The 72,089-nt window shown below is 42.5% G+C and overlaps 1 protein-coding gene across 1 annotated transcript; it reads right to left on the reverse strand.

The window, feature by feature from the left end:
- Window positions 1–917: 917 nt before the first annotated feature.
- FAH (fumarylacetoacetate hydrolase) lies at window positions 918–57,667 on the reverse strand. Its single transcript, XM_063445605.1, has 14 exons — window positions 57,519–57,667; window positions 30,081–30,191; window positions 28,621–28,742; window positions 24,279–24,328; window positions 22,086–22,176; window positions 20,964–21,061; window positions 20,786–20,838; window positions 18,535–18,634; window positions 15,912–16,042; window positions 9,505–9,580; window positions 8,971–9,017; window positions 2,862–2,963; window positions 1,378–1,495; window positions 918–1,208 (listed from the first exon to the last, which is right to left on the reverse strand). The coding sequence occupies exons 1-14, from the start codon at window positions 57,597–57,599 to the stop codon at window positions 1,138–1,140; spliced, it is 1,251 nt and encodes a 416-aa protein (XP_063301675.1). The 5' UTR covers window positions 57,600–57,667; the 3' UTR covers window positions 918–1,137.
- Window positions 57,668–72,089: the final 14,422 nt, after the last annotated feature.

The following is a 72,089-nucleotide window of genomic DNA, read 5'->3' on the forward strand; positions in this document are numbered from 1 at the left end:
AGTATCAGTTTGCACTCTTATCTGCACACCACATAGCTACACATAGTATTCTGTGGTTCACCCTTTTATAATTATCCTCATGCTTTGTCACTTTATTATCCTCTTGATCGTATAAATATACTTCACTGTATGCGCGTTCCTTTTTATCTCTATAGCATCGTTATGGTTACGAACGGATCGTCATCACGTTATGACATCACTAAGGGGGTGGAGCTTGGTCGCACATGCGCAGAGAGCACGGCTGAACGCCGGTTTCACCTGGGGGTAAGCTAATTTAGTTAATAATGTTATGTATAAATGCAATGTATGTTCACTATATATGTTTTTATCTGATCCTGATGAAAGTCCTCTATGGAGGACTGAAACGTTGATAGTCTTCTTTTAAACATTTATCAATAAATTTTGGACTTTTAAAAATCCGTGAGTGCAGCTACCTATTTGGAAGATTAGAGATATATATACACATACATACACACTTTTTTTTTTAGATTGCCCCTTTGTAAACTACATAAAAAGAATCATCCTTTTAGATCTCTACACGCCTACTCTAACCTAAATTCTGCTATTTGGCTTTTGTTTACCTACAATTCAGGTGTTTGTGAATAAATCCCAGACACATGAACCAAAAATACACTGCTGCTCAAATGTATGAATTAAATACTCAGCAAAAACTGAATGAAATGTGGAAAGACAGTACCCTTCTATTTGTATGACATTGTGACTGAAAAATGGACTTGTGGCATGACCCACTTCACATCCATATTTGTGGAATTGCCTTTCCTGTCATAAGCAAACAAATGTTTGACCATAGTACTGGGGGGAATAATCATACAGGATACTAAATAAGTTATCAATTTAAAACATATTCCACTTTAAACTATAAACAAAAGAGAAAACAGGCTAGATTTTTGGGGGGTATTTATTTTCATCAGGACCCATAGGTATGACAATTAAACGGTTTCCCCTCGTCATTGGTCATGGTATGCCAATATCACGTGTCCATACAAAAAGGCACTTAATGAGGAGAGCTGAGGACTTACTACGTTGAAAACCACAGCAATATCTTAACAGTTTATGCTAGTTACTCAGTACTCCAAAAATGCTTTGAGCGGCTCATCTCTGCTCAAACTTTGTCTTCTACAGAGCAGGCTGAATAGTTCCTGAACACTGTCCAAATCCAATACGATAATCTTTTCCTTGGCAGTAACCTGTTGAGATGGCACAAGTATGTTAGATGGACCATGAGGCCCAGATTGTTGTTTTTTTAAGACTATGAGACATACGCAATAAAAAGTGTCATACTCAAGACATTTTGCTGTTACACTATCTTATGCATGCTCGAATAGGTTATCTAACAGTCACCAAACACAGCTGTACCTGTTATAACCACTGAGTCTCCATCTTTCAGGAAAGTCCTTGTATGACCATTTCCAAGGTCAATTGGTTTGGATCCTCTCCAAGACAGCTCCAGCATGGAGCCAAAACTCCCCGGATCCTGCCAGAAATACATAGGGTGAGATCTAGGAAGTGCTACTGAGAATCTGTTCAATGCTTGTGATCACCTTTATTAGGGGTTTGCAGCACATTACATTCGCCTGTGCACCAAGAGAAAACCGTTCTATCGATATCTGCATTTTAGGCAGGCTTTCAAAGGAAATGAGGATGTTAGTTTGCTGAGAACCCTATAGTGCGCGTCGCTTTAATAGTTGGCAACCCAGTTTCTGGATATGTGTTTTTTCCCCCAAATGACAATCCAGTATTTATGCCTTGATGCTAGCCTCCCACCACGAGGCGGTGATTTCACAGTTTCTAATTAGTGTGAATTTGTATGTTAATTTTCTATAGTTCCATTTCATCTGCAGCAGGTGGCTATGGCAAGTCAAATTAAACTTTATAATGCTGTCTGCATGTTACAGATTACCTATTTACTATGTATTATATTTCCCCTTAATTTAGAAGAGCACTATAGTGTTAGGAATACAAAGTGTCCTTCTGCCTCAGAGGAACCTACCGAGCATGCGGGGCGAATCCTGCGATAATTAGGCCTTCCCCTTAGGAAAGCATTAAGGCAGTGCTTTTCGAAGGGGATTTAGAAGACATGGATATACACGTGTAAAGCATCAAATTCCGTGAAATAGCTGGAAGCATTCTGGTAGAGAGCCACCAGAGGCAGTCTTAACCCTTCAATGAAAACATTGCAGTTTCTTTAAAACTGCAATGTTTTAAGATGCATGGTTGAGGGGACTGGGACACTGCACCCAGACCACTTCAATGACCTGAACAGGTCTGGGTATCTACAGTGTCCATTTAACCCTTTCCAAAACCATACCAACATTTCAAATGAACAAAGACGAACACTTTCATTTTAGGAGAGGGAATGGAGGTGTGGCCTGGGCTGTTCTGAGAAATGCTGGGCTACGTGCCAATCAAGATTGACGTCACTTGAAATAAGTCTGTGTACATATCATACATTAGCCTGTAAATTAGAACAAGATTAAATACATTACTAAAGACACCTTACTGGGAGTATTATTGCTGTGGAGCTTCTTTCTAGAATAGTTAATAAAAGAATGTCTGCCAAATGCCTAACTTAATGATGACAACATAGAAGAATTCTTCTTTATAGTATGGTTTTTGGCTGTCAGTGCACAGACACAAGTTCTTCCAAAATCTGTACTAAATAATCAGTAGACAGACTAGATAGATTAAGACACGGAGACAGAAAGACTGCTACACAGGGTTTGGATTCTAGACATCCAATATTTTAGTATATAAACATATAATAGTGTGAGGCTATGTTGGATCATCTTAATCATTTCTAAATGGGTGATGGAAGTTCATGAACAGTTACTCATGCTTACAGGTCCACTTATGGTTCCAGATGCCAAGAGATCTCCAGGCCGGACATTGCAGCCAGTAACGGTATGATGAGTTAGTTGCTGTTTCATGGTCCAGTACATGTACTGCAAGAGAACAAACATGACCACAGTTACACACTATGTAGTGAAAATAGAATAGAGAAACTGGGGTTCAGGGGGGTTATATACACATTATACAAGTAAGGCAACTAGGAAAACGAATTATACAAAGTCTGTAACCGTAGCATGATCTTCTTGATCAAACAAACATTATGTTGGGAAGTACTATTCTCTATATACGAGTGTTAACACGTATAGAAATCTATTGGTACACAATCACATACTAGGATGAGTGCCCTGCAATATAAAATATAACTTTTAATAGTAAATAGTAAAAAATAAGGTGAAAAACCACCAATAAGTGAAGGACAAATAAAATCTGTACAATTCCGATAGAATACAGTATCCCACACACCAGATAGGTGCTAAGTATATGGGTCTATACGGATAATATGCCAGATGTTCCAACATGTGAGGGATAGGAACCCAATATTGTAGACCCCCACCCTGTTGGAAATAAAACACTGCTGCAAATAACAAAGGAGAAAAAGGGAGGACAAACACTAATAGCAGATATAATATTAGCAAAAATTGGCAAATAGTGCCATGGGAACAAAAACCTCAATCAAAGGATCCCTAAAGCCATAAATAAGGTGACAGATTGGTAATTAGCAATCATGGGTTAATACCCGAATACATAATAGCCCTAGAGAGAGGTCCTGTTCAGAAGTTTTCAGTGTCCTCTCTTAGATACCTATGTGCAAAAGAGCAGTAATTTTGCACGTAATAAGTGAATAAGAACAGCTGAGACCTCTAGAGTATGAGGTATCAGACAGGTCACATGAACATACCGTGTTCAGGATAAGGGTTGTAAGCGGTATGCCTAGATAATAAGAGCAGCCCTAATAGAAAATAAAAAATATAATAAACACCCCTCAATTATAAGGGAACCCTAAATGCCTGACACATATATGAACGGGTAGCACACTCAATAATGTGCCCTGAGTGACAAACTCCTGATAAGTTACAGAGAGACTTCAGCAAATACCCGGGAGACACTGGGTGCAGCCAAATCAACACAAACGTTAGTAATAACGAGGTAAATGGGCTGCTGCAGTATCCCAGTAAACCTTAAGTAGCTCTCCGGGTTTCGCCTGATGGGAGTTGAAGTCCACTCCACACTGTTGCAAATAACAAAAAGGAGAAAAAGGGAGGACAAACACGAATAGCAGATATAATATTAGCAAAAATTGGCAAATAATGCCATGGGAACAAAAACCTCAATCAAAGGATCCCTAAAGCCATAAATAAGGTGACAGATTGTTAATTAGCAATCATGGGTTAATACCCCGATACATAATAGCCCTAGAGAGAGGTCCTGTTCAGAAGTTTTCAGTGTCCTCTCTTAGATACCTATGTGCAAAAGAGCAGTAATTTTGCACGTAATAAGTGAATAAGAACAGCTGAGACCTCTAGTGTATGAGGTATCAGACAGGTCACATGAACATACCGTGTTCAGGATAAGGGTTATAAGCGGTATGCCTAGATAATAAGAGCAGCCCTAATAGCAAATAAAAAATATAATAAACACCCCTCAATTATAAGGGAACCCTAAATGCCTGACACATATATGAACGGGTAGCACACTCAATAATGTGCCCTAAGTGACACACTCCTGATAAGTTACAGAGAGACTTCAGCATATACCCGGGAGACACTGGGTGCAGCCAAATCAACACAAACGTTAGTAATAACGAGGTAAATGGGCTGCTGCAGTATCCCAGTAAACCTTAAGCAGCTCTCCGGGTTTCGCCTGATGGGAGTTGAAGTCCACTCTGGATCCATTGTATCCCTGTTGCCATGATGTGCTAAGAGAGTAGGAGATACAGCTGGATCAACGGCCCCTGACGTGCACGTTTCGCCCGCAGCTCATCAGAGGGGAGCTGATTTGCGGGAACTGAGCCGGTATTTAAAGGTAAGTGGAACAATTTCATTGGAGGAAAGTAGAAGCCTGTCAGCCTATGGTAGCCAATCCACATCAGGTAAGGGGTTGGAATCGTCACGTGATGATTACATCATCTAAATTAACCCCATAGGGGGTCCGACAGGAAAAAAGACACGGGAGAAAGGGGGGGAGAGAGAAAAAGAACCAAACAAAGGGCTAGAGTCCCTGCGTCCATACTATCAGGTGAGTATGTGGAACGACCCTACCTAAGAAATAAAACTAGTCCAAACAGCACTTATCATAACTGTCATAAAGGCTGCCGAGTGCCTATTCATTAACCAGACATGGCAGATAGAAAATCAAGGTCCTTGCAACTGGATAACTCACACATGTGATCCATGAGACACATTTGGAATTTTTGGACCTTAGGATCATACTTAATATGGATGGTACAGTGGATACTGAACTATTTTCGTAAAAGTACTGCTTCTAATAGCCTATTACATTGGCAGAGTTTCCATCCCCAGCAGCTGAAGGCAGGAATTCCCTACGGGCAGTATCTTCGGGCTAGAAGGAACTGCTCCAGTGAGGAGTCCTTCAAAGCTGAGGCAAATAGACTACGTATCCGTTTTAAAGATAAGGGATACCCCAACCGGACGCTGAAGAAGGCGTACCAGAGAGCTCTATCACAAGAGAGAAGCATTAGTTTACATTCAACAAGACCCACTCCCACTACCCCAATGATCAGATGCATTGGAACCTTTGATGACCACTGGCAACCCATCAAAGATGTATTTTCCCGACATTGGCCGATCCTTCAATATGACAAAGACCTTGACACCAGTCTAATACCACATCCAAATATCACCGCACGCAGATCGAAAAATCTTAGAGATCTATTAGTTCACAGCCATCTAGAAAGAAAAACCCACTCAAAGAACTGGTTATTGGCCCCAGTAGGAACCCACAAATGCGGCCACTGTAAGGCGTGCCAATATGTTAAAACCTCAAAGACGGTGAAGTGCAGCCAAACTCTTAAAGAATTTAAGGTGTACCACTTTATCAACTGTAGCACTACACGTATCATCTATGTAATAACTTGTTCTTGTGGTATTCAGTATATAGGGAAAACCTATCAGGAGTTTAGGAGACGTATTCTCCAACATATAAACTCCGTTACCAATATGAATTTGAGTACCCCTGTAGCGAATCATGTCTGCCATTTTCATGATGGCAATCCGAATCATTTATCCTTTCAAGCATTAGAAAAGGTGACCCTAAACTCTAGGAAGGGTAACTTTAACTTAACTCTTCTTCGAAAAGAGTCCAGGTGGATTTATGAGTTTAAGACCCTGACCCCAGGGGGGATGAATGAAGAATTCAATTTTACCCCCTTTATCCATTAATCCACCTGTTCTCATCTGAACACCGTTTGATGACGAGTTCTGTTTCCCCACTATAGGTCTAGTGATTGAGGGGAGTTATCACGCTGTTGGTGCCTGTCAGTGTGGACTTTTGTATATCACCTGATCATCCTTTCTCGGTACTATTGGTTTAAACACAGGGAGTCCCCACATAAGGGACCCTGAGGCCTGGGGTCACAGTTCTCTTGACTTATTGTATCTAAGCCTTTGATGTGGGAAATGTCCTTTAACCAGTCAGGACCTGCAGCTCCAGGGGGCTCCACATTGGTCAACCATTCTTCTCCATAGTTATTGTTGATATATTTACCAATTTAATTACATCGGTCTGTTAATGGTTATCATTATGGTTATCTGCCTATTCATTTATAGTCATATTCACCATCTCGTTAATATGACCAATCAGCTTTTGTTCCTTCCACTATGAATAGGGGAATCAATTTTACTAACATTTATTATTATACCCCAGTATACACCCATCACTTCGGTTTAAAATGACACATTACCCTGAAATATGAAGACATAGGGACTGTGCACAGTGCACCCTGAGCCTCTATCTCTATGTCATATACAACGCTCAGGTTGTGTTAACATTTATTGCTACATTCCCGAAACGTCAGATTTTGGTAACATTTTCAGGCTACAAGAATATACTTTGTTATACTAACAGGTTGCAATCCTCCGGCTGGAGGATACAAATGTCCTGGGTTTATATTGGTGCCCCCTGAAGGGGTTAATTTACCCCCTACACGGCACTGACAGGAGTTATCCAGTTGCAAGGACCTTTATTTTCTATCTGCCATGTCTGGTTAATGAATAGGCACTCGGCAGCCTTTATGACAGTTATGATAAGTGCTGTTTGGACTAGTTTTATTTCTTAGGTAGGGTCGTTCCACATACTCACCTGATAGTATGGACGCAGGGACTCTAGCCCTTTGTTTGGTTCTTTTTCTCTCTCCCCCCCTTTCTCCCGTGTCTTTTTTCCTGTCGGACCCCCTATGGGGTTAATTTAGATGATGTAATCATCACGTGACGATTCCAACCCCTTACCTGATGTGGATTGGCTACCATAGGCTGACAGGCTTCTACTTTCCTCCAATGAAATTGTTCCACTTACCTTTAAATACCGGCTCAGTTCCCGCAAATCAGCTCCCCTCTGATGAGCTGCGGGCGAAACGTGCACATCAGGGGCCGTTGATCCAGCTGTATCTCCTACTCTCTTAGCACATCATGGCAACAGGGATACAATGGATCCAGAGTGGACTTCAACTCCCATCAGGCGAAACCCGGAGAGCTGCTTAAGGTTTACTGGGATACTGCAGCAGCCCATTTACCTCGTTATTACTAACGTTTGTGTTGATTTGGCTGCACCCAGTGTCTCCCGGGTATATGCTGAAGTCTCTCTGTAACTTATCAGGAGTGTGTCACTTAGGGCACATTATTGAGTGTGCTACCCGTTCATATATGTGTCAGGCATTTAGGGTTCCCTTATAATTGAGGGGTGTTTATTATATTTTTTATTTGCTATTAGGGCTGCTCTTATTATCTAGGCATACCGCTTATAACCCTTATCCTGAACACGGTATGTTCATGTGACCTGTCTGATACCTCATACACTAGAGGTCTCAGCTGTTCTTATTCACTTATTACGTGCAAAATTACTGCTCTTTTGCACATAGGTATCTAAGAGAGGACACTGAAAACTTCTGAACAGGACCTCTCTCTAGGGCTATTATGTATCAGGGTATTAACCCATGATTGCTAATTAACAATCTGTCACCTTATTTATGGCTTTAGGGATCCTTTGATTGAGGTTTTTGTTCCCATGGCATTATTTGCCAATTTTTGCTAATATTATATCTGCTATTAGTGTTTGTCCTCCCTTTTTCTCCTTTGTTATTTGCAGCAGTGTTTTATTTCTAACAGGGTGGGGGTCTACAATATTGGGTTCCTATCCCTCACATGTTGGAACATCTGGCATATTATCCGTATAGACCCATATACTTAGCACCTATCTGGTGTGTGGGATACTGTATTCTATCGGAATTGTACAGATTTTATTTGTCCTTCACTTATTGGTGGTTTTTCACCTTATTTTTTACTATTAAAAGTTATATTTTATATTGCAGGGCACTCATCCTATGTATGTTTTTTCTATAACTACCTTGGTAGTTTTTTGAGGGTTACCCCCTACTGTCAGAGTGCCCGTCCAAGTCTTCCCTGTCCTCCCCCTTTTTTTGTCTACAATCACATACTAATACAAGTTAATAAGTGTTTAGTGGATGGGAACACAACACACATCTTGCCCAAATAAAAAAAATAAAAAATAAAAACACAAAACAGTTATAACACACAAAAGCAAACTTCAAGAGCAATGTCTCAAAACTAGCAACCATGAACAGGAATAGGACCAGTACAGATGGAATAAGGTAATGGTAGCATGGTAACTTAATTTGTAATCTTAACTACAAATATGTGCCCCATTAAGTTACAAATTAATACAGAAGACAGTGATGAAATTGATTATTCTAAATAAAATATTCATCACTAGTATAAAATATTATTAGTAATGAAAATTGTTTATGGAGAACATTTGCAAATCTGAAAATGTATTTAAGTGTATTAGGATGTTGTTCAAAAAAAAAAAAAAAAAAAAAAAAAAAAAGTGTACACATGTTAAACATACCTTGAAATTTGATTTGCATATGGAAACCGACTCTTTCATTGCATCTCCTGCTCAGAAATAGAAAATAAAGACAACAGTAGATGCATCATGTAGAACAAAAAAAACAAACTAGGAAACACATGAAAACATGCATTTGAAGGCATCAAATCACATGCAGACACATCTGACACACTGTACATGCCAAGCTTTATTGGGAAATATGACTGAGTGCATGTCAATTGATGGTTGGAGTGTGGATGTTCAGTTGTATTGTGATGCATTTAAATGCTATCTTGCTTACTCACAAAATCTTTTTTTTTTTTTTTTAAATAATTTCTCTATTATTGTATTGAAGTGATCTCTCTCCCTCTCTCTCTCTCTCTCTCTCTCTCGAAGAGGGCTAATGTGTTTGGACTTTCAGCACCTGGGATACTTCTAGCAGTGGTAAACACTTTGGTACTGTGCATTGAGCCCTTTGAGGTGGGAGAGCCAACATGCCGTTTCCATAATACAAAATTGCTGGTTACTAGCAGACCATTCAGGCTTTGAATTTACCTTGGATGCTTACGTCAAGGTTTATATTGAAGGTGTAATCACTTTCATCCCGGAGGTAAGGCAATGGTACAGGGTCCTACAAACCAAAATTAAAAAACTATACGTCAGTAAATTAGACAAATACGGTCTTGTTAAAGAGCACCTCAAATTTGGAATATACCATATACTTTTTATATTATGTAGTAGTTATTTTTTACCAAATGTAACCTGTGTCTTAACATATCGGAGGGAAATAAGAACCCACTTACCTCTACCACTAACTAGATTGCAGATGCCACTATAAAATTCCTTTTAAAAAGTTACAAAAAGGCTTTTGATACAAGTGAGCTTGGCCCTCATTTGTTGGGAATTGATTGCAACTGGAGCATGATCCCTTAAAGAGAGACTAAATAAGCACCAAGACCACGTCATCTTATGAAAAGATGTTTGGATACACTGTCCCTGTCCCCTTAACCATGCAGCAGGAAACATTGCAGTTTTAGAGAAACTGCAATGTTTACATTGCAGTGTTAAGACTGCCCCTAGTGGCTCTCTACCAGAGAGCTTCCTGGCTTTCACAAAGTTGAAGTCCCTTAACCCCTTAAGGACCAAACTTCTGGAATAAAAGGGAATCATGACGTGTCACACACGTCATGTGTCCTTACGGGGTTAAACAACACAAGATGTGGAGGGGAAAGAGGGGAAGCAAGAAGGTTTAGAGTTCCATACCATTTGTGATTTTAACCCTATGTTTGTATGTTTCGGTCTGAATAAGTCTGAAAAAGTTATCCATAATCAAGAAGGATTTGATTTATTTTTTTATCCTGCTTTTGTGAGTGAGCTATCCACAGTAAGTCCTTAAAGGGACACTTCAGGTCTGGTCTGGGTGCCATCTCCTACTACTCTTAACCCTGCAAGTGTAATTATTGCAGTTTTTTTTTTTATAAACTGCAATAATTACCTTGCAGGGTTAACTCCACCTCTAGACCGCCACTAGAGGGCACTTCCTCCTTCATAGCACAGAAAACCTGTACTAGAGCGTCGCTGGACATCCTCACGCTGTGTAAGGACCTCCAGCGTCTCTCATTTCCCCATAGGAAAGCATTGAAAAAGCATTTTCAATGCTTTCCTATGGGGAGCTCTAATGCGCATATAAATACTTTTATATTTTTGATGGCTGTAGTGCTCGGGGGAACAGAGGTAGGTATAGTTGAGCTTGTATCAGACGTATCATTGAATTGCTTTGTTAAAGTTGTGTGTGCCCTCCTATCTAATACACAATACATCTTTGCCCTATTGGCATAGGTAACGTATATACTCGAGCATAAGTCGAGTTTTTAGGCACATTTTTTGTGCTGAAAAACCCCAACTCGACTTATACTCGAGTCAATGTCTGTATTATGGCAACTTTGCCATAATACAGACAAGGGGCTGTGTAGGAGGGGGGCTGTCAGAGAGCGTTTACTTACCTCTCCTGCAAGCTCCCTTCTCCTGCGCCGGTCCAGTCAGCTCCCCTGTCAGCTCCCAGTGAAAGTCTCGCGAGAGCCGCGGGGTCATAGCAGAGGGAGCTGACCGGACCGGCACGGAGGAGAAGGGAGCGGACAGGAGCTGCAGGAGAGGTAAGCGCTCTCTGCCAGCCCCCTCCACTGAACTGCCAATGCCACTGGACCACCAGGGAGGGAAAGCCCCCCTCTCTGCCATGTATCAAGCAGGGAGGGGGTACAAAAAAAAAAAAAATAAAATAAAATAAAATATTAATATTATAACAAAAAAAAATTAAATAATTAAAAAAAATAATAATAATAAAAATGCCCACCCCCCACCAAGGCTCTGCAACACATACACAAACACACACACACTCACACTGCATTCATACACACACTGCATTCATATACACACACACACACACACACACACACACACACACTGCATTCATTATATACACACACTGTAAATAAATATTCAATTAATATAATTTTATTTAGAAATTTAACAGTAGCTGCTGCATTACCCACCCTAGTCAATACGTTTTCCCAGTTTTTTGGGGTAAAATTAGGGGCCTCAGCTTATATTCGGGTCGGCTTATACTCGACTATATATGGTAACTCTTTTAGGTAGTCTTTATGCACAGAGGTCTCTACGCAGCAGTGTTAATTTTGGCAGCAAATTTCAGATTTCATTGTCTTTTGACTAAAAAGCTATTTTAAGTTTAGTTGTTTTTTAGTCTACTAAATCTCCAGTAGATTTTAGTTAACATGACAAAAATCTAATGGGTTTAGTTAAAGTCTTTTTAGTTAAATTATTTTTTGCCCCTGCCACAGCCCCTCTGTGCAGTGTTAATGTTTGCAGCAAATTTCAATTTAGTTTTACGCATAGTCTTTTGTTTCAGTTTTAGTCGTATTTTAGTCATCTGAATTGTTTCTCCAAAAAAATTTGGTCGGCTAAAATTGTTAGGTCAACAAAAATAACACTGCTAGGCAGGTTACCTTGTCATAAGGATGGTTAGTAGGGCCAAGCACGTTCAGCATTCCACATCCACTGTCTAACCCCTGGGCCCTAGGGTCGTATTATGGTTCAGGCTGGTGATACATGGCTTTGCATTTTTGCTATGACAAGACTGAAAATAGGATAGCCATAAATTTTACACACATTGCCCACTAGGGGGAGAAAGGGATGGATAACTCAAAGTACATGCCGTTTTCTTAGAATTACAAGGGATTCCTAAAACAAAGTTTAAAAAAACCAAAACACAAACACTTGCTTCTCTGAAAGACAGCAAGACATTTATCACAACAGATTGTTTTCTTAATCATGAAACTGCCTCCAGCAGTTTCAATGAAACTGGATATCAATAGTGGATTACTTATTAGGGAGGGGAAAAAAAGGTTTTAAAAAAAAAAAACCAGCCACTTGCCTTACATTTTGTAACTCATTGACCCACAAAGTCAATTTACACTCACATGAGTAACATTCACATTCATCATTAGCAACAGATTAACAGAAAAGTGATCAGGATCTGCAATCAAACACTGACATATGCTGTATAAATTGCTATCTAGCTGGTGGAGCAGATATTTAATTAAGGGTAGAGTGCAATATCAATCAAAATTAACTAGAGGGATTAGAATTGAGCAGCAAACTAAGATAGAAGCATAAATTGAACCTTTTGAGGTTTATTCGCCAAGCAATGAATTGAAAGAAACTAAATACCAAATTGTAAAAAACAATAAAAAAAATAAATAAGTCAAACTCCACTATATAGTTACAACTGCGCTGTTTAAACCTGGATTGCAATTTAGTTTTCAGTACATTACAAGTTGGGTTTTCGTGAAAAACTATTTTGTAAATAGTGCCAAAGCAAAGTATATCCTCACACACGGCAATACCTTTCTTATAACACTTTGTTGAGTGCAAATGGGAGCTCTAACTACTGTCCCGAGAATGGTTAGGAATTCAAAGTAAATGTAAAATTTACAGCAAATTAAAGATTAAAATCCAGTTTGGTTTGAAATTTTTAGAATAAAATTTGAAATTAACTTTGAATTCCTGACAATTCTCACTTTAGTGAATTATTTCATAAGTGCCTTCCATGTGTTGTCAGGTCTCCACTTCAGCCATCTTCTGGTATTTTATCCCTACAGCCCCCAGTAAGTTAAATTTTACTCCCGATGTTCCTCTTTCTATCACTCTAAATTAGCCAGCTTAAAAATAATCTATGATGCTATTAAGCCTATAATTGCCTCTTTATACTAGTTTACTGGTTTAATAGATCTTGATAGACATTCCTTCAGTCTCAGCATTTTTAGAAGTGAGACATACAAAAAGATGTTCCATTGTTATTGTTATTGACTTAAATGTTGGAAAAACTTATCATTTCTAATGATTTAGCATAAACACCGATTAGGTAGTATTTTATCAAAATTTTATCAGTTTGTAAATGGAATGATAAAAATGGAACTCTACATTTTAAAAGGCTCACTCCTCACAGATAAAGCACTTCAGCTTGGCATTTTTTTTTTTAAATTTTTTTATTTTTTATAACCGTATAGCCATTTATATAGCGCCTACAGATTCCGTAGCGCTTTACAATATTATGAGAGGGGGATTTAACTATAAATAGGACAATTACAAATAAACTTATGGGAACCATTGGCGGATCCAGGGGAGGGGCTGTTTGCTGTACATCATTTAGTGCACCTCTTAATAAGGTGTCCGGATAGGCATATAGATTTGTTTACTTTTAAAGAGCTTTAAATTAAAATCTATACATTTGCTAGCACAATGTAAAGTTGGAATGTTATGATCTTTAATAATACAATACACATTTAAAAATACATGCAAGTGTATATATTGCTTGTATACACACACACACACACACACACACACACAAACTACAAATCAGATTAATTGAATTAAGCTTTTATATTGTATGTAAATATTTAAATCCTTTTTACGTACACACTCACACACACTTTTACTAACACATACAAACACTCACATTCTCACTGACAGACTTTCACACACAAAAAAAAATATATATATATTTTTTTTTGTTAGTCTACCCAGCATCCCTACCATTGGGAGAGCAGGTGTAGATTCTCTCTCTGGGGACTAGTGGGGCTACTGTAAACTTTGTGATCTTCCAGCACTGCTCCCTTGAGTGCCCTGTAGTAATGCAGGTGCCGGAGTGACGTCATATTCCAACTCCCAGCATCATTGAAGGGAACAGTGTAGGAAGAGCAGGAAAATCAGAGCTCCCTCGCTGCCCATCTCCAATTCCCACTCCAGGACTCAGTATTTTTCAACAGAGTTGGCGCCTGATGTCTGGGTAAGCAGGTGCCTACTCTGCCTTGCTCCATTGTAGGGCCACCTTAGGGCACCATAAAAGTGGCCAGCTAGCCAGTACATGGGCCCTTTGTGACAGGCTGAACACAAAGGGCCAGGTCACACTCGCAACCTCTGTTCCGCCACTGCAAATATGCCGTAATACACAACACTTTGCATATCTCTGAGTGTTCCTTGTATTGGCATCACGATTGCTGCACACAGACTTTTTGCAAAAGTAAAATCTGATAGCAGCTGCAGTGTGGCTGCTATCAGTTTATTGAGCTGCTGGGGATACTTATTCCATAAATCTCTATGTAACCGAAGTGGGTAATAAACCACAATTATTTTATTATTTATATAGCGCCAGCAAATTCCGTAGCGCTGTACAATAAGACCCATAGACCATAATAAGAGGTTTCTGATTGGTGGGCTTCTTCCTGACCAGGGAGACATGTGTCTGTAGCTATGAATAGCTTCTCTTGATCTATAGATATCCCATATGTATAGTTGGACTTTTACACATTATCAAAATATACTTGTAGCGGAGAGCTGATTTCTCGCAGCTATTCTCCACTTTAGATCCAAGGAAGGCTCAGGAACAAGTCATTAGTAAATCCACAGCAGAGTTTCCAGCAGGTAAAAAGGTACAGCAAAATCCCCACAGCACTCCCAGTAACTGGACGACACACAGTTTCAGGAGTAGAACTGACAATCGTTTATTCCAAGGTTTCTTATAAAGCCTGCTCCCATGCAAGGGAGGGAACTACAGTAATTAGGACAGTAACCAATGCAGTGCTTGTTACCTCCCACACCTCTCCTCCCCTCAGAGTGAGTCATAATCCCCTTAACTTGTACAGTACTTTACCCCAAACCTGGATGTACCCCTAAACCATCACATATCCTTAATATTAGGGTACCGCTAGGTAGCCCTGATCTGGGTGAATATAATATCCAAAATTCACCCAGATCGGACCAGTGGTTCGGTAGTTACAGGAAGGTGAAGTTTGACCGACCGCACACGAGTTGGTATCCGAAAAGGGTTCCATGAGAATGGGCCCTGCGGTCGGTCTCCGTTCGGCAGTTAAAACAGACATTTATAATGGCCATCTATACTTAAATTCACCTAGATAGTGATTCCCTCATTCGGTACTTTGTTACTACCGAATGGGGATTCGTTAGGTCTCTCCGTTCGGCAGTTACGGAGCTCTGGAGGTCTCAGCGGTGTTTGGTTGTTTGAGTGTCCGATTTGAGTTCCAGACACTCGACGACCAAACACCGCTGAGATTTTCATGCGTAAGATGGCCGCCGCCACGTGTACGCATGCCGAATGGCGGCCACCCAGATACAATGTTAATGAGCCGGTTAACTTGCGGTTTGGAAAGAATGTGAACCTTAATTGCTGGCACACTTCTCTCCGGGGTGGTCTCTCCGTTCGGTAGTTTCCATAAGTATATAGTACGGATGGAAACTACCGAATAACATAAATTCACATATTAAATAGACGAATAGCAATTTCAACATAGGTAAAAATATAACGAATACAGTCACACAGGCATTTTGCAGGACAGGCTTACTGCATTCTGCTACAATACTGTTCTCACCTGAACTGGATTTGGCAGGACAAAGGGCATCAAAGCTTCCATTGGCACAATCCAGGGAGATATGGTGGTTCCAAAGTTTTTACTCAGAAACGGCCCAAGTGGAACATATTCCCATTTCTGAATATCTCTGGCTAAAAAGAACATAGAAAGGTTACGAACATAAATATCTGAACCTTGACAGACTTCCCATGGTAATGGCTAGTAACATTAAGCCTGTGGCAACGATCCTTCTCATGTGGCTTAGAACTCTTAACATCCTTAGCAATGTGGGAATGTCAGCCCACAGCCATTGGCGTACACACAATCCATGGGGCCCCAGTGAGAAACTGATCCGTGGGCCCTCCCTTCTTTCCCCCTCCCCCGATCCATGCTCCCCTCTCTCCCCCGATCCGTGCTCCCCCATCCCCCCTGACATATACATACAAACACACAAACATACACACACATCCCTCGACAGACACATACAGACATACAGAGACACAGGCACACACACACACACACATATATATACGGGGCCCCATGGATTGTGTGTACGCCACTGCATACATAGACACACACACACACACACACACACACACACACACACACACACACGTACATACGAGACACACACACATACAGAGACCTGCACACACACATACCCAAAAGGTTTCCTACCTGGTTACTTTCCCTGGGGGTTTAAGCCTGATGGGAGGAGTGACCGTGGAGTCACTTCCTCCCAGTGATGATGTAATCACAGGAGGCCCGGTCGCGCTCTTAAAGCGCCCAGCGCAGACCCGGCCCCCTTACAATCCATGTCCATCAGGTGGCCCTGACAGCATGGGCCACCCGATGGACCCCTCCATATGCGACCCCGACGGTTTGCCGCGCGGGCCTGGGCCGTAAAATGTGGCAGCAGGTCTGGTACCCAGTTGCAGGGGTCCCCAGGGCCCCCTGGAGTGCCGGGCACGGTCGCAGCTGCGACCGCGGTATGCACGCCGCTGCCCACAGCCATATAATACACAATGTTGTCTTTTCATTTGGATTTGCTAGAAAATGCAGACCTTCCAACGCAACACCAGTGGGTGGTTGTAAAGAGGGCGTGTCTGATGTGAATGCATCACTGGTCCTGCCTAAAGAGTAAGACCCACCAAGAAAAGGGGGATATCTGCTAGAATTACGATGCACTCACTCTATGCTTGTTGGGGACTCCAGGGAACCTCGGACAGGACCTGAAAATCAGGACACTTAGGAGGAAAAGGACAATTGAAAGATATCCAACATTGCTATATTCAGCTAAGTTGTGCCATACACCACACAACATGGTTTAATACTTATATTGGGGATTTAAAAGGGTATTCCAGAGATGGACACCTGGCTTACTGTGCTTGGAGGGAGATCGGCTACACCTTGCTGACAAGGCCCAAAGTAGACCAAGATGATCTTCGAGGTTGCTATATCACTCATATAAAGGGAACTGGTTGTCATTTTGGATCTGGATTACCCTTATGGGTGAATCAGTCTGATATGTAAATGGTATATGTTCTCTCTGTAATGGCACAAGTGTGAGCAAAAACTTTGAGAACTGAGCTGGAATATAACAAAGGACAAGCTATAGAATATTCTGAGCTTTTGCCAGTTCTGTGAATTCTTATATGCTCTATTTTTACACAGAATGGGGGGAGGGGGGAGGGGGGTGGAGGCACACTCCTGGCACCATAACCAGTCATCTGTAGTAGAGAAAAAACAAGTAGCAAGAGAGGTGAGAACGGACAACAGCTCAATTAGCCTGCCCTTCGGTGGGTCCCCGCTCAGATCTCTAGCTGGTTTTAGCTCATCTTGTGCCATTACAGAGAGAAAATATCTGAAGCATATCAGACTGGTCCCACCCATACGGGCAGTCCAGATCCAAAATGCCAGCAAGTTCCCTCTGCACAAGAGACACAGCAACCCCAGACGATCATTTCAGCCTTGTTAGGCCTCATCTGTGAGGCATAGCTGATATCTCTCTAGGCACCGTGAGCAAGGGGTCCACGTCTGGATTGCCCTTTAAAAACGGACAACATTTCAATTAGCCTGCCCTTCGTCATCTGTAGTAGTTATGGTGTTTGCAGTGTTCCTTTAACTCCCATTATTATTTGAGGATTTATATAGCGCCAGAAAATTCCGTAGCGCTGTACAATGGGCGGACTAACTTTAGTAAATGGTCCTTTGATCAGGTAATGCAAGGCCAAAGTTGTTCGGCTACTTAAAACATAAAATTTTCACTTTAGTTAATGAGTAATAGGTTCGCTGTACATCATTTAGTGCACCTCAGCTTATTAATGTGTCCGGATTTGCATATGTTTTTGTTTACTTTAAAACATGAAGCTATCTGACGTGCTACAGAACCCAAACAATGTTTTTAGGGTTATTCACTAAAGAGAGAATTGTGAGGTATTCAAAGTGAATTTCCAGCCAAAGTAGAAGAACCAGAAGCATAGCTCACTTGGAGAATTTTTGTTACAGCTCGGCTATTCTGCCTAAAATGTGACATTTATTTTGAATTGCAGATAATTCTCACTTTACTGAATAACCCTATCTGCATTAAATCCCTGCTAACCAGTATATTCATGTGATATTAAACAAAATGAACGTTCCTTACCACTCCAATCATTCATCAACACCATCCCAAAGATGTGCTCGTGGGCTTTGTGAATAGGAATGGGATTTCCGAGATTGTTGCCAGGACCCACAAAGAAAGCCTTTCAGACAAAGAAAAGCAATATTCAATATAAAAAGGTGGCATATTTACATAGAAAGGCATTAACAAAGCCTTAAAATGAAACACTATATAGTGTCAGGAATACAAACATATATTCCTGACACTATAGTCCTGGTATGGCTGTTTAGGTTCACAGCCCCCCTTGCCTTGCTTTGAAAAGGTGCTCTTACTCACTTTGTCCCACCCCGGCTAGCTCCACCTCGGTGGCGGACATCAATCTTAATGCTATTGAGCAAGTGCCTCAAAACGTCACTCTGCGCCAATCAGCATCACCTCAGAGATGTATTAAATCAATGCAGCTCTATGGGGACAGTTCAGCGTGGAGAAGCTGAACGCCAGGGCTGCAAAGAAGAAAAAGGACAGGATCCTTCCGCCATATACATGCACCTTGGGCCAGACGGTTTGAAAAACTCTATATATAGTCTCTATGGTCTTTACTGCTTTACTCTCTGTACAGTGCATTGACTTCATGAGACTGACGGTCAAATTCAAACACTGCTTGACTCAAGGTGTATGTATATGGCAGGTTTTATTAAATAAACACATACTTTATTTAACAAATAAACCATTTCCTTTCAAACTTTATGAAAGGATTATATTAAAATACATAGTTGAGGTGACAGTTCTCTTCTAAAAAGTTACAAGGGACATTGTAAGCAGAAATTAGCCCCCCCATTTTTGTTCATGTATTAATTTATGCTAAAACAATCCTTTTTTGGGTCAATCTGCCCTTTATTGTGTCAATTGCATTAGGGATGTGCATGAGCAAGAAATAAAATTTGGTTCGGAAATTCAGTTAAGTAAAAAAAAAAAATTTGCCTGCTTCAGCAATTCGGACCCATGGCATTTAGTTCAGCACTTCCGAACTTCTGCAGTTTGGAACTTGGTAAGCATCCAAATGTCAAGAAACTAATTGCACATGTCTAGTAAGTGGTTGTGGTGGCAATCCTGGCACTGGGAGCCCTACAGATGTGTAAGTGGTTGTGGTGGCAATCCTGGCACTGGGAGCCCTACAGATGTGTAAGTGGTTGTGGTGGCAATCCTGGCACTGGGAGCCCTACAGATGTGTAAGTGGTTGTGGTGGCAATCCTGGCACTGGGAGCCCTACAGATGTGTAAGTGGTTGTGGTGGCAATCCTGGCACTGGGAGCCCTACAGATGTGTAAGTGGTTGTGGTGGCAATCCTAGAACTATGGGCAGGGGGCTCCCAGTGACAGGACTGCTACCACAACTACTTACACATCCATAGGGCTCCCAAAGCCAGGAATCCACTTATTGGTCAAGATTCCCATCATCATTCACGTAATATTCCCTCCCTCTCTCGTTTTTCCACTTTTCATAAATCCAAAGCACTTCGGAACTTCGTCAATTCGGACCAATGTCATTTGGTTCGGCACTTCCGAACTTAGGTACTTCGGACATTCGTAAGCATCCGAATTTCACGAAATTCATCCGAATGTACATTCAAAACGAATTGCACATGTCTAAAGGACATGCTCTAGTCTAGACAGGTCTGGCTCGCCCCATCTGCCTTTATACCTGTCAGTGCTTAGAGTTAAAAAACAGTGAATTGAAATTAGGTGAAAAACACAATTCCATAATTTAAACCAAAATTAGTCTGTGATTAATGCAGAAAGTTCTCTTATGGTTTTTTTTCCCCCCTTATTCGGCTATTGTGTCTGAAATGCTGAAAGTTGGCTCGCAATTACAACAGTATTTATCCAACTGAGCCTTAAAGAAACACTAGAAACCATGACCACTTCATCTTATTGAAGTGGTTAGGGTAATTGAGTTCCTGGGCACCTTTCCACTGTTCATTGTCAAACCATTCTTGATCAGTTTTACACTGAATGAGGGCCCTGAGCCGAGCACAGTAATGAGTGGCAGTGATAAGCCAAGAATGTCAGCTGGGCATCCCCAGCATATCAATGCTGCTTATTGCCACATGAATACATATGGTTAACTGCATTTGCAAGACTCTCTTAAATTTAAAATATATCTAAGAAATGGTGAGGTTCACAAATAAAGCTGCCTTGTATTAAAGCAGACACTATATGCTTGCCTTAAGAATGCACCTTCCAGACCTTCCTGTTTTGCAAGACAAGGCTTTAGCAGCAGGCGGTATAACTCACCATTTCTAATTCAATATCCAGGAGTTTGCTCGCCTCGAATATAGGGGGCTGGTCTGAAATACAGATAGGTGAGGGAGGGGGAACAAAACAAAACAATAAATAAATAAAATAAAATAAAATAAAAAGTTAATATAAAATAAAACCAAATCCCATAAAAATAAATAGTGTTTTAACGTACCATCATTTGGTCTAATTTGTCCCCTAGGTCTTCGGATTGGCGTTCCTGACACCACTACAGAGGATGCCCGACCATGATACCCAACAGGAAGGTGTAGCCTATGAAACCCCAAGGAGATATGAGCAAATCGGATTATGTCAAATGTAGCTTAAAGGACCACTCTAGGCACCCAGACCACTTCAGCTTAATGAAGTGGTCTGGGTGCCAGGTCCAGCTAGGGTTAACTAATTGTTTTATAAACATAGCAGTTTCAGAGAAACTGCTATGTTTATCAATTAGTTAAGCCTTCCCCTTTTTCCTCTAGTGGCTGTCTCACTGACAGCCGCTAGAGGCGCTTGCGTGATTCTCACTGTGAAAATCACAGTGAGAGCACGCAAGCGTCCATAGGAAAGCATTATGAATGCTTTCCTATGTGACCGGCTGAATGCGCGCGCAGCTCTTGCTGCGCGTGCGCATTCAGCCGACGGGGAGGAGAAGAGGCGGATCGGAGGAGGAGAGCAGGAGGAGAGCTCTCCGCCCAGCGCTGGAAAAAGGTAAGATTTAACCCCTTTCCCCTTTCCAGAGCCGGGCGGGAGGGGGTCCCTGAGGGTGGGGGCACCCTCAGGGCACTCTAGTGCCAGGAAAACGAGTATGTTTTCCTGGCACTAGAGTGGTCCTTTAACTAGTTATTATAGAAGAAGAAAAAAAAAAATTGTAAATTTAGAGTATTTTACTCTGCTTACCAACAGAATAAAAGCAGATTTAACGTATATAAAGCAGGGTTACCCAATTGAATATACCAAATAGGAGGCCGAAACTTCACCTATGATTTAGTTTTCCATTTCTTAATAAACTCTTCCAGGTACATTCATAGAATACAATTAGAAGTAGCAATAATGCGTAAATATACCTGAGGGGCTCAGAATCCCATGGAGTAGTAGATGGAACGATGATCCAGACCGCAATCCAACCCTGCTCCATCGAACAGGCATATTAAAGCAATGTTTTTAATAAGTTATGGAGGGACCACCAAATGTCCAGCTATGATTGACATCCTCAAGGGTTTAATATTGGTAAATGCTAAATCCTGGAAGAACTACTATAGGGAACACATTTTACAAATATAAAAGGGCTTCGACTCACCAGTTTGGCATCAGAGCATTATCCTTTCCTCTGAACATAATCCCCACGTTTGTTGCATGATCCTTTGAAGAATAAAAATCTGTGTAATCTCCTGGGAGGTGTATAGACATAATAAGAATTAGCTACCTTCTCAAATATTTTTTTTTCTCTCGCTTTTTCTTTCCTTGAGTTGCACTGCAGGTTTTTTTTATTCCTTGTAGTGCAACATTCATAATAACACACAACGTAATATTAAAGTCCTTACTAAGCACCACAGGAATGCAGTCCAAAGCACCTATGAACCTAGAACCATTCGAACGTTCAAAAGAAGAAAATAAATAGTACGGAATGAAGTGCTAGTGTGTGCGCAGTTTCCCTCATTTATTTTGAATTTGAATTTCTAGAACTGTACTCCAAGATCAGGGCATACATCTGTGTCTGTTTGGATAGGACGCCGACTATAACAAAAATTATACAATTGTCACCATATTCTGTATTTACATTTCAAAACAATGCATTCATATGTCATAGCTGTCCCTCTCGCAAATGTAGGCCTCTTTCTATTCCCCCCAAAATAAGGGTGATCAGGTTTTGTTTAAGGATTTCATTTTTATTCATTTTAAATGTAGAAAAATTATACACAATACATAAAATGTGTGATAAATTTGAGAATTAATTCAGCCATATTATCATTACATTTCTGTACAAGTAATTGACATACACAAAAACATTAAAATATATTTTTTCCCATTTATACAATTTGTAACCGGACTTTACACAGGACAAATCTGACTGCCATTCTGGGGTCAAGAAGGATTTTTTTTCCTAGTTTGTTGCAAAATTGGAAGTGCTTCAAACTGTTTTTTGTTAACATTATTATGGTACGGGCTGCTCTATACAGCTATAAAATACCGTGCCTGATGGGGTACTGGAGAAATTGCAAAAAAAGTATAAATAAAATCAGAGGAGAGTCAATAAGCCATTTACCAAAAAAAAGCAGCAGATCAGGCCGTGCAAATATATAGCTGCATATAGGTTTGTTCTTTTTAACTAGCTTATTGACTCTCCCATCACAATTACATGCAATTCTCTCTTTGTTGAGTAGACCTTTATAACACCAAGTTCCCACCAACAGTATCCGGCATAGTTGGTATGCAATAGATACATTCGCAGCACAGCATCTATATCAGGCAAGTTTGGTATCAGTGGCAATACAGTTAGTACAAGTTGAAATATAAAAAGACCTATACAGTCAGAGAGTTGTGTCTATACAATAGAACATACATTAGTTTACAAACCAACAAGCTCAGTGACACACACAAGCCTAATCAGGCAAGCTCACTGACACACACAATCTCACTAAATAGAAGCTCACTGACACACACAAGCAGTACCATCTTACCAGCGTTATGGGCCGCCGAGCAAAGCCGTGCACTGGGGCCATTTGTACACAACAACTCACAGGAATCTTATTTTTTTTTAAATTATCGATAAAATTAAGCTTATATTTATTGGTACCGCCAACAAATTCAATACATACATACAATACAAACACAGGCTGCTGAAAACACACAGACACAGGTTGGTGTGCGCGCGCACTCGGCGCGTACTGTTGCTGGGAGGTCAGGTACCCATCTTGGGCCTCTTCCTCCGACTTAGCAGGGGCAGAGCTTTCGAGCGAGAGATGGAGCCAACATACCACGGCAGAGCTTGCGTCGTGGGGGCGGAGCCCAGGTCCGCAAGGCAGAGGAGTCTTTGTGCCAGGCAAGCTGCTGGGAATTTGGAAGGAAGACTGTCAGTGCTCCCTCCGGCAGCCTCAATGCAGCCCCGAGCATTTCTCCCCAGCAACTCTGTACTAAATTCCCTCGGACTGTAACAGGCTGTTCCAGTCTGAGGGAAATTAATAAAAGCACATGGCCAGCAAGTTGCCGGGACTGTCCCAGGAGAGTGAATTGCTCGGGACAGACTCCAGCTTGCCGGGACTGTACTGGCAAAAACGGGACAGTTGGCAACTAAGTGGGATGAAGTGGTCTAGGTGCCCATATTGTGCCTTTGCCTATAAAAGAGCCCCATCATGCCAGTTGTAGCAAGTTTATTCAGAAAGTGGAAGACCTGGCAAACACAATCATGAAATTAATTTGCATAAAGAAGTGAAGAAACTGCTTAATTATCATGTTGTTAATTAACTTCTGGTGTGTAATCAATAATTCTTACCAATGTCTGCTGGCAGGTGAAGAATTGCTTTGGATTGTAGCACAAAAGCCCTGGAAATAGACAGATACGTTATTAATATGGAATGATTGTAGTTAAACAACCGCAACGGGAAAGATGTGAAATGATTGGCAAAAAAAAAAAAAAAATTAGTTTGTTTTGTTATTTTGAAGTGCACAAAAGTTTTATGTTTTGCAAAAGAAAATGTTGCAGATTATATTTACATATCCATTCACTATGCAGAAAGTCATGGGTTTTTTAATTGTAGGCCATACATATTTGAGGAATAGGGATACATTTGAAGAAAAAATATAAAATAAAAACCATTTCAAATTATCACAATGCGAACAAGCATTCTTGTGATTTGGTTCTGGGGGTGAAAGGGTTAATAAAATTCACCATTTGTCTGCACTAGACTGAAAAGAAGGATTAAAATACCACATATCACCACCTACACTTAACACTAAATGAAGAAAAAAAAACTGCCAACATCAAGATAATTTATAAATAGGATGCCTTGGTTCCCCAAGCTAATTAGATTTAAAAAAAATTAAAGACACACACACACACAGCAACATATCCATGAAATAAAAAAATAAAAAAAATACTATTAATAGAGTCTCTTTAAGCAGTGATTCTTTACCAGACATAGGCAAAGCTTAATAAAGGGATATTTATGAACAGAAATAGCCACAGTGCATACAGGAGAAAAATACTTTACACCAGCAGTTAAAAAAATATAAAAAAAAAAAAAAAAAAAACAGAAATCCAAAATTACTCACTTCGTTGTTACAGTAATGGCATCTTCAACCAAAAATCAGGTTTGACTCCCACGGCAAGCACACTTCCTCATTTGCATTCTATAGCCCAGGGGTCAGCAACCTGTGGCACTCGAAGTGCATTTGCACGGCACTCAAGGCTGTCAGCCAAACAGGCTCTGGCCTATCAGGAGTCCCAGTGGGGCTTCAGAAATCTGCTTGTAAAACACTAGCGGTGATTGCCAATCTTCGATTTACGCATTGCATTACTTAGAGAATATGATCTCAGATCACTTCCTCTCAGCACTTGTGAATGGGAATCCATACTGGAGTAAAGCAGCCCGCATCAGCTATCGCAACTACTGCCCCTGAACTGTACCTGGCCAGTCCGATCCCCACTGTACCCCAGGGAAGCCAACCACACACTGAGCTGCAGAATAATACTCCCCCCTCATACAAATAATACAAACAGTCCATACAAGCACAACACCACCGACAATCCACATACACAACCCCACAAGCAGCCTCTCATGTGCAATACCCCAAGCAGCCTCTCACACACACACACACACCACAATTCCACAAGCAGCCCTATTTATAGGTATCATATATAATATCACAAACTATTAATGAACATATACAGTAGGGATGTGCATTGGCAAAATAAATTTGGTTTGGAAATTCGGGTAAGTAAGAAATTTGGCACTTCGGACATTCGTAAGCATCCCTCTCTTGCCACCACAACCACTTACACATTTGTAGGGCTCCCTAACCCTACCCCTAACCACCACAACCACTTAGGGTTAGGTGTAGAGGTAGGGTTAGTTGCCCGGACTGCCACCACATCTATAGGGCTCCCAGTGCCAGGAATTAGTTTATTGGTCTAGATTTCTGTCATCATTCCATGTCATTTTCCCTCCCTCTCTTGTTTTGCCACTTTTCAGAAATCCGAAGCACTTCGGCAAGTCGGCATATCTGCCATTTGGAAGCATCCGAATTTACATTCGGAACGAAACTAATTGCACATGTCTAATATACATTATAACATCCCACATACGCACAAACACATTACAAAGCAACTGCAGACCCCATAAATAAACACAAGCTCAATTCAGCAACATACACACCTCAATAAAATAAATAAATACATACATTTTTTTAAAAAAAGGGGACAGTCTTCAAGGAACTTCAAGATCTTGTTTTGGCACAGTACTACTTAAAGGTTGCCTACTCCTGCCCTAGGGAAACAGTTTGGTGTCGAGCTTTGAAGGAAGAAGTTAATATGCAAAACCTGCCTTGTGATCCAACACATAGCACATTCCTATACAATCAATTAACCCGGTAATCAGCCAGGTATTCCATGTATACACTACACACATCTCATTTAAATACATTTTGTTCTATAGTGCAACAAATAATGCTTGCTGGCATGACTCAGGTCCATTACATGCAGTCTTTCATGTTTTATAACAAGATGCTTAATGTAGGGCTACATTGGATAAAATAATATATGTCTACTAGCAGTGTGCAAGGATGTCCTTTCAGTTTGTTTCTGAATTAAAAATGAAAAGGTAAGAATTTTCACTAATAAACCAAGGATGTGTTTTACTCTGGAGCATTGAGCAATTTGAAATAGTTAGTAGACTTGTGCACAGTGAAAAGTAAAAAAAACTAAAAATGTGTTCCTGGCAAATTGGGTTTTATCCATGTGGTGTTTTAGTTTAAAAAAAAATAAATAAAAAGTCTATGCAATGGTTTTGGGAAATAACACACAAATACCACTTACTGCAAAATATATATACACATATATTTTAGAATACACTTATAAGGGCATTTCACACCATCTGGCTCTTTTTATTCACAGATCTGGTTCACACCATCTGGCTCACAAACCCAGTGAGAAGTAGCCAACAGAGAGCAAAATAAATCAAAAGGAGACGCAGAAGAAATATATATATATATATATATATATATATATATATATATATATATAATAAAAATGCTCTTGCACTCAAGCTTTAAATCTCCCTTGTGTGCCGGGTTCTAAGCCAAGGCTTTAAATAACCAAGAAATCCAAAGAGGTAGCAGCACTCACGGTCCAGATAAAGCATATTTCAAATGATCGACGATTCAGTCCACTACACGGGACTTTCCTTAAGATCAACTGTTGAGAATATATATATATATATATATATATATATATATATATATCTATCTATATCTTCTAAATGAGGCTGCTCTCCGGATTTAAAACAAAAAGTTTGTTTTAAATCCGGAGAGCAGCCTCATTTAGAAGGCTTGTATGCCTTGGAGCCTTGGTGATGCGCCCGGTGACTTCTATTTTTGAGCGTGAGTGCAGGGGAATATTGTATTATTCTATAGTAATATATCTTTCTCATATATCCTTTGTGTGACGGTCCTTTTTTTTAATGCTTTATTGATCCTCAAACTCAATAAATGTGAGAAAACAGTAATAGAACAAATACTGTTTCATGGGTATCACATCAATATGTAGACTTTGCATTACAAGCGAAATAAGCCAAACTAAACAGCATCAGTGGCATCAATGCGCTAAAAAAAAATTTAAATTACAGTGCTACCTCGGTTTACAAACGCCTCGTTTAACATAATTTTCGGTTTACAAATTAAAATCCATTGAAAATAATGCCTCGGTTTACAAATTATTTTCGCAATAGGAAGCAAGTTTACCTAGGATGCATTGCCCCTGGGAGGTTTAAAGTGCCGCCTCCTGCATGCTGGAGTCTGTGGGTTCGAGTGTGCAGGTGTTTGGAGCGGTTTTTGCATCGCGTTTTGGAGTCATTCTAGACATTTTTTGCAACGGTTTTGGGACTTTTTTGGCACATTTCGTAAGCGGCGGAAAGGTAGTGAGCTGAGCTTTGTTGTTTGCATGCCTTTTACTGCATGTTATGCATTGTGGGTTGGTTTCCATGCTCTCATTTTGACTTTTTCTGACTTCCGGAACAGATTAATTGGTTTTCAATGCATTCCTATGGGAAACCACATTTCGGTTTACAAATTTTTCGCAATACAAAATGTCCCGGAGAACGCATTAAAGTCGTAAACCGAGGTACCACTGTATTTATAGGACTATGGTACGGTCAGCTTGGTTTAGCCTGCTAGGGGCTCCAGGAAGTGGGCTCAACTTGATTTGTGCCTTTTTTGCGGCCATTGTGTGTTTTGGCAAACTAGCAGTGGTGAGATATAAGAGGATAGAATCAAGGCAAGTGAAACTATTCTTAGTGGTCCCATAATTTTTTTGGCACCACAGGCAGAACTCCAAAGCGTGAAAATCGAAAAGGCTCATTTATTCCTTCTTTCCATGATATGGTGATTCGAAGTTATGGAATTCCTACAACTCGCTAATCACTCAGATTTCAATCGCTTTTTATTTGAAATCGTATGCACAAGTCTAGTACTGAGACTTCATTTAAAGTCAGAATAGATACTATAGTGCCTGCACTAAGTACCCCCTTTTTATCCCGGACGCAAAAAAAGAAAAAAAAAACCCACAAGTATATTGTGTTTATATGCAATTTAATATGACATTGTCAAGTATCCCTTCTTACTTTTCCCGGAGTTCTTTGTTGTCCTTCAGTAATGGCTCAGGCGTGCTTAGAAGTTTTTGAAGGAAGTGTCGAACCTCTGTCCAAGCGTTGTGCCCGAGCGCCATAAATTTATTAAGGGTTGGCTAAAGGAACAAAGAAATTTTTTTTTTTTTTTTTTTTTTTTAAAGATAGAGATTATAGATATATCTAATATATATATATATATATATATCAGTTTCTTCGTGCACTAGTAGATTTCATGTTCTCCCTCTTTTGACATACTAAGAAGTTAATTCAACTCCAATGGAAATGGATGGTCTTTGGGAGTGTTGCTCGTAGCATGTACCGTATATACTAGAGTATAAGTTGAGTTTTTCGGCACATTTTTTGTGCTGAAAAAGCCCCACTCAGCTTATACTCGAGTCAGTGTCTGTAATATGGCAACTTACATTGCCATAATCCTGTTGGGGGCCGGCAGGAAGTGTTTACTTACCTTTACAGCAGCTCCTGTCAGCTCCTGTCCACTCCATGCAGCTCCCAGTGTAAGTCTCGCGAGACCCGCGGCCGTCATAGGTTACCGTGGCAACGCTCCGCACGCAGACCGCCGAGACTTACACTGTGAGCTGAACGGGGGAGCTGCACGGAGCTGACAGGAGCTGCTGTAAAGGTAAGTTAACGCTTCCTGCCAGCCCCCCCACTGCACAGCCCATCCACTGGACCACTAGGGATTGCCATAGCCCCCCACCCTGGCCAGGTATTAAGCAGGGGGGGGGGGGGGGGACAAAAAAAAAAAAAACATTTTATAATATTAAAATAAAAATAATAATAATAATAATAATAAAAAAAAAAAAATATTAAAAATAATAAAAATGCCCTACCCCCACCCAGTTTACACACATTACACAAACACACTCTGCATTCACACAAACACACACAAATTCTGCATTCAATATATATATATATATATATATACATACATACACACACACACACACACACACACACACAGTAAATAAATATTCAATTAATGTAATTTTATTGGATCCAATTATATTTAGAAATTTACCAGTAGCTGCTGCATTTCCCACCTTAGGCTTATACTCGAGTCAATACGTTTTCCCATTTTTTTGTGGTAAAATTAGGGGCCTTGGCTTATATTCGGGTCGACTTATACTAGAGTATATACGGTAACTAAAATAATCAAACTGATTATTTGAGGTTTAAACTCTGGTGCTTAAATTCTAATAATGCCATGGGCATGAGCATCAAAGAGGTTTCTAAAGGAGTAGTTTATTTGGGAGGGCCATGAGTTGGGATGAGTGTAGTAGGGGAGACAACTCGGGGTTAGATGAGCAATGTTCTTGGTTGCTGCAAAGTTCTCAACAGAAGAAGAGTGTAAGATAGTCAGCACATTTAATTTGGGATTTAAGACCAGAACATTTAGAATTAACACACACACACACAGAGAAAACGTACTATACCTGATTGAAAACATCTTGGTTACTAGATAGGAAAGGACCAGTGAAGAGATGTCTGATGACACTTAGATCCAAGATTTGGTCTCCAATGGCAACTCCTACCCTGCGTCTTGGCTGCAATTTACAAAAAGTTATTTCTATTAATTCCTTACACATTCACATTACGAGGCACATTGTGTAAATTGGAACAAACAAATGCATTTCATCATCAACCGTCCACTGCTCTGTTCTCACATAAAGGAGGTCTCCTTCTGCATTTCGATGTAAGGTGGCAGCAAGGAAGAAGAGGGGGTTATACCCGAAGCTATCCCTCCTCAGCACCGCCAAGGAGAAGCATCATCATCATCATGTAGTCCCATGTGTGCAAGAGTAGAAAACTGAAGACCCATTAGGAGCCTCCACAGCTTTTATTTTGTATACACAACATCATGCTATTGCAGTTTGACACCTGATGGCAAGACCTAGTGAGTGAAAACTCAATAGAGCTCCTACTTTTACCATATTCCAAAGTGTATGTAAGACAAAGTAGTATTTCATCGTATAGATATATCTTGTCATTATATTAACATTTCTATGAAGTTCAATTGTAAAATTTTGAAGAGATCCTTCAAAAAGTTTGGGTAGCACAGTGGCATCATTTAAGAAAAATGGGGCATGACTGCCAGTCTAGGACAGGAGATTAAGGCAGTTATGGATTGGAGGGAAAATTAAAAAAAAATAAATAAATAAAAAAAAAAGTCTAAATGTTGGCACACAGGGGCACAGCCCCAAATGTGAGGCACTTCAGCCCCAAATCTTTTTTCTGCTGACTCTGTTCTGTGCTCTACCTGCCAGTGCCCAGCTTCCTATTGAGTCTGGGTGAGACTTACTGAGAAACCGGGCATGGGCAGGAGAGAATTTATGGCACGATAATCACTACAGCGGGCGGTTATCATGGTGCTGGGATATTTCCATTAATGAGCTTAAAGAAACACTCTAAGCCAGGGCTTCACAAATTTGTTTAGAACATAGGAGCCAGCTAAAAAAGTTCTAAAATAGTTCTAAAATAGTTATAGTTATAAAATATAGTTATAAAATAGTTATAAAATATAAAATGCCCTGTTCCTGGACATTATTTTTATTAATTTTGCCTAGATCGGTATATGAACTCAACCAAACAGATTTTGCCCCAGCTTGTTCGTATACCAAACGTTCTACCGAACCCTTAGACCACCCAAATCAGTGCCGCCAATTGACACTTGCTATAACCGCAACTCTGAACATTCGAAGTGGTTCACTGGATGGCCGTCAAATGCACTAACACGTGGTGGCGGCCATCTTGTTTTGTCAAATGCGTTCAGTGGGGTTTGGTTGTCGAGTATATGGAACAATTTTCGACACTCGATGGCTCGAACACCGCTGAGACTTCCAGGACCACTTAGTTTCGTTCTGAAAGAGGCGGTGTTCGGTGAAAACCAGCTCCTGAACAAGGGGCACACGGCTAGCTTTCCCACAAATAGTTATTCAAGACGTTTTGCTACATTTTGAAGTTCACAAAAGAAACATAATAAGACTTCCATACGAATCCCGAACCCTTGAACCGATCTGGGTGATTTTTTAATATGTTGCTCACCCAGACCGGGGGTATACTTTTTATGGGGTTCATGTGTGATTTTGAGGTATTTTCAGAATGTCGATAAAATATGTTATTTTTCGCCTAGAGATAATTGAGTATCTCCCAGGCAGAGGGGAGGTATTGTATGCCGTGTGTGAGTGCCTTATATTGTATCAATGTTATTATTGGTATACAAGTTTGTGTCTCAGTCCCAAACAAGGTCCATCTGGGTGTCACCCTTGCATAAAAGGCCAGTGTGGCTACCATTAAACCATTCCTGCTTAACCCTCAACACGTAGCCTTGTCTTGTGATTGTAGGATACCGCTATACCACTAGCTCTTGTAAGAGCTCTACAGTTATATGGGATCGTGATCGGCTGAGAGGTCAACTGGAGAACACTGAAGCGCTGCTCAAGACTAGGGGAAAAGGACATCTCTGGCAGTATTTATCCCTCCTCACACTGGGTAACCGTCACAAGATAGACAAGCAGTAGTCACAGAATCTTCTACTGCACTTGTAGTGGCTGTAAGGTAATTAGGGCATAACCCAGTTATCATACAATTAGAATACAAATGCATAAAAACCCTCAAGGGTAGAGCTCCAAAAGAAATTACTCAAAGGGACAACAACTATTTAAAAAAGAAGTGTAGCCTGGACAAAAAAAAAAAAATTAATTACCATTTAAATATATGACTCACACATTTAGGTTCGGCTCTTGAGAAAGGCATATCTAACAGATGCTGATGTTGAAATACTTTTAGTTACATAGCCGATATGATCTTTAGACCACCTCCTATCATTTTTTATTGAGTGCCCCCACACCCAATATGCTCAACCTAATCCCCTCAACTCAGGAGGAATTTGGATTCTCTTGAGCTCCAGCAGCTCTCATCCATCCCTCTCCTCATTTAACGCTACCCTTACCTCTGACCTAAATGCTGCAGCCCCACTCCAAGCACGCACCTCAAGGAGGGCACACCTCCAACTGTGGCACACTAAGTCAACATGCTACCAGCAGAGATGCTCCTGTTCAGCTGAACGCTGCTGGAGGAAGTCCTGCACCTTGTCAGACTTCCTCCATTATAAATCAATTTGTCTTCATATAGCACAGCCCTCACCCTTGTTAAACAATCCAACTTTTCATCTCGTTAGTTCATGCTCAAGCAATCCCAGGCGTCTCTTAAATAACTTTAACTCTCTCCTTCACCCACCTCAGGTCACCCTTCAAACTGACCTTTCGGCAGCCTTGAATGCTACTTTACCAACAAGATTAAACAGCTAAGAAAAGAATTATCCTCCCTTTCGCAACCACACATCGACCGTACCTTCCCAACTCTACAGGCCTTCTTCTCAGCTACAGAACAGGAGGTGGCTTCGCTTCTCCTCTCGTCCCAACACCTGTCCACCTGATAGAGTACCTTCCCACCTTATTAGCCCTTGTCTTGTACCATCCTTAACACACATCCTAAACTGCTCTTTCACCTGGTGTTGTCCATGCTACCCTTAAGCATGCTACGGTTGTACCCATCCTAAAAAAAAAAGCCATCCCTAGACCAGTCTTCCCCTTCCAACTATCATCCCATATTCCTGCTTTCTTTTTCCTCAAAACTTCTAGAAAGGCTTGTCTTTACTCGTATGACTCACTTCCTCAATTCCAACTCCCTCCTCGATCTTCTTCAATCTGGCTTTCGCCCCCTCCACTCTACTGAGACTGCTCTTAAAGTTACAAATGACCTAATTGCAGCTAAATCGAAGGGCACTACTCCATACTAATTCTTCTTGACCTCTCTGCTGCCTTTGACACGGTTGATCATGGCCTCCTTCTCCTAACTCTTCAATCTCTTGGTCTCTGTGACACAGCCCTCTCATGGTTCTCCTCCCATCTCTCCCAACACTCCTTCAGTGTCTTTTTCAAACGACACATCCTCTCCTCGTCCTGTCTCAGACGGAGTCCCTCAAGGTTAAATTCTTGGTCCCCTTTTGTTCTGTCTCTATACTGCCTCTTGGCAAACTCATTAATTCATATGGATTCCACTACCACCTGTACACCGACGATACCCAGATATACCTCTCCTCCCCTACAACGTGTCACCAATTGCCTCTCTTCCATCTCTGATTGGATGTCCTCCCGCTTTCTGAAACTCTCTCTCTAAAACAGAGTTTCTTATTTTTCTCCCTCTTTCACTCTCCATGCAGGTTGACAGTACCTGCCTCACCCCATCCTTTCAAGCTTGCTGTCTTGGGGTAATTTTTGATCCTGGCCTTACCTTTGCGCCTCATGTCCAGTCTGTTGCTAAAACCGGTCGATTCCAGCTTAAAAACATTGCCCGCATACGTCCCTTTCTTTGCAAGATGCTGTCAAGGAGCTTGTTCATGCTCTAGTAATCTCTTTCATGGATTACTGTAATTCCCTCCTAATTGGTCTCCCCAGAAGCCGTACTGCCCCCCCTACAATCTGATGAATGCTGCTGCCAGGCTGATCTTTCGCTCTCCTGTCGCTCCTCTCACACCTCACCCCTCTGTCAATCCATACACTTGCTTCCTGTCCCTTACAGGTGTCAATTTAAAATACTAACCTTTACCTATAAAGCTCTAGCCAACTCTAGCCCCCCTTACATTTCTTCACTAATTCACAGGTATGCCCCCTCTCGATCTCTCTGCTCTACTGTTGACCTTCTCCTGTCTGCTGCTCGATCCTTACTGCAAATTCACACCTGCAAGACTCCTCACGGACTGCTCCTATCCCGGTCAGACTCTCCCCTAGTCTTCAATCCTTTAAGAAGTCCCTCAAAACCAATGTTTTGAAGATTGCTTACGGCCTCCAAGATTAACGTCTATCTCTCAAACCTTCCTCTCGCTCTCTCCTAAAGGGCCACACTCTACTAACCTCCAGTTCTGCTGCTTTCCCACCATGTCTATTTGCGGTCTCCCTCAATACCCTTCCTATTGTGGATTTATATCCCACCTTCTCTAGATTGTAAGCTTGTTCGAGCAGGTTCCCCAACAACCTATTGTTCCGGTTACATTTTGTTGTTGTCTCATTTGGTAAATTCCCTTCTTATTGTAAAGCGCTGCGGAATAAGCTGGCGCTATATAAATAAATAAATAATAATAATTCTCAGTATAGGCTTTATTAATAATCATCTAATTTCGGTCTTACTTAGTGGAGATCTGGGAAGGGGGCCTGCCTTGAAGCAGTGAAGTTTGGTGGTTGGAAATGGGATACAGGCAGCGGCTGAATATCAGTTTGGTGCACTGACACAGGCTTTTCCTCACCTTACTAATAAGAGACCTCTTTTCAAGTAGACTGCTGGCTGAGATTTGTGGGTCTGTCAGTTCCAACTTAAGGCTACTTTAATAGTGGCAGTTTAAATTTACTGCGGTTAGATATTCCAGTTATTATTATTATTATGATAATTATAGAGCGCCGTCAAATTCCGCAGTGCTTTACAATGGGTGGACGAACAGACATGTAATTGTAACCAGACAAGTTGGACACACAGGAACAGAGGGGTTGGGGGCCCTGCTCAATGAGCTTACATGCTAGAGGGAGTGGGGTAAAATGACACAAAAGGTAAGGATAGTCCTAGACTAATGACAGTTGCAGAAGAGGAATCAGTTGGGAGCTATTAAGTTTAATTGATACGCTTTTATAAAGAAGTGGGTTAACATTTTAGTGCTATCTGCAGCCTACTGCCCCAAGTGCCTATATATTTGTATTTAATTTGTGTACTCTACTGTATTACAGTATTATTGGCAGATGAATGCAAACATTCGACTATAAGTTAATACTCTAGTTCTATTAATTAATTGGAAGCTGTTTTCTCACAGTTTACGGCTCCAGACAATTTTTTCCTTCCACTGTTTACTCTTGGATCCATAAGTCGAATAATTAAGACAGACAAGATATCTAAAAATTTATGTGATTTAAATCCCTTACGAAAGCAATTCAAAGATATATTATAGGACTTTTCAGTCTCTTTTGCCCCTTCCACGGCCTATTTGTGCAGTGTTTTTGACTAAAAAGCCATTTTATTTTAGTCGACAAAATGAACACTGTAAACTAGCCTGTATCCCTTTGTAATAATGTCAAGTCTGCCTTAACCACCAGCACAGGAAAAACTGAAGAGGTTTTAAAGGATGACAGTATTTTTTTAATAAGGCATTTCCTTTAAAATGAGAATGTCCAGCTAGTGTAAACGCCAGGAGTCCACCACACAACACAGCCAAACAGCGCTGCCCATGCATAGAGCGCTTGAATCCTTAGAAATGCAATGGAATCACCCAGGGGATATCAGAGTGAAAAATAAATAAATAAAATTTAAAGAATTAAAAATATTTATAGGAAAATGGATAAAAATGAAACTCTGGGGGGCGGAGCCTGAACGCCAATGGAGCAGGACGTGTGAAGCCTGAGCTCTCCCGTCCTCGAGCCGTAATCCGCCAACATCAGCACCTTTTACCAAGCATCCAGCCACACAAACGGGCTACACGACACCCACAAAGCCCCCTACCCATCATAATAATGGGGGGAAACAAAAAGAAAAAAAGACACCCCACTATCTGTGGCATCCATGTTCTGCGCCACCAGGGAACAGGGGCAGCCATCTTTAAGCCAGGAGGCTCAGGAATCCGGAGCAGACTCCGACGACAGTGAGGCTCCAGACAAAAACAACTAATAACACGAGAACACAAGACCCACTTACTAAAACTGACCTCCGCCAGATGTTACAAGACGCCTCAGCAGACATAAAGGCGCACACGGCCACAGAACTGAAACGGCATATATCAGGCCTCAAAGGGGAAATTGAGACCCTGAACAACTGCACATCCCAGGCGGAAGCTGACATAACGCAAATTAAAGACAAGACATCTTTGACCTAAGTGATAAGGTACAATTTCTACAAGATAGCCTGGAAGACCTGAACAACCGTTCTCGCAGAAATAACATCAGGATAAGGGGCATGCCAGAAACAGTAGACGCGGATGCCATATTGCCCACGCTACAGGAAATATTTTGGTCCATGCTCCCAAACTCCTCAGACCAAGAGAGGGAATTAGATAGGGCCCCTGGCCCTCAACCCATCAGTCCCAAGGGACATCATCGGCCGCCTGTTAAATTTTGCCATGAAAGAAAAGCTTATGGCGGCAGCCAGAACCACGCAACTAAAGCATGGGACCCACACGCTAGCCTTCTTCCAGGACCTGGCTCCAACCACGCTGAGGAAACGAAGGGACTTAAAACCCCTTACCACAGCACTAACCCAAAAAGGACTGAGATACAGGTGGGGCCATCCCTTCAAATTACAAGTCCGCATGGGAGACCTAGAACACGTTCTACACCACCCAGCTGAAATGGAAGAATTTGCAGCGACCTTGGGGCTACAGCTTACCACCGGGGTACCAGCAAGGGACCGACGCAACTACAACCAACAAACACCCTGACAGCAAAACGGGGTACCTGCAAGGGGCCAGACGCAACTACAACCAACAAATACCCCTGTGATGTAATTCCAGTAAAATACAAGTTTAGCAGGCTAAGATTGCCACAAGGCATATGTATGTATATGTGTTTGTAGTATCAGTTAGTTAATAACACGTAGCTAAGATACTGTCATCACTGTACTGACCAGGTGCAGGAATGTAAGAACTGGAATTACGCGTCCCTCTCCTTTGTATCAGATGAGCCACGTGGTTAGACCGGATGGATGAGTTTAGACTCTATTCATTAAATAGGTTAAGGGTATGTGTGGGTGTAGTTAATTGTGGGAGGAGCTACAGTGCTATATAAGGAATGTACTCTATGTATTCAGTACTCAGACTTTGCTGTATTTTGGTGACGCTAGTCCCTCTGAGTCCCGATCGGTGATCCAATAAAGAATCTCTTCCTTCCTGAAGAAACCTGTGTCCATCTCTCTGTGCTTGGCTTCCGTCAGTTTCTCCGGTATCATTTGGTGCATTGGCCGGGAAGCTCATCGTTCAACGGTAGCTGAGAGGCAGAGGCGTGAGACGGTCTATCTTTGCCCACGTTCTCTACGGCTGCACCCCTGAACTTCTGCGTGGACCTCCCTTCGTCTCGGCGCCACTGGTCTGTTGTCCAGGAGATCATCGGCCTCTACGTGAGAAGTGCTGGGGTGTCCCCGTCGATGAGTGTGAACTCAGGTTCAGGAACGAGGAGGTAAGATAACTGCTGTTTTAGACGGCAGGACCCGCTAGGGGTATACCGATTGTGCGGTAGGCCCAAAGGGGTTTTTGAATCTGTATCTGCCCCCTCTGTCGGAGGGAAGGAGCGAAGGCGCACCGCTCGATCGAACGCTCTTTAGTCAGACCGTTTGATTTGGTTAGTCAGGCGGGGTCCTGGTGTAAGATAGCCCTAGCCGGACACCGGTGTCTTGTCTAGACTAGCGTTCTAGGGTGTATATTACGTTCGCTAGGTCGGAGGGACCGGGAGACTAAGCGGCGCCTGTGTAAATTCGGTTCGCTAGTTCTCATCCTATCTGGGCTAAGTGGGAAGGCGTGTAAATTTGGAACCCACTAGACTTTTGATAGTACGACTAAGAGGCGCCTGTGTAAATTCGGATCTCTAGCTCGTTGTATAGTGCGACTAAGAGGCGCCTGTGTAAATTCGGTTCTCTAGCTCGCTATGTATATGTGGTGATTGGGCAGTGTGGCTAACCAAAACGGGTGTATATAGTTTTAGGTAGTCCATTCAAGGTACTGGCCAATAGTTTAGTTGGGAATTGTAAATGTGTTAACGATTGTTTTAGTAAAGTGTATATCTTGTTAGATAGCGCGAGCTCAGCCGTCTAGCGAGAGTGTTAATAGTGTGTTGCTGTATTATAGTGCACGGTACCATAACCCTGTATATTTACTGACATTATATAATAAGTACTAATCATTGTCGTCCATTGCATGTTTAACACCATAACCACTAATAATTGTATTGTGACCTTAACTTGTGCTTTGACCTATGCTAACCGTACTGTAACCGCTATTTGTAAAAGACGATGTTACTGGGGTGTGTTATAGACGGGTAATTCGTATATAGAGAATTATAGCGTGGGTGACTGTGTAGTTACGCCAAAGGGCATAATATTGATTATATAGTGACTGGTGTAGCAGCTGTGTGTGTACGGGAATTCCCTGAGTGTTTATTGTTATTGTGTACGTTTCACTTGGTAACCGTACCACGTGGTGCTGTTGCCAGAGGAAACGGGTGTGACTGTTGAATAGTACGCGTGTATAGTAATCGTTGTCGACGACGTTCCACTGTTAAATATGGGTGCGTCGCAGTCAACGATTCCGGATCCCTTAGGATGTATGGTTAAGAATTTTAAAAAGGGATTCAAAGTTTGTGATTTTGGGGTAAAGATGTCTCCTGTACGTTTGGTCACTTTGTGCACTAGGGAGTGGCCTACTTTGGTTGCGGCATGGCCGCCACGTGGCAGTTTGGATCCAACTCTGGTACAGCGCTTACACGTGGCTGTATCAGGTAGGCCTGAACTTTACGGCCAGTTTCCTTATATTGATTGTTGGAGACAGGCCGTAAATGACTCGCCAAAATGGCTCCGGACATGCCACGAGGAGCAGTGTCGCCTCATGGTAGCTAGGACTTGTTCGTCCACTAGGACTGGTGTTAGGCCCATTTTGGACACGCCCCCTGAGTCCGAGATCCCTTTGCCGCCCCCTTACTTTCCGGTAAGAGGAAGTGACGCAAATACAGGAAGTCCTGTAACCCTTCCCTCATTACCCTCATCCACTTCCGCTTCCTCCTCCAGTACAGGATCCACCCCCCCTCGTACTAAATCTCCCCTTCCGGAACCAGAACCCACCCCCATTAGAAACGAATATCCTGATTTGGCGCCACTTCAGACTTCCGGTCAAGCTTCATCTAGCTCGGCCCGAAGTGTTCTATTCACTACCTTTTCCCAAAACCAACCTCCCACATCCCCATACCCTATCTCTCCCCGACCGGAACCCATGACTGACGCTTCCCTACGTAGCCCCATCCAAACCCGACAGTTGACTGGTGCCCAACAATTAAAGCACTATCAGATGCCTCTTCGCTTAAATCCCGGGTCAGCTTATATCGATGCCGCAGGTCAAATGGCACACGCTGACCCTGTCTTCGTATATGTCCCTTTCACCACTACCGACCTTTTAAACTGGAAGACCCATAATTCCTCGTATACTGAGAAACCACAAGCCATGATTGATCTGTTCACCTCAATAGTACAGACACATAATCCGACATGGGCTGATTGCCAGCAGTTATTAATGACTTTATTTAACAATGAGGAAAGGACAAGAATAAATCAAGCAGCCATTAAAGCATTAGAGGATAGAGCCCGTGCTTTGAACCAAGCTAATCCAGCAGCATGGGCCGCAACACATTATCCCAACACTGATCCCGATTGGAACGTAAATGGTGCTGATATGGTTCAACTCAGAGCCTATAGAGACGCTATAATTGCTGGCATGAAAGCCGGAGGAAAGAAAGCCATTAACATGTCGAAGACAGTTGAGGTGATCCAGAAAAGCGATGAAGCGCCCAGTGTCTTTTATGACCGATTATTGGAGGCGTACCGCTTGTACACCCCCTTTAATCCGGAAGACGCAGATAATTCCCGAATGGTGAACTCCGCCTTTGTCAGCCAAGCTTACGGAGATATTAAGCGCAAGCTACAAAAGTTAGAAGGGTTTGCAGGTATGTCAATCACCCAACTAATGGAGGTAGCTAATAAGGTGTATATGAATAGGGAAACAGAAAGCAAGAAAGAGGAGGAGCGCAAGATGCGTAAAAAGGCTGATATGCTAGCGGTAGCGATCGCAGGCGTAGATAAACGGGGCCCAGATAGAGGCAATAATAGATGGAGTAGGGAGCCTTTGAGTAGGGATCAGTGTGCGTATTGCAAGGAAGAAGGGCATTGGAGGAACGAATGTCCGCAAAGAGAGCAGTACGAGAGAGACCAACCCAGGGCAGGCTACGGAAACTTTAGAGGCAGAGCGAGAGGTAGAGGAGGTCCCGGAGGGAGTAATGGTTATAGAGGGAGTAATGGGAACAGAGGAAGTGTTAGGGAAGATAGGTATATTCCAGCAGCGCAAAGGTCCCGCGATAGAGAAGGTAGGGACTTCGTAGGATTGGCTGACACGGTCATGGAGGACTATTGATACCGACCGGGCTCCATCCCCCTTGGTCGAGCGGAGCCTATGGTCGATGTATCAATAGGGGGGAAAAGGAGTGCGTTCATGATCGACACTGGTGCTGAACATTCAGTGGTGACTAATCTAGTTGCTCCTCCATCTGGAAGGACTATTACTGTGATAGGAGCAACTGGAAGAAGTGCTGAAAGACCGGTTCTTAAAAGTCGACTCTGTACATTGGGAGGCCACGTAGTAAAACACCAATTCCTTTATATGCCTGAATGTCCAGTCCAATTGCTGGGACGTGATATGCTATCCAAATTACAAGCGCAGATTACGTTCCTACCAGATGGAACAACATCTTTAAAGTTTAATGGACCTTCAGGTATTATGACTTTATCCGTACCAAAGGAAGAAGAGTGGCGACTTTATACAGTGTTGACTAGCCAAAACCCTAGGAGTGATGAGACATTGTTTAACATACCAGGAGTTTGGGCAGAGAACAACCCACCAGGACTGGCCCGCAATATTCCACCAATAAAAATTGAACTGAAACATGGGGTTTATCCAGTGAGCCTAAGACAATATCACATTCCGCAGAAGGCTAAGAAGAACATCCAATCCTATCTGGATAAGTTCATACGGTATGGTATCCTAAAATTCTGTACTTCCCCCTGGAACACCCCATTGCTGCCTGTTCAAAAGCCCGGCACAGATGAGTATCGACCTGTGCAGGACTTAAGAGCAGTCAATGATGCGGTTGTTAGTATACATCCAGTTGTACCCAATCCATATAACCTGCTTGCTTTAATTCCGGGCGGGGCTACTTACTTCACAGTCTTAGATCTCAAAGATGCCTTCTTTTGCCTCCGAATTGCCGCAGAAAGTCAATGTATTTTCGCTTTCCAGTGGGAGAACGCTGTAACGGGCTCAAAACGCCAAATGACTTGGACAAGACTGCCCCAAGGGTTTAAAAATTCACCTACCCTATTTGGTTCAGCCCTAAGTCAAGATCTATTGGATTTCGAGTCCATCCCAGGAGAGTGTGTATTGTTACAATATGTAGATGACTTGTTGATAGCAGCAGTTACAAAAGAAATCTGTCAGCAAGCAACGCACGATCTACTACACATTCTCTGGAAGGCAGGATACAAGGTGTCTAGAAAGAAGGCTCAGTTGTGTTTGCCAACTGTCAAGTATCTAGGATTCCATATCTCTGAAGGTCAAAGAATTATGGGGCCAGAGAGAAAAGAAGCTGTCTGCCAAATACCAATACCCAAGAATAGAAGACAAGTGCGAGAATTCTTGGGGGCAGCAGGCTTCTGTAGGATATGGATTCCCAGCTATGCGATACTAGCAAAACCTCTGTACGCAGCTATCAAAGGTACAGAGCACGACCCCTTCTTATGGACCCAAGAACAGCAAACGGCATTTGAAGATGTGAAGAAGGCTTTGATGAGTGCCCCAGCATTAGGTCTACCTGATCACACACGACCATTCTACTTATATGTACACGAGCAAAGAAGAATGGCTGTGGGAGTATTGACACAGTACTTGGGATCATGGCAAAGACCTGTTGCCTACATGTCTAAGCAACTGGATGCAGTGGCCAGCGGACTTCCACCTTGTCTAAGAGCCGTAGCTGCAGCCGCCCTGCTAGTAGCTGAAGCCGATAAACTCACTCTGGGTCAAGAACTTTATGTACGAGTCCCACATGCAGTACAGACGTTGTTGGATTACAAAGGAAATCATTGGTTTAGTAATAGCCGTATGACCAAGTATCAAGCAATGTTGTGTGAAAACCCAAGAGTGCATTTAGAGACTGTAAACACCTTAAATCCAGCTACCCTTTTGCCACAACCTACTGAAAGTCAACATGATTGTTTGGAAGTAATGGATGAAGTATTCTCAAGTAGACCAGATCTTCGTGATTTTTCCATCCAGAACCCCGATGTTCAATATTATACAGACGGCAGTAGTTATGTGAAAGAAGGGATCCGCTATGCAGGATATGCAGTAACAACCATAGACAAGGTGATAGAAGCTCGGCCATTGGCGAAAGGAACATCAGCACAAAAGGCAGAATTAATAGCACTAACACGAGCGTTACAATTGGCTGAAGGTTTAAGAGTAAATATCTATACGGACTCTAAGTATGCGTTTTTAACCACTCATGCCCACGGAGCTTTGTATAAAGAAAGAGGACTACTGAATTCAGAAGGCAAAGAAATCAAGTACGCAGCCGAAATCCTACAACTATTGGAAGCAGTGTGGGAGCCGAAAGAAGTCGGTATCATACATTGTCGAGCGCATCTGAGAGGAGATGGTGATGTAACCAAGGGAAATCGGATGGCAGATAGTGCAGCTAAGCGTGCTGCTGAATCAGGAAGACAGGAGTATGTAGGGCATATAGCTGCTCTTATACCAACTCCACTGTCCCAATGGACTCCAGTTTATACAGCTCAAGAAGAGGAGTGGTTAAAGACTGAACCGGGAAAGTATCTGGAGAACAAGTGGTATCAGCTAGAAGATGGAAGAATAGTTATACCAGCATCGCTAGCGGTAGAAATTGTCCAAAATTATCACAACGGGACACATTCTGGGAGAGACAGTACTGAAGAATCTCTTAGAACACATTTCTACATACCAAGATTGTCCAACTTGACTCAGGCCATTGTACGCAGATGTGTAACGTGTGCTAAGAATAATGCAAGACAAGGACCAGTAAAGCCACCAGGAGTTCAGTTTATGGGGGGACTCCCCATGTCCGATCTACAAATAGACTTTACAGTGATGCCTAAATCGGGTGGACATCGTTACCTGCTGGTAATTGTGTGCACCTATTCAGGCTGGGTAGAAGCATGTCCTACTCGTACAGAGAAAGCAGGAGAAGTTGTGAGATTCCTGCTACGAGAAATAATACCCCGATATGGACTACCCTGTTCTATAGGATCGGACAATGGTCCAGCTTTTGTTCATCAGTGCCTACAACAACTGACTCATATGCTTGGTATAAAGTGGAGGCTTCATACTGCATATAGACCCCAGAGTTCTGGTAAGGTAGAGAGAATGAATAGAACTATAAAGAACCAGTTGGCTAAAATGTGTCAGGAAACCCAACTTAAGTGGAACGTTCTCTTACCTATAGCCTTATTGCGAATCCGCAGTACCCCTACCAGAAGGATGGGCCTCTCTCCTTTTGAAATCATGTATGGGCGACCACCTCCCGTACTTGGTAACTTAAGGGGGGACTTGAGTCAGTTGGGAGAAGGAATTACCCGGCAGCAGGTTGTAGAGTTGGGTAAGACTATGGAGGAGGTACAGAAATGGGTACAAGATAGATTACCTGTGAATATTTATCCCCCTGTTCATAGTTATCATCCAGGAGATCAAGTGTGGATAAAAAGAGTGGAATAATGTACCGTTAGGGCCCAAGTGGAGAGGTCCTTATGTTGTTCTTTTGTCTACCCCTACAGCGATAAAAGTAGCAGAAGTGACTCCGTGGATACATCACTCCAGGGTTAAACCAGCAGCAGTCGATTCTTGGCAAGTTACAGCAGATCCAGAGAATCCCTGCAAGATCCGGTTAAAACGCACTACTCAGTCGGAGTAACGAGGAATTATTGTGGATTACAAATTTTATTGTTACAGGTGTGAGTGAGAAGGCCATAATAAAGCCTGTCCGCTTACCATCACATAGTGTATAAGCCAGGAAAGTCTCGAAGGGACACCTGTGAAGATGAGCAGAACTCCATTCCCTGCAGCCCCTCACATCCTGGAAGCTGAGGCGCCATCGCACGGACGAAGACTGAGGATGACGGCGAAAGATGTGCTTTTGATAGTGTTTATTTACATGTGTTTTTATATTCAGGAAGGTAGAGGTACCGACACTCCTAGCTGTGAGGTATGCATTAAGACTACGAGAACAGGTAACCATATTTCCCAAACCCTAATTTGGCATTCACCATACGAGTGTAAAGGAGATGTATCGAGATGTAGATACTTAAATATAGATTATAGTGTGTGCCATTTAGGAGTAGGAGAACCTAAGTGCTTCAGTCCGGAGTATCAACCTCGTACAATCTGGTTGACTCTCAGGAATGGAGATCCTCAGGGGACCCTAATTAATAAAACGGTGTTAGAATCCGTACATTCTTCGGGTGTTCTGCTATTTGATGCGTGTAAAGCGATATCGAGTGGTAGAAAGCCGTGGAATGTATGTGGGGATCTTAGATGGGAGAGGACGTATGGGTCTAACGATAAATATATTTGTCCCAGTAGCAAAAATAAATATGTAAGTCCTAGATGCCCAAATAGAGATTATAACTTTTGCCCATATTGGTCTTGTGTGGGGTGGGCAACTTGGGGACAGACAGTAGACAAAGACATGATAGTGACTAAGTTGCCGACTAGCCCTTATTGTAAGTCTATGGAATGCAACCCAGTCCATATACTCATTAATAACCCCGACAAGTTCTTAGATAAGTATGGAAATTTATTTGGGTTTCAAATATACGGGATGGGTTTAGATCCTGGGACATTATTGTTTATAGGAATAGAGACTGATACGGTATCCTCCCAGACTCATCAAGTATACCATTCCTTTTACGAAGAGATGAGTATAGATAATAAGATCCCCCATAATGCTAAAAACCTGTTCATCGATTTAGCTGAAAGTATTGCCGGTAGTCTTAATGTTACCAACTGCTATGTGTGTGGAGGTACTAACATGGGAGACCAATGGCCTTAGGAAGCAAAGGAGGTAATGTCCGGTTCTGAGGCAGTTCAACAATTAATATCTTCACAAGCCGATTATCAGATGAGTGTTAGAGGTAAATCTGAGTGGAGATTAAAGACCTCCATCATAGGTTATGTTTGCATAGCAAGGAAAGGAATAATGTATAATACTTCTGTAGGAGAATTAACTTGTCTAGGGCAAAAAGCTTATGATGATGATACAAAGAATACAACTTGGTGGTCGGCTTCAAATGTCTCAGAACCATCTAACCCGTTTGCTAGATATGCCAATTTAAAGGATGTGTGGTTTGATCTATCCATCACATCTACTTGGAGAGCCCCAGCAAATTTGTACTGGATCTGTGGTAAGAAAGCCTATTCGGAGTTGCCACAGGACTGGGAAGGGGCATGTGTGTTGGGTATGCTCAAACCATCCTTCTTCTTGTTACCGATTGAAACAGGTGAGACTTTAGGTGTTAAAGTGTATGATGTGAATCATAGGAAGAAAAGGGGACCCATAGAGATAGGCGCCTGGGAAGATGATGAATGGCCTCCCCAGCGTATCATAGATTACTATGGGCCAGCCACGTGGGCTGAGGATGGTACCTTTGGTTATAGAACCCCTATTTATATGCTCAACCGTATTATAAGGTTACAGGCGGTGGTTGAGATTATCACTAATGAAACATCACAAGCGCTCAATCTTCTAGCGAAGCATAACACCAGGATGAGGACAGCAGTCTACCAAAATAGATTAGCCTTGGATTACCTTTTGGCAGTAGAGGGAGGTGTATGTGGGAAGTTTAACCTAAGTAATTGCTGTCTTCAAATAGATGACGAAGGGCAAGCAATAGCTGAGCTTACTAGCCATATGGTTAAACTAGCGCATGTGCCTACTCAGGTATGGAAAGGGTATAATCCAAGTAGTTGGTTTGGTAGCTGGTATGAGTGGTTTGGAGGGCTTAAGGCAGTGGTAGGTGGAGTCCTACTGATTTTACTGTTGTGTCTACTCCTACCGTGTCTTATACCCTTAGTAGTTAGGTCTGTGCAAAGCCTGATAGGAAGTATAGCAGAGAGGAAGGCTGCTGCACAGATAATGGCGATATATAAGTATAAGGCTCTAGATCAGGGAGAACCAATGCAAGAAGATGAATGTTGAAGATTCACATCATAAGATAAGTCTGGTCTGGTTCATGGTAACCTGAGGTATATGCAAACCAAGGTTAAGTGATGCCTCAAGTAATTGTGAAATATCAGAGGCATCAAAGGGGGGAATGTGATGTAATTCCAGTAAAATACAAGTTTAGCAGGCTAAGATTGCCACAAGGCATATGTATGTATATGTGTTTGTAGTATCAGTTAGTTAATAACACGTAGCTAAGATACTGTCATCACTGTACTGACCAGGTGCAGGAATGTAAGAACTGGAATTACGCGTCCCTCTCCTTTGTATCAGATGAGCCACGTGGTTAGACCGGATGGATGAGTTTAGACTCTATTCATTAAATAGGTTAAGGGTATGTGTGGGTGTAGTTAATTGTGGGAGGAGCTACAGTGCTATATAAGGAATGTACTCTATGTATTCAGTACTCAGACTTTGCTGTATTTTGGTGACGCTAGTCCCTCTGAGTCCCGATCGGTGATCCAATAAAGAATCTCTTCCTTCCTGAAGAAACCTGTGTCCATCTCTCTGTGCTTGGCTTCCGTCAGTTTCTCCGGTATCACCCCGACCCCCCCCCCCCCCAGGTCTTCGGTGCCATCCAGGCACCTATGACCTGATCCCGGCCCTAGTGGCCGCTGGACTCTCTCTCTGATCAGCGGAGAATATCGCGGACAACTTAACAATAACTCAGGCCTGTATACCCTGAAATGTTTTAATGTTTTAATGTTCACAGATGTTACTGTTATAATATTAATATGGAGATGGTTTAAGGTTGCATACTGGCGACCCTATGCAAAGTTCATTCAATGCTAAAAGACAGGGCCTCCACCACCTCACCACAAGGTTCCCTTGACCCTTCCTATTACTGAAGTTTACCACTATAGTGGCGAAGGCCTGACCGGCATTGCTACAAAGCTCAGGCTGAGCACTATTTAATTAGAAGGTAAAGGCCCAATCGGCCGACACGGCAAATAGACCCACCCTATGCTCGGGCCAACGCAGCTACCAGACTCCCAATACGAAAATTAACATAAACCGCTAGAAATGGATACACACTGAAATGTTAAATTACCTTGATGTGCCTTGGACGAAGCGGTCACTCTTATGGTCACCATTGTTTTACATGAACAGAAAAAAAAAAAAAAAAAAACTCATGCAGAGGTGCCCTCCCCAACAACTAACTGACCCCCAAATTTACTAATATCCAGGGGTGGAATAGCCAACCCTACATACATGGCCCACTATTAAGACACCACTGATCCCATTCGGACAGCCCCATGGCTCCTGGAATAAACCATAAACGGTAGCGGCAATTAATAACATGCATATTCTCTTTACAGATATCTGAAAGCCTCAACACCTTTGTCTCGGGCTCCATCATGCCCCCCCCCCCCCCCCCCCTCAGTGACACTCAGCAAACGATACCTAGCGACCCGACAAAGCACCACAAATAAGTTAACACACACATGGCTCGGAGAGGACGGAAGGTAAGGCCTATCTCCCCTCAAGACAGCTCCGACTTACCACACACACACTCTAACCACAGAACCCCCTCTACTAGACGACCACACCTGCTCCCCACCACCGGTGCAACAGACCACCCAAGAGGGACAAGGAATAGGACCCAACCGCAGGTACCTCAACCTCCGCCCCCACCAGGCCTGGCAACCTAAGTATAAGACCATGAAAAACCCAACCCCCCCCCCTTACCTCATCTAAAAGGCGAACCCCTGACCCCCTGCACCCAATGGCTCAGTCTCACGATAGGCCACCAGCTGACTAGCACACTGCCAATCCTTCCACACCAGACCCACCCAAATCTCCCTCCCCAATACGCCCGTATACATAACGAGGCACTCGGCCACTAAACACTACAGACACCCTCAGAGCAGGCCCACCCAAAAACACGACCGGACAATATGAGCACCAAATTGACATGCATTTCCATTAATTGCAAGGGCCTTAAAAACCCAGCAAAAAGACACCGACTAATGACATGGGCAAACCGCTCAAACGCAGATATAATTCTATTGCAAGAAACCCATTTTACACAGGCCAAACCTTTCCCTCTAACTAGCCGACACTACAGGGAATGTCACACGGCAAACTCCCCTACAACTAAACAAAACAAAGTAGCCATTTTGATGCGGAAAACTTGCCCACTTAGCACTAGACAAGTTATAAAAGACCCACAAGGCAGGTTTATCACACTCACAGGACAGGCAGGACACAACCAATATGCCATCACTTCACTATACGCCCCAAACACCCCGGATAAAATGTTCTGGGATACATTCCAAGCCCACCTAGCCCTAACCCCAGGCCACCTTAAAATCATAGGCGGAGACTGCAACGCCACGATGACGCCATCAATAGACAGGCACAGAACAAGAAAACTCCCAAACCCCACAACCAAACTAGACAAAATTTTGCAAGATTTTGTGCTGCGACAGAGACTGGTAGACATCTGGCGCCTACTCCACCCGACTACTAGGGATTACACATTTTATTCCCACACAACTCGTACTCCCACATCGACCTCTTTCTGACCTCACCCTACCTCACACACACATGATCCAAACGGCCAACATAGGCAACATCACATGGTCAGACCACGCAGACATCACAATAACAATCAAGGTCACAACCCGCTGACAACAGAAGCAATACGAACTGAGTTAACAAACTACTTTACGCTAAACATGCCCTCGGCACCCTCACCGGGCATACTGTGGGCAGCCCATAAGGAAGTCATAAGAGGCAAAATAATAAGCCTAGCATCACACCAAAAAAAAAAAAAAAAAAAAAAAAAAAAAACTCAACTAGCCGACCTCACGAAATCTCTCACAGACCTTAGGACCCTAGAAACAAGCCATAAACGAAACCCCACACAAGACAGACATTCTCACGGAAATGACAGAATGCCGAAACAAAATTAAAGACTTCATGACTAGAGATGCGGCCAAAGCCATGCAATGGACAAAACAGACCTATTACAAAAAATCTAATAAAGCCGACACCTTACTAGCCCGAAAGTTACAACGCAGGACGGACCATAAACGAATAGACGTGATACAAGCGCCAGACGGCACCAAACACTCCATACCAACAAAAATCGGCGAGGTCTTCCAAAAATACTTTTCCACGCTATATGACCATAGTCCCACCTCATGACAACATCCCGAAGAGACCAGGCAATCAATAGACAGACACCTATGGAAGCCATCTCCAAAATAAGCGAACCAATCACCATCGAAGAAATCGCCAAAGCCATCAAAAACACTAAACCCAATAAGAGCCCGGGACCAGATGGCTTCACGGGACTATTACAAAACGTTCCCAGCCACACTCCTCCCGCACCTCTGAAACCTGTTTAACTCAATACTACAGGGAAACCACATACCCCCCCGACATCCTAAGAGCGAATGTGTGCCTTCTCCCCAAGCCAAACAAAATCCACCTAGACCCAAGCCACTATAGACCAATTTCACTGTTGAACGTAGACATAAAGTTACTCACGAAGCTACTTGCAGACAGGATAAACCCCCACGTACATAAACTTTTACACCCAGACCAAGTTGGCTTCATTCCCTCCAGGCAGGCATATGACAACACCAGACGGTTTTGACCTTCTGTGGGCGACCTCACACCGACGAATCCCCACCCTTTTCCTATCCCTAGACGCCGAAAAGGCATTTGACCGACTGCTATGGCCTTTTCTCTTCACTACCCTGCACAAATTCCAGTTCCCTGACCCAATCCTAAATGCACTCCAAACCCTATACTCCGCACCAGAGGCGAATCTTTTAATCCCGAACGCCCAACCTCCCTCATTCCGCATCTTTAATGGGACAAGACAGGGCTGCCCCCTCTCCCCACTCCTGTTTGTCCTCTCATTGGAACCCCTACTTCAAGCCCTACGTATAGACCCAACAATAGCGGGCGTACACGTTAGAAAGGAAGAATATAAAGTAGCGGGGTATGCGGATGACCTACTCCTCACCATTACAGATCCAACTAACTCGCTCCCGCCACTGTTACGTGCCATAAACTAATACTCACAGGTTTCAGGCTACCGCCTCAACCTGGATAAAACTGAAGCGCTGCCAGTACAAATCCCTCAAGAGGACCTTGAAGCACTAAAAACTAACTACCCATTTCACTTCAACCCCACGCACATACATTATCTGGGTGTCAACCTACCAGCAGACGTCTCCCAGACATACCGTCTCAACTACTCCCCCCTACTACAAAGAGCAAAGGCCAACCTTAAAATTTAGGAATCCCACTCTTTCTCCTGGCTATGAAGGGTGGCATGCATAAAGATGAATCTCTTACTGAGATTTTTATACCTATACCAAACACTACCAGTTCAAGTAGCAACCAAAGACTTTAAACTACTACAAACACAAATTGACCGTTTCATATGGGCCAACAGGCACGCTAGGATAAGGAAGGACATCCTCTATCTCCCGACAAGATCAGGGGGCCTCAACCTACCCCACTTCCTCCACGCAGCACAACTAGCGCAGATTCAGGCACTCCATGCCCCCATAGGGTTAAAAAGATGGGCAGACCTCGAACACAACTTGTTTAGCCAGGATTCCCCTTCCCTTTATATCTGGGTACCAAAGCGAGCAAGACCACAACTCCTACAAACCAAACCGGCGCTCGATACTTCTATAACTCTCTGGAATAAACTCTCCATAAAACATGCACTCACGTCAGACCCCTCACCCATGACACCAATCTTGAGAAACGAACACTTCACACCAGGCATGACCCCAAAACACTATGAAGACAATGACCTAATCAGGACATATCAATTTTTCCAGAACCAAAAAAATCATTGCGTTCACGGACTTACCACAAACCAGACCACTCACCACACACTACTTCTTCCGATATCTGCAAATCAAAAAACTACTGGAAACTCCTACATATAAACAAGCCGGACTTACACCCCTCACCGCCTTCGAAAAATCGTGTATCCATGCCCCAATACAAAAAAGCCAGATCTCTACAACATATACACAACTGCTCAGAGCGACAAAAACCCAACCGTTATGGTATGTCTCAGCATGAGAACGGGACTTAGGACCCCCCACCGACCCCACAGACTGGACTGCAATCTGGGAAGCCACAGCAACGGTAACGATACGCTGGTACCTCACTCCGTTAAAACTCAAGCAAATGGGACTTTCCACTTCAGATAGATGCTGGAAAGGGTGCGGTCAAAAGGGGACATACTACCACCTATGGTGGGAATGCCCACACATAACACAAATTTGGACAGACAGTGGCCTTGGCCTCAAGAGTCCTACACGACTCCATCCCAAAGGATCTGTGGCTATGGCTACTATCCAAACCGCTAGAAGGCACACCACGGGCTCACAACAAACTACTAGCCAAACTAGCCTTGGCCACTAGAAAAACCATTGCCACCCACTGGGGCTCGCCCACAGTCCCGTCAATCACCGAAATAAAGAAAAAAAATGAACGAAGCTAGGTTGATGGATAGTTTATCTGCACTCATTCACGACACCACAACACATTGTAACAAAATATGGGACCTGTGGCTCATGGAACCCACCACAGCCACTATTCACAAATTAAACTGAAACCACACCTCCTCTCCCCCCCCCCAAATCCCAACCCTATTAACCCGATAAAAAGGAAGGATCGAATCGACAGTAGAATTAGACAGGTAACCAACCACGAAAATAGACACAAATCACAAATAGCCCATGGGGACCATAATCACAAAAGAAGCATGGAAACATGCACAACACCAAAAGGCCGCACACCACAAAGGTCAGGGACGCCGATTCCCCCTCTGGTCAGGGACGCCGATTCCCCCTCTACCCCCCCTACAATCCTATTGAAGACTCCAGCAGACGGAGCCTCTCTACCACACTTCACCCACAAGGTAATTTATAATTTATTTTTTTATTATTATTTTTATTTTCTTTCAAACCTTCAATTTTCTGCTTCTTTTGCTGTTCCAATGCTACTTACAGTTGCATTCAAAGTTGTTTAGCTCTGTATAATTGTATAAAAATTTGACAGAACAGAACTGCATAGAAAGAAACTAAAGTTGCACCACCAGACAACAACCCTTTTTCTACAAACTTTTCTGTATAACGATGTACTATTGAAATGTTTGAAGTTTGGCTTTTGCATAAGCCCATGCATTTCCTTTGCACGACATTCATGTGATTGTTAATTCTGCCACTTGAAAAAATAAATAAATAAAAAAAAAAAAAAAAAAAAAAGAGAAACTCTATATATCCACAAGACAACTACTCTTAAAGATACAAAAATATATATAAAAAAAAAATAAAATAAAGTCAAATTTGGTAAATGTATTGCACAGATCTCTGTTCCTTAAGGGATGACAAAGCATTGATTAAATATATTTATTGTAAAACGCAATCTATAAAGAACTAGGAGAAAACCAAGTGACGGTTATAGACCAACTCCCTTACCGTTTACATTATTCAGAGTAATTAGCTATTGCAAGCATGTTGCCTACAGATTACCCCCACAGAGTTGGCCAACGCTAGGTTTCCTGTGCACACAGAAGTCAATTCAAAGCAATGCACAGCTGGGGTAATTAAAAAAAACAGTGTAAAGTCTGGATTGATCTGAGATAAAAGGTCAGGCAAAACTGACACACAGACCTACCAGGCTCTGTTCGCTAGATGTCCTGATGCCACTTTCCTCGGTGAAGACGGATCTTACCTTTTTACACATGTAATGGGTGACAGCCACTAGAGGCACTTGCACCCACTGAGTCACACGTGGTTATTCAATCAAATGTTACTCATACTGAGAATATTATTTTATTTATTATTGCCATTTATATAGCGCCAACAGATTCCGTAGCGCTTTACAATATTATGATAGGGGATTTAACTATAAATAGGACAGTTACAAATAAACTTGATTGGGGTAGTGCGGCAAGTGGTTGCGCATGTGCACTAGCATCCCAATGCTTTACCAAGGCAAAGCATTGGATTGGTGGCGATCATAAAGTAAGACCAGCATGCCGCAGGTTGTAAGGTGAGAAAAACAGGGGGGGGGGGGGGGGCTGGACATCCAAATAGTAAGACCCCAGTAGCATTAGGAATTGATTTTTGTATTCCAAATGCTATAACTAACACAAAGCCCCTCCCACACACAGGCAGTGGCCCCAAAAATAGATTTAAAAGAATGCAGTGCATTTATTTTAAATTCTTTATTTTTATTCGTGCATGGAGTAACAATAAAGCGTACAGCGCCACAACAGCTGCTGCAAGCGGTTTGTCATCATTTCAACATGTGGCTTGTTATACAGCACGATTTTTATATTTTAGAACATGAAAATAACAAGATGTAGGCAGTTGCATAGAAATACAAAACGTGGTAAACATGCGATTTAAATTATGCAACACTCTGAATTATTATGTCTAAGGCAGTAAGACACTATAGGGTTACAGGCTTGCTTCGGTAGACACATATGCCCCTTCCAAACATGTGAACGTACGCTGTCTCACCTATGAGGCAGAAAAATATACAGATAGCTTGACTTTTTAAGCGAGTTACAAGCGTGGGTTAATGGTGCTAATTAAACCTGCTGGGTGTGCATTGCTTGAGGTGCAGGAACAGGTATGTTAAAAAGGATGTATGCACAATTTTGACAACAATACTGTCCATATTAACAAGCTGAACAGAGCTTATTGTGTGCGTTAGGGTGTGCTTGACAACGATTTTTAGAGATATTTATGTCTTAATGCTGAACTAGGCTGGTGTAATTAAGTAGTTAAAGAGATTATAGACATGGTGAGTGTTGAATATGTACTAGTGTCAAGATTAGGCTATTGTGCCATGTAGCGACCACTGAAACCTTAGTAAGCTAGCACTCTAACCTGAAATCAAAATGGTCAAAGCATAACAAAACAAGAGAGGATCTACTAGATTTGCATGAACGTAGTGGAGAAATAGCAGTCCATCAATCTATGAGGCAGCGAAAGTCACCCGACTCCCACAGTCGGTAAGGGCCGGGCACTTACAGGAGAGTCACTGAGGGAAGGCGCCTCTCTAACCCCGAGTCTTTCTGGTGCCGTTATCGCCAAGACATGGACTCGGAAGCATGCTAAGTCCTGGCCCCACTTCAGTGGAGAGCTGTAGGAGGTGTTGGCGGTCCGTCGCTTCTTTCGGTCTGCAGGCTTCTGTTTGTGTGGCGGGGCTGACTCCGGAGTTGCCCTCGGCCCATGGGGGCCTCTGACGGCACTGACAGGTGCTGGTTTAGGTGCTCTGCCTGGAGGGGTCCCTCTCTTATTACCTCTCTGGCCTTTCTTATGGGGCAGGGGTGGTACTGCTGCTGTGCGTTCATCCAGTGCTGCCCAAAAGCGATCAAAAATCTCTTCAATGTGTAGCAGGGTTTTGTCTATGTGATCTTGCATGTCGCAATGGATTTGATTCAGGCTCCGCTTTTCAGGAGCGAGTCCGGGCGCCATCTTGGGAACCGCAGTCATCTCCATGTCGCAGATAGTAGCCTTTAGCTTTGATGTGGAAATACCGTTCCAGCGGGGACCGGGATAACCCCCACCGGTCCAAAGGGGGGGGGGGGGGACTCGCAGCCTTCGCCTCCGACCTGCTAGACACCAGTAAGCGGTAGAAAGGTAAGGAGGCGGCCGTCCACCTCACCTCTCACTCGGCTAGGCCGCAGACCTCCGGTTGCCTCAGAGTTTGATCAGAGCTTCAGAGCTTCTGTAGTTGGGTCATTCAGTGTTGTCCCCGGTCTTATCTACTTTATGGCACAGCTTTTGGCGTCAAGAGTGTGTAGAAGCCGGTTTTAATCGATTTAGAAAGCCATAGACTTCAGGAGCCCATCAGACATGCGGCTTATCGGCATGGCGGTCCGGCCCCGCCCCCCGCAGTGCATTTATTTTAACACTAACTCATGCCAATTTTCTAATCCGCTCTTGCTGGCATTCACAAGTCTGCTATCTAATCTATTTTGATAATAAAATCAGATTCAGTTTTACAGATTATTATTTTTTGTTATCTAGCAAAATGATGTAAAAGCAATATTACATGAAATTTAAAACACAACTAATATTTACTAGTACAGGGGCATGCTCTTTCAACAGGAGGCAAAAAGTTATAACTATATTTTCAAAACTTCCCAGTATCGGGAGTAGTTTAATGGGACAGTTTAAGCACCATAACAACTTCATAGAAATTAATTTGTTATGGTGCCAGGCAGGAAGCCCCGGGCTCACTCTTACCTCAGGGGGTAAACTGTTGAGAAAGGTATCTTTCCCCATTCACAAAACTTGCTTGGAAAAGTCACTGATTGGCGGAGAGCATCAGTTGATCACCTTCAGCCAATCAGCAGCACCCCTGTCCGATGACACTCTGCGCTTCCTGAAACCTAAACTTCAGAAGTCGGATGCCTGAGGGGAGCTGTAATTGGCGCTGGAGGCAAGTTTGGGGTTAAACCGTTGGAGAATGGTTTAACAGCTAGATGGAAGAGTGAGCTGGGGGGCCTCCATAACTTAATTTAAATTAAGTTGTTTTGGTTATATAAAGACAAATGTGTGAGATAAAGGCGCTAGTATTGTTTTGGTGCTTGGAGTGCCCTTTTACATATCCAAACACTTAAAGTGTTAATCCTTGCACCATGACCACTTCACTGATTTGAAGTGTTCATGGTGGCTGGAGTCTGTATGTACAGCATTTCACATTGAAACACTGCACATACCGAGTTTAACCCCTCTGCTGCCAGAGGTGTAACCCCACCTCCATCTGTGTAATTTGGGTGCCATCAGCCAGCCTGGAATTAGAGGTCCGGTTTAGCTAATGTCAATGATGGGCAACCTTTGTTGCACAGAATTGCATTAATTAGCAGAGAGAGGTCAGCTGATGCACTCAGCCATTGCATGGCGAAGGCTGCGGCTATGCAGAAGCGCTTCACTGGACCATCAGAACCCTGTAAGGAGACAGGTAAGTGGGCAATCTGTTTAGAAATTAACCAGGTCAAGGTACTCCTAGAACCATATCCAGGACACTGGGCTGCAGTGATAAGGAGGTTTTGAGTAACATTTTAACTAGGTTATCAATACTCATTATGTACCACTTTATCTTACTCTTGTATGCGTTTGTAATTATTGTTGCCTTTTCTATGACACAATAAAAACATAAATTTTCAAGAATAGGGCATTGCTTCCAACAGCATGTACTACAAATACGCAAAGGTGCACAATGGCCTTACACAGTCAGAGGAATCTAAAATAAATGGTTCCACACATGCAATAGCACATTGTTACAAAATTAACCCTAAGCACATTTTTGTGATTTCCTCTGCTATCAAGGAGTTGCCAGATCCGCTGTGTCCTTACACATATTGATGGGAAGCTCACGCAAACTGCTTGGCTGCAGGATGTACTATTCAAATGCTTCCAAAATCAACTAGGAGTTTACAACATATGAATTCTACATACAGTGCTTTCTGTGTAATGTCTATCAGCATATAAAAGTGAGGTGTGTACAGCAACACAATATATCTGGCATCTCCTCCAGATAAATATCTTGCAACAACAACCCGCAGGTCCCAGTTTAGCACAATCCTATTTTAGACCTACAAGTCATTCATTTTCCTGCCAAGCATAGATTTTTGGGATGCTTTTTCAGTGTATACAAAGGCTAGCCTGATCAGATGTATTTTAAGAGCAGTAACATAAATTCCACACAAAAAAAAAATATATATATATATATTATAAAGAATATAAACACATTAGCAAACATAATACTAACCTCATCGCATGTGGAAAAGATCCCATACGGAAGGTTCTGAATGGGGAAGTCTGAATTCTTATCTACGTGGATAAAAGACATCGCTCCCAGTAAGGCAGACAGTGAAGTGAGATTTTGGGAGCTCCAGATGTATCTGGGACACAGTTATTAAGGCCTGCTGTGCCTTCCTCCTCCCAACCAATCCAAAATTAGAGAGCATTTCCACCCACAGCAAATGTCTAATCACAACCAGAATCTCAGTGACTCAGCTTATTTCCCTTGAACAAAGTTCAAACAAACTGGTGCAACTCGTCCAATTTTAAAGCATCCAGTAATAAGATTCAAACTGTAATTGTATATGGCATAGTAAAACCCAATGGCACAAGCGTGCCTGTTATACTGGCTGTACAAAATGCACAAAGAAATTAGCTCATTGAGTAGTGAATTGAAAACGAAATTGCAAGAAATTGCCCAAGCCCAGCATGATTCAGTATTTATTTACTGTATAAAGCTAATTGATGGGTTTATTGAATAAAACTCTGAATAGTGGTAAATTGAAAACTGAACTGCGCAATTAAGGCTTAAATAGTCAAATTGTGAAATCTGAGCTGGAGAATTCTTCTAAATCAGCTATTTTGGCCTACATTTTGGATTTTAGTTTTCAATGCTCTGCCAGTTGCTGTTTAGTAAATAAATCCATAAGGGAATAAAGGCTTTTTCAACGTAGTTTTTCAATCAACCACAACTCACTGTTGTAAAATTATTATTTTATGTATTGGCATTAATTTAATTTAAACAGGTATATTAGTGCAAACAGGGGATGGGCAAGGAGACTATAGCATTAGCAATGTAGGTGTGTACACTGTACAGGGTATTTTGCAACCTAGAGATACGTCTATATTCAATATCTTTGTTTAATTTCATTTAAAAGTCTCTCTTCCTCACCGTATTATCCAAGCCACTTTTCGGCTTCCAAATTCAGTTTCCCGATACAGTGAATGGGCCTTAGAATTATGTTTAATCGTGGATTAATCTAAAATTTTACTTAATTCATCTCAGATATTGCAGTGATACAGCGTCAATGCATCATGCATGGGAGTGTTGGAAGAAGACAGGAAATAAGCCAGTGGTGGCAAACCTTTTTTGAACCCAAGTGCCCAAACTTGAACCTTGAAACCCATTTATTTATCTCAAAGTGCCAACACTGCAATTAAACACAAAAGAGTTTAAAAAAAAAAAAAATAATCAACTTATGGACCAGACTCTGAATGTGCATTTTACATATACATAATGTTAGGTGCAATTATAGTATTTTCAAAAGGATAAATAATACATTTATATAAAATAATAAAATAGAAGACACAAGTTTACAGAGGTGTTTAGACTACAGAGTGCTGATGTTCTCTGTAATGCCTATCAGCATGTAGAAGTGATATGTGTACATGACCATGACTAGATTAACTGTTGAATGGAAATTAGGCACTGAGACAGACTGGTTTATTACGAAGTCCTTATAGAGGAATTAGTTCACAACCTAGAAACACTCTATAACTACATGCATGGAGGTTCACCGGATGGTGATATGGCCCTAGCAAACATAGTTCTGATTCCTAAGACAGGATGTGGCGACACACTGGCAGCGAAATATAGAATAATCTCATTAATTAATTCAGATTTGAAACTATTTGCAAAGCTATTGTTGGAGCTCCTTAATACATCTAGATCAGGTAATCTTCATCCCCGAGCAACAATTTAAAAAAATACTTGATGATGTGTCGATTTAATCTAGCCATTTATGGACTTAGCAACGCCTTTTCTGATCATCTTGTTGGAGTCAGAGAAGGTGTTTGACAGGATATAGAAAATTCTGATCACACAAATGAGGCTGTGTTCGGCTTTAGCAGGTAAATCTATCTAAACGTTTGTGATTCCTAGGATTTCCTGAACACTGTATTGCAGTGATCAAGGCTCTATGTACCAATCAGTGTGCCCAGAAACTTGTCACCATCCATATTTGGACACCAAGAGAACACAGAGTACTCTTGCGGACAGAATGCCCAGCTATCTTTAACTCCATCAGCTTATGGGACCGAGTCGCACGGAAATTTAAATTCACAGACCTACCATCCTCAATTACTCCGGTCCTGCGCAACAGAGCATTCCCACCGGGACTTAGGGCAAAAGACTTTCACGGCCTAGAAGCCACAGGCCTACAGCGCTCACACACCTGTACATAGACAACCAACTGGTACCCTACCAACACTTGCAAACCCTAGCCCCGCTAAAAACGCGTGACTTCTTTAGATATGTCCAAATACGGGATTTTGCACAAACTAGAGAGGTCAGAACAGCAAACGCCAAACCGACTACGTTCTTTGAACGAATCTGCTTACAAGAACACATGCCAACAAAATTAATCTCACTACTCTACAACCACATATGCCTAGAATCAGGAACTTGTGGCACACAGAAATACACTGACAAATGGGAGGCAGATCTAGGTGAGACACTAGAGGGGACAGATTGGCCAGACATTTGGGAGGCAAATGCAAAAGTATCCATATGCACGGCCCTCCAGGAACAAGCATACAAAATACTACTACGGTGGTACACGGCCACTGTCAAACAATGTCACATGCAACTAAGCCCCACAGACACCTGCTGGAGGCTATGTGGAGAAAAGGGTACATACATCCACATGTGGTGGCACTGTGCCAGAGTTAAGGAGTATTGGGCAAATATAGCGGACCTGACCTCCAATATCCTACAACGAAGGATAACACCTGACCCCTGGGCATGCCTACTATCACGGCCAACAGAGGGACTAGACAAACATGACCAAAGACTACTGAATATGCTTAACCTAGCAGCTCGCAGAGCATTGGCACAATACTGGATTAAACCCGAAGTACCCCCGATTTCCCTAGTACTCTCCAAAATTAGGGACAATTACTTAATGGACAAGTTGACTGCACAGGTTCGCAACACCAGCGCCACATTTCAAGAAACGTGGGCCCTCTGGGAACAATACGACATATAACTCGACACGTCATAGCGCTCCCTCATAGACAAACTTTCACTTGTGCAATACAGGGTAACACAGCAGGATATACCCACAGTTTTAGTTGTTATCTTTATTTTCCTTTATTCTGTTCTTTCATTGTATAAACATACCTGTTTTTTGAAAAAAACAAAAACAACGACAGGCATAACGAAATGACACGCCACAATGGCTTCTGCGCAAGCCACATGAAAAGTATCAACATTATCTGTTGTACGTAATACTAACCTATTCTCCCTTTCTGTAAACACTCGTCGAGCAATGACTGATGATTAGGCCTCTGCGTAGGCCAAATGTAATGCCGTGCTATGTGCCTGTCGACACTTAAATAAAGAATTGAAAAAAAAAAAAGAAACTTGTCACCGGTGCAAGTTAGGTGGAGTGCCTTGGGAAAAATGTTGGGGATTATGGTGAAAAAAATAGAACAGAAAGGGATAATGTGAATGCATATTTGTTTTATATTTATATGCTTAATAGGTTATTAGGTTGTCCTAACACGACACAGTGGCTAAAAAAGCCACTGAGTACAAAGTATCGAAATGTAGATGCTTTGAAGCGGTCTCTTACTAACTCAGTAGGTGAGGGCTAAAAATAATGTGTATTTGTTTTATAATTAGAGCATGAGACTCCGTTTCAACTAGGTAACACAAAAGGGGGGCCCTTTATAATTTACTATATCCCTAGAGCCCCTTCTACATTGAATACAAACTCACCGGAATATTGAGGGTGTAGAAGTTGCTGAAAACATCTTTACAGTCTCTGCGTATACAGATTTTGTTATCCTCATCTTGACCAACTCGCTTTCCTCCTTTGGCCACTTGAACCCGAAAGGGTTGTAAGGCTAAATCAGTGGCATGGCCACTTAACCTGTTGGCCGTGTACTCGGCACAGGTAGAGCCAACATACCAGCATTTACTCACTTGGGAGTTAAGATTACCGCTGACCCAGCATAACTTGTTCACCACAGCTACAGCCCATGGTCCACACACTAATTTGAGACATGGACAGATGGGTAGATAAGTCGAAATCAATGGATGGGGCATCTCCATTCCGTTAAAATGAACATGTTATCAAGTCTCTTATTTCAGTCTCTCACAGTCAGGATCGCCAGAGGGGATTTAGTGGGTCTACAAACCGCAATAGATGAGTTCATTTGACAACGCAAAGGTCGCAAACTGGCCAAGAGGTTAATGTAATGACCAAAATCAGCAGGAGGACTTGGCCTGCCACACCTATATTTTTATTACTTTGCAGCACAGTTGGCACAGGTGATTCTACCAATTCTGACCAAAGGTGTTGGGTGGCCATAGAGTCCCTCTTTATGCTGGGAGACCTACTGCAATTTTACATGTGGGTACCTAAAACCCAGAAAGCACTTTTACAGAGAACATGTCTGCCATCCTCAATTGTCTCTGATATGGTTTGCAGTGGATGCAAGGTATTTTCTGCAGTGGTATCCCTCCCCGATGACTCCTTTTCTGAGAAACCAGACATTTCTATCTAGCATGCATACTAGAGACTTTGGGGGCTGTAGTGATGCCTTCATCTATGTAGATACCAGGAACTATAGAGACCAGGTCACCTGAAGACCATTTTGAATACCTCCAACTTTGAGATTTTAGAAAGAAGTTAAACAGGCTGCCCATACCCCTCTGACATTTGTAGAGCATTTATGCATAAAACAAACCACTCCGGCTATATTGATTGCTACTATACCAGTGGCGGAACTCCTAGATTCAGCCTGAGTATCACCGCCAGGTATTCGCTTACTTAACTACCAATACATCAGTTCCTCATCTAATGAATAGGGGAAACTTAGATATGTGGATTAGTGGGAAGCTGACCTGTGACTGATGCTTGAGGGGGGAGATTTGGAAAGAATATGGTAAGCTTGTGCTAAGTCTTCAATGTGTGTAACTCTTCTGGAACAGTCATTCAAAACAATGTTCTGCTGGTACACCACACTAATCAAGCTTTGTCACACAGACAGGATGGCCACAGACACATGTTGGCATCTATGCAGGAAGAGCGGTATTTACTTACACATGTGGTGGTCCGGCCTGTGGGTTCTGAGTTCTGGAGGGAGGTGAACACGTGGGTAAATACAATTTTCCAAAGATACTCTGACTAAGAACACTGGGCATATCTGCTTTCTAGGCCCACAGAGGGATTGTCCACCTAAGAGTAGAGTCTCTTTAATATGACTAACCTAGTGAATGTCCCAGTCGTGATTGAAGCCCAAGGTCCCAGGTATAGCACAGGTTACCTTTAATATAAAATATAATAGCCTAATGGACAAGTACACATCTCAGGTCAGAAACACACTATTCACATTCAATAAGATTTGTACTCTATGGAAGCAATCTAAGCATTTTGGGAGTTTTGTAATTATTTTAATTTTTACTTGTTAAATTCAGTTAACCCTTCTTACAATCCAAATATCTAATGTGCACTTCACAACATAAAACTACCTATTGAAAATCCCATTGCCTAAAATATACCAACATATTATGTATTTCATTGTTATAATATCACATCGTAAAACATACAGGCCTATGTACACACTGTGTAGACATGTACTGAACAACTGCCTTTGTATCTTGGACGTTTAATTAAAGAATTAAGAAAAATAAAATGTAAATATCTTGCATCTATATAATTTCTAGCAGTTTGTTGAGCTTTTTATTGTTCCACTGGATAATGGCTATGTTAAAAAGATATCAAACAGATGACGAACAGAGAGCGGTACTCAAACAAGCCAACCATCTAGAGGATATAGCTTATATTATTAGCAGATTAAAATGAGACTGTCATATTAAGCACAACATGATCCCTTTATAAAATGTCTAGAGATTGTGATGCAGCTTTAGCTAAATATAGAAGTGATGGCTTTAAATGTATTCCATTAGAATGGCAAATTATATATTAAATCCATTAACTGTCAGTGAGGGTTTGAAAATTAGAGATTGGCATTTATTACTGGAAAAGTGGAAATCATTTGTTTCACAAACAGTAACAAACTAAATGAAAGGTTATCAATAGCCAATCACATGCAAATATAGACCATATTAGTTCTATTCTATTCTATTTTTTTTTTTTAATTCTTTATTTTTGATATGCAAAAAAGGTCACAAATTGGCTTGCACTGCTACAACAGCATGTGTGAGCCCACAATTGGTAAACATTTGAAAACAGGCACATAGCAGGTGAGGAACATTGCACATTTTTTTTTTTTTTTTTTTTTGTGTAACTATAAACTTAGTTAGGTAGCGGAGCATACCAGAACATCAATTTAAGTAATGATATTGAGTGCCAGAGGTGTATCAGTGCTGTGGGCGGGACATTACTATAGTGAAAGTAGAGACCAAAGCAGGTCTAGTTTGGATGTCCTGGGAAAAAACTCAAAAAAAAAAAAGCAAAACCTATATCGGGAGATAGTGGGTCCTAAGCTTCGTCTGTCCCTTGTCGTTTGAAGATGAGTATTCTATTAGGGCCCTATGTGTTTCATCCCTGTCGGTTGCTCGTCTCGTGGGGTATTTGTTAGTCTCCCAGAGTGGACTTTGAGCTACAAGCGAGGTCACCTATCTGCAGATAACTTTGTTCCCTACCGGGCGCCGGTGAGTAAGTTCTCCTAATGGAACTGCTGCAAAGCCATTGCCGCAGAGACATACTAGGAATGGCAGATGGATTACTGTAGGATCTGGTAGACTTGGAGTTGTGGATAAAAGGCATATTGCACAGTCTGTTGTTCTACATAATTAATTTTCTGCACTTTCAGAGTGTAGTGGTGTCCTGGAGATAGGCACTGAGGCTAGTGGTGTTGTGCAGAGAGGCACTGAGGCTAGTGGTGTTGTGCAGAGAGGCACTGAGGCTAGTGGTGTTGTGCAGAGAGGCACTGAGGCTAGTGGTGTTGTGCAGAGAGGCACTGAGGCTAGTGGTGTTGTGCAGAGAGGCACTGAAACTAGTGGTGTTGTGCAGAGAGGCACTGAGGCTAGTGGTGTTGTGCAGAGAGGCACTGAAGCTAGTGGTATTGTGCAGAGAGGCACTGAAGCTAGTGGTGTTGTGCAGAGAGGCACTGAGGCTAGTGGTGTTGTGCAGAGAGGCACTGAGGCTAGTGGTGTTGTGCAGAGAGGCACTGAGGCTAGTGGTGTTGTGCAGAGAGGCACTGAGGCTAGTGGTGTTGTGCAGAGAGGCACTGAGGCTAGTGGTGTTGTGCAGAGAGGCACTGAGGCTAGTGGTGTTGTGCAGAGAGGCTTGAAGACTATGGTGAGGCCTAATAGAAAGCAGTTGTTGTTGGGGGATTCCATCATAAGAGGTGTGGAGATGGACAATGGTGGTCTTGTGAGGTGTCTTCCCGGAGCTACTGCTCACAGAGACAGGAGACGTATCTGTAATATTGTTAAGCAAGCAAAGCAGGAAGGGGAATTGGATGTACTTGTCCATTTAGGGACAAATGACTTGGCTTGCAATGAGGTTTCAGAGGTTAAGGAAGTTTTTAGTGTTTTTGCCAATGATATACGGCAGGTTGCTTCCACACTGTCATTCTCTGAAGTTCTGCCTGTGCATAACACTCAGAACGACAGGCGGATGCGTATTAGGGACTTTAACTTGTGGCTTGGTGAATGGTGTCGGGAGCAAGGATTTGGCTTTATTGCTCATGGTAGCTCTGTTTGGAATGGAAATAAACTGTACAAAAAAGATGGTTTGCATCTTTCTCAAAAGGGAACAAATGTTCTCAGTGAGCAGTTCAGAGGTTTTGCTAGGATGTTTTTAAACTAGGAGGGGGGGGGGGGGCAAAAGGGTGATAAAACATCAATCCAATTGTCCCCCAAAACAAGGACAGAAGGTGCCTGTAGCAAGTGTGTTAAAAAATGATAAGCTTAGAGTCATGTCTACAAATGCTCGCAGTTTAGGGAATAAGATCCATGAACTTGTGGCAGTAATGGCAACTGATAGTGTAGATTTAGTCGCTGTTACTGAGACATGGTATAATGAGAAAAATGACTGGGACATAGCAATACCAGGGTACTCTTTATATAGAAAAGACAGGGAAGGCAAGAAAGGGGGAGGGGTGACCCTGTATGTAAAGGATAGCATAAAATCTAGCCTAATAAAGGTTAGTGAGGCGAACATAGAGTCCGTTTGGGTTACGTTAGAATTTGGTAATCACACAGTAACTCGTGTAGGTGTGATTTATAGGCCCCCAGGACAAATTGAAGAGTTAGATAATCTACTAGTTGAAGAAATAGCTAAAATGACAATGAAGGGGGAAGTTATCATCATGGGTGACTTTAATCTTCCTGATGTGAATTGGAAAACAAAAATAGCTACTTGTGCCAGGAGCACACATATTCTAAACTCCCTACTGGGATTGTCTCTAAAACAAGTCGTTGAGGAGCCAACTCGTAAAGAGGCCATACTAGATTTAGTGTTAACAAATGGAGATTTGGTATCAGATATTACTGTAGGTGAAAGTTTAGGATCCAGTGATCATCAGTCAGTGTGGTTTAACATAAGAACAGTGACTGAGTCACACCACACAAAAACAAAAGTTTTAGACTTTAGAAAAACAGACTTTTCTAAAATTAGAATATGTGTAAAGGAGTCATTATCAGACTGGAGCAATTTTTATGGAGTCCAAAAGAAATGGGATTATTTAAAAGTTGCACTACTGAAGGCAACAGAAAATTGCATTAGGCTTGTCAGTAAAAGCAAAAAATTCAAGAAACCACTGTGGTACTCCGCAGATGTGGCCAAAATAGTAAAAAACAAAAAGTTAGCATTTAGTAATTATAAAAAAACCCAGAGTGAGGAAGACAGAATGACCTATAAGATTAGGCAGAAAGAGGCTAAGCAAGTTATAAGAGCTTCCAAATCCCACACAGAAGAGAAAATAGCACAGTCAGTAAAAAAGGGGGACAAAACTTTTTTTAGATACATAAATGAGAAAAGAAAAGTAAAACAAGGATTAGTTGGATTAAAAACAAAAGAAGGAAGGTATGTAGATGAGGATAAAGGTCTAGCTGACTGCCTCAATGAATATTTTTGTTCGGTATTTACAGATGAAAATGAAGGAAAGGGACCTCAGTTAAGAAAAAGGATAAATGAGTCATTTATTACACGTGAGTTTACAGAGGAAGAGGTTCTATTTCAACTGTCAAAAGTAAAGACAAATAAGTCAATGGGACCTGATGGAATACACCCAAAGCTATTAAAAGAGCTTAGTGGTGTACTAGCAAAACCATTAACAGATTTATTTAACCAATCATTGATAACAGGAGTAGTCCCAGAAGATTGGAAGTTAGCGAATGTTGTGCCCATTCACAAGAAAGGTAATAGGGAGGAGTCGGGCAACTATAGGCCAGTAAGCCTTACTTCAGTAGTGGGGAAAGTGATGGAAACCATGTTAAAGGATAGGATTGTTGAACATCTAAAAACACATGGATTTCAAGACCAGAGACAACATGGGTTTACTTCAGGGAGATCATGCCAAACTAATCTTATTGATTTTTTTTGATTGGGTAACTAAAATTATAGATCAGGGTGGTGCAGTAGACATTGCTTACCTAGATTTCAGTAAGGCTTTTGACACTGTTGCACATAGAAGGCTTATCAATAAACTACAATCTTTGAGTTTGGATTCCAATATTGTTGAATGGGTAAGGCAGTGGCTGAGTGACAGGCAACAGAGGGTTGTAGTCAATGGAGTATATTCGAAGCTTGGGCTTGTCACCAGTGGGGTACCTCAGGGATCTGTACTTGGCCCCATTCTCTTTAATATTTTTATTAGTGATATTGCAGAAGGTCTTGATGGTAAGGTGTGTCTTTTTGCGGATGATACTAAGATATGTAACAGGGTTGATGTTCCAGGAGGGATAAGCCAAATGGAAAATGATTTAGGTAAACTAGAAAAATGGTCAGAGTTGTGGCAACTGACATTTAATGTGGATAAGTGCAAGATAATGCATCTTGGACGTAAAAACCCAAGGGTAGAGTACATAATATTTGATAGAGTCCTAACCTCAACATCTGAGGAAAGGGATTTAGGGGTGATTATTTCTGATGACTTAAAGGTAGGCAGACAATGTAATAGAGCAGCAGGAAATGCTAGCAGTATGCTTGGTTGTATAGGGAGAGGTATTAGCAGTAGAAAGAGGGAAGTGCTCATGCCATTGTACAGAACACTGGTGAGACCCCACTTGGAGTACTGTACACAGTACTGGAGACCCTATCTTCAGAAGGATATTGATACCTTAGAGAGAGTTCAAAGAAGGGCTACTAAACTGGTTCATGGATTGCAGGATAAAACTTACCAGGAAAGGTTAAAGGATCTTAACATGTATAGCTTGGAGGAAAGACGAGACGGGGGGATATGATAGAAACATTTAAATACATAAAGGGAATCAACACAGTAAAGGAGGAGACTATATTTAAAAGAAAAAAAACTACCACAACAAGAGGACATAGTCTTAAATTAGAGGGACAAAGGTTTAAAAATAATATCAGGAAGTATTACTTTACTGAGAGGGTAGTGGATGCATGGAATAGCCTTCCAGCTGAAGTGGTAGAGGTTAACACAGTAAAGGAGTTTAAGCATGCGTGGGATAGGCATAAGGCTATCCTAACTATAAGATAAGGCCAGGGACTAATGAAAGTATTTAGAAAACTGGGCAGACTAGATGGGCCGAATGGTTCTTATCTGCCGTCACATTCTATGTTTCTATGTTTCCCTCGCGGGGGTATGGTGGGGGGGGGGGGGGAGGTATGTGTAGGCCAGTTGGGATATACTAGGTCTGAGGGTTGTGAGCGGACTAGTACTTGAGTGTTTTCAAGGTAGTGTGGTAAGTGGTCGGTGAGGACATGGTGACAGTTACTGGTGAAACTGTGCCGTGTAGTTACGGCGGTATGTGTAGAAAAACATAAAACATTTAAAATATAACCTGAATAAAACATTAATGCAGAGAAACAAGAGAGAGTTCTCTTAAAGGCCTGGCAGGCGGCAAACAGTCCAGCACATCAGTTGGACGTCTATGCGGACCATCCATCTCTGGCTCGGGCTTCACGGGTCAGGTCGGCATCGCGTTCCGGGTCGGTCTTGGAGTAAAGTCCACAATGTTTGCAGGGTTTATGTGGAGCAGAGTCCCGCTTGCCCCATTCTGGGGGGTGGTGATGTTGAGTGACTGCAGGTGCGCTTCTAATTCTTATAGGCTCCGTGCCTTGTAGGTATTCCCCCATCTGTATGTTATGTTATTGGTGTGGAGGCGTTGAAGCTGCGGCTGTAGCGATTTCCTCCAGGATTGGGTACTTTTGGTAACGTCTGGAAAGACTAGGAGCGAGGCTCCTTCAAAGGTTAAGGGGGTTTTCCCTCTTATCGCGGCTGAGAAGGTGTTCTTGTCCTGGAGGTTTTGGAAGCGGAGGATGAGGTCCGCCGGTGTTGCTTGTGGTACCTGTGCAGGCTTGGGAAGACGGAACATCCCGTCTAACTTCATGGCTTTGGCCTGTTTGGGTGTCAGCAAAACTTCAAACAGGCGTCTGATGAAATGGGGTAAGTCCTTGAGGCCTACGGTCTCTGGTATGCCTCTAATTTTTTAATTGTATCGCCGTCGTTGGTCTTCGAGTGAGTTTACTCGGTTTTCAGCAGCTAATTGCCTGTCTTGGAGGTCAATCAATGATTTCTCTACCAACGTGAGTCGGGTGTCACGGGCACTGGAGGTGGCTTCGAGTCGTGTGGTTATGGCCTTGACGCCTTCCATGGCGGTTTTGAAGTGGGCCCTGTCCGCGGCCAGATCTTTTCGCAGGTCCGCAAACATGGCTTTGAGCAGGTCTGCCGTCACCGGTTCCCTGGCTTGCAGAGGTTTATCTGCCCTCTTCAGCGGTGGGTCATAGGAGGCTCCCTCCTCGAGATCTATGGAGGCCTCGTCGGAAGAGTACGATAACTCGTCCCCGAGCGCCATCTTGGCCCATGCGGCCTGCTGTGAGTTACGTAGCAGTTCTCAAATATCTTTGGTAATCGGGCCCTTGTCGGCTCGGGGCTTTTTAGTCTTCCTGCCCATCGTCCGCTTTTGTGTTGCGGGTACAGTATGGGGTCGGTTTTGTCCGAAAACGCCTGTCTTACCACCGTTTAAGCTAGGTAGGGCTCAGAGCTCAGAGAGTTGCGTCTGCTCCGGTCCTCAGTTAGCTCCGCCCCCCGAACTATTTTTTTTTTTAGAAAGGAAGACACAAGAGAAAATAATGGGCATAACAGGGCAAAATAATAAGTGTATCTTGTCAGCATAACTTTCCATAATCCTTATTGTAAATGTTTGATTTTAAGCCCCTATAGGGCATTGTTGTGCACATTTGCCAGGATAATTGCCTAAATATAAGCAGACAGTCCCAAGGCTGACACCTGTAAGGGTACTAAGTCATTGTTCAGATCATTAGAGCGACCATTTTTAAAAGGTTATTGGCTGGCATCGAACTATTATATATATACGTAAATGCAGTATGCCTGAAATTGTGGGAGGGATTTTGCCGGCCTATACCTCCTATGAGTCTGCTGATGTTTGGAATAGTTGCTAGTTTGCAGCTTCCCAGCTTAGAATGGCATTCCTGCATCAGTAGAGGAGAATTCATTTGTGAGTAGCGAACCTGACCCACCGTCAACCTTCCCCATTTAAAATCAATCTGGAGAGGGGAGAGGAGGACCCAGGAGCTCTAAACTGCAGCTCCACCAGGTCCTCTTGCGAGGTTGGAGCATTGTCGTGGTTACCATGCAATGCTCCGACCAGCTGTTGTGAGAGGGAACTCTAGTCCCTGGAGCTGCAGAATAGAGTTCACTTACCACTGGACCACCAGGGCTTACAAGTTCCCTCCTCCCAGACCAAAGGTAAGAAAAGGGTGATATCAAATGTATTAATTTTTTTTTTGCTTTGCTCCCATCTGGCCCCCCCAATACCTCCCAACACATTCACGCACTGCACCACTAAACACAGTACATCTCATACCCACACTGCACCACTTACACACAGTATATTACAAATACACACTCTGGAAACTCTACTAAAACACACAAAATCCCCTCACATTCTGGATCCCTTACTTGCACAATAGATTCCCTATAGGCACACTCTACAGCCCCTATTCCCCTATAAACCCACACATTCACTTACTCTCTACAGCCCCTAGCCACACATTTAACACCAATAGGCTGAAAATGACCTATTTTAACACAAAACACCACAATCGGCTTACTTTACACAAACACAATCACACATTCAGCCTCCAAAAACATGCACAATATGCTTTCCTGGAATTTTGTCCTCTGGTATCCCACTTATGGACCTACCAGAGACAATTCGCAAGCAAACACAATGCAAGCGTGTCATTCAATTTGCTTTTATTGTGTAGAACATGCAAGAGCACTACAGTAAGGCTCTGTGCATGGTCCTCCCTGGAAGAACATTGAACTAACATACTCACTTTGAGAGGGGACATGCTTGTCACTGGTAATGACAAAGCACCCCCTTTCTTGCCCCACCCACTTCTCATTGGGCCACTATGAGTCCGGTCCGGCCCTGGTAGCAGAATACCAATATGGGGTGTTTGCAGTAGTGGGACACTTGTGGTCTGTGAATTTCCCCAAAATCCAACAGGTGGAGAAAAACACAAACATACAAAAACAATTTACTAATTTGAACTTGGTTTGTGATAAAATGGTTAAAGGGACTCTCCAGGCAGAGTATTTTACTCACCTGGTTCCAGCGCCGGGAGCCTCATGAAGCCGCACCCCCCATTTCGTCAAAATGACGAAATAGGCGGGTGCGAGCAATCAGACGCTTCCATTTGGAAGCGTCATTGCTCCCTTGTGCGCATGCGCGGTTTAACCACACATGCGCACATACTTCATAGGGCGGCATTCATGCCGCCCTCTGAAGTCCAGAGCGCACTACCGCGCGGTGTGCACGGTCGCGAGCTGAGCTGACTGACGAAAATGACGAAATAGGCGGGCGCGAGCAGGGAGCAATCAGACGCTTCTATTTGGAAGCGTCATTGCTCCCTTGTGCGCATGCGCGGCTTCGCCGCACATGCGCACATACTTCAGATGCCGCCCTCTGAAGTGCTGAGTGCACTACCGCGCATGCGCGCGGTCGCGAGCTGAGCTGACTGACAGCTCAGCTCGCGGTCTTTGCCGTCCCCTCTCCTCTGCTGACAGGCTGGAGAGAGAAGGCGCGCACACAGTGCCTTCTCTCTCCTGCACACGTCAGACGTATCTTAATACATCTGACGTGTACAAGGCCTTTTTAGGGCCCTACATGATAGGAAGTCCATCTGGTGGCCGTCTGAGTGACGGCCACTGGAGGTATTCCTATCAATCAATGTAAACACTGTATTTTCTCTGAAAATACAGTGTTTACATTAGATTGCCTGCAGGGAGCTATAGATCTCACCTGAACAACTACATTAAGCTGTAGTTGTTCAGGTGACTATAGTGTCCCTTTAAATGAAAAGTGTCAAAATATTCTTATAAACATAGCCTGGAGTGTCTACAA

Source organism: Pelobates fuscus, chromosome 3, assembly GCF_036172605.1.
Source record: "Pelobates fuscus isolate aPelFus1 chromosome 3, aPelFus1.pri, whole genome shotgun sequence".
Lineage (NCBI taxonomy): Eukaryota > Metazoa > Chordata > Amphibia > Anura > Pelobatidae > Pelobates > Pelobates fuscus.

What these genes read in the sequence shown, in the direction of transcription:
- FAH (XM_063445605.1), bottom strand. Translation starts at nt 57,599, where the DNA reads ATGTCTTTTATCCACGTAGATAAGAATTCAGACTTCCCCATTCAGAAC. An exon ending in TCACCTGCCAGCAGACATTG is followed by an intron (nt 22,177 to 24,278) that starts GTAAGAATTATT and finishes TACACCTCCCAG; the next exon opens with GAGATTACACAGATTTTTAT. An exon ending in TATGCAAATCAAATTTCAAG is followed by an intron (nt 2,964 to 8,970) that starts GTATGTTTAACA and finishes GTTCTCTTGCAG; the next exon opens with TACATGTACTGGACCATGAA.